The 72,089-nt window shown below is 34.3% G+C and overlaps 1 protein-coding gene and 1 long non-coding RNA gene across 6 annotated transcripts; both read left to right on the forward strand.

Moving 5' to 3' along the window:
• Nucleotides 1-3,530: 3,530 nt before the first annotated feature.
• On the forward strand, nucleotides 3,531-5,828 carry LOC107949308 (uncharacterized). The gene is made up of 3 exons (XR_001697696.2): nucleotides 3,531-3,756; nucleotides 3,983-4,057; nucleotides 5,500-5,828. It is a non-coding gene; the product is annotated as an uncharacterized lncRNA (long non-coding RNA).
• An 11,654-nt stretch (nucleotides 5,829-17,482) lies between these two features.
• Nucleotides 17,483-35,877, forward strand: LOC107948525 (kinesin-like protein KIN-7K, chloroplastic). 5 transcript variants are annotated; one of them, XM_041111038.1, is made up of 25 exons: nucleotides 17,483-17,517; nucleotides 18,035-18,089; nucleotides 18,194-18,475; nucleotides 18,562-18,659; nucleotides 19,281-19,370; nucleotides 20,146-20,198; nucleotides 21,271-21,336; nucleotides 21,416-21,469; nucleotides 21,619-21,678; nucleotides 22,029-22,107; nucleotides 22,425-22,492; nucleotides 22,808-22,870; nucleotides 23,056-23,160; nucleotides 24,285-24,389; nucleotides 24,544-24,651; nucleotides 24,851-24,997; nucleotides 26,944-27,126; nucleotides 27,263-27,415; nucleotides 28,257-28,487; nucleotides 28,781-28,924; nucleotides 29,002-29,127; nucleotides 29,230-29,280; nucleotides 34,029-34,076; nucleotides 34,183-34,371; nucleotides 35,047-35,877. In XM_041111038.1, exons 3-25 carry the CDS (start codon nucleotides 18,228-18,230, stop codon nucleotides 35,566-35,568), a joined length of 2,991 nt encoding a protein of 996 aa, XP_040966972.1. In that variant the 5' UTR covers nucleotides 17,483-17,517; nucleotides 18,035-18,089; nucleotides 18,194-18,227; the 3' UTR covers nucleotides 35,569-35,877. The 5 variants fall into 5 exon arrangements, with proteins under 5 accessions (XP_040966972.1, XP_016738598.1, XP_040966974.1 ...); XM_016883109.2 differs by lacking the exon at nucleotides 17,483-17,517 and adding an exon at nucleotides 17,576-17,764; XM_041111040.1 differs by lacking the exons at nucleotides 17,483-17,517; nucleotides 18,035-18,089; nucleotides 18,194-18,475; nucleotides 18,562-18,659 and adding an exon at nucleotides 19,664-19,739 and having other exon boundaries at nucleotides 19,282-19,370.
• Nucleotides 35,878-72,089: the final 36,212 nt, after the last annotated feature.

Consider the following 72,089-nt stretch of genomic DNA (forward strand, 5'->3'; position numbering starts at 1 on the left):
AAAAGGGCCAAAATGACAAATATGCCATTTACTATAGAATAAGGGACATAAGTGTAAGATTTTTCTTACTTTATTAAATTATTATATTATATAATTATTATTTTATTTAAATTATAATATGAATTATAGATAAATAAATAAATAAATCTAGTTGTGTGACAAGTGTAGGGTGATGAAGTATACAAGTGTATTGAAATAATAATTAAATAGGTACACTTGTAATATATTTAGTTATTTACTTAATATTTAAGTAAAAAGATATTTTATATTTATTATTAATTAGTAAGAGATATTTATTAGATGTTTATTATTAAAATTATTAATTATATTATATTATGAAATAGATTAGATCAAGACAAATGTAGGGTGGATATGGGATACAATTGTAATATATACATTTGCTATTAAATAGATATTTTATAATTATTAATTAATTAAATAGAAAACAAATTAAAATAAAGTAAATAGAATAAAATGAAACAAAAGCCAACAAACAAATAGAATAAGAAACAGAGAGCATTCAAAAAATAGGGGAAGAAAAGGAGAAGAAAAGAAAAGGGGAAAATTGGGATTTTAAAGCTTCAAGTTTGTTTGGTAAGCTAAATCTAGTCCTTTTCTCTTAAATTTGATGTTTTAGAAGTCTTAAAACAAGGTTTTGATGAACTTAATTTGATAGTTAGAAAATTTATAAGCTTTTAAACAAAGTTCATATTGAAGAAAAAAGATGAATTAGGGATTGAATTGAATAAATTTTAAGTTAGAATAGTAAAAGGATTAAATTGTAAGGTAAGCTATAAGTTTTGTAATAGAGGGATTAGATTAAAAGAAATTTTAAATTAGGGTTATATTATGAATACTTGATAGTTAGGATGAATATGGAAGAAAAATGAATAGAATTGAAGTATGAAATAAATATATGAATTTTCAATTAGCAAGAGTTTTATTGGGTTTTTCACACAGGAAAAAAAAACTAAGTTATCCAGATGAAATATGAAGCTCTTGTTGAAACTAGAACAATAAAGTAATATATCCGGATGAAATATGAAGTTCTTGTTGAAGCCAGAACAACAAAGTAATAATTCCAGATGAAGTATGAAGTAAGTTTGGGAGTTGCAACCAAATGAACATTAGGCATAAAATGAGTAGAAATTTAATTAACTATTTAAATTAATGTTGTAATTAATAATGTAAATTGTTTTTTTTTTAGCCAACAAGGAAAACGGGGCATCGGCATCCAAAGGAAAAGAAAAGATCGTTGAGGAGTAAACTCGTATTCCGAGTTTGTATTACTATAACTCAAACTATTTATTAATTTGTATATTGAATTTATAGTTATGGAATAGTTAAGGTAAGGTAAGTATTATATTTGAAATTAAATATGAGTATGTGTGAAAATTAATTTGTATATGAATTAAGATAATAGATGTTTGAATTGATTAAGTAATGAAAATTTTTGTGGAAATGAAATTGAAATTGGAAAAGTAAAATAATAACCTATTAACTTGTCGGACTAGATTTGATACAAGTGGCATGCCATTGGATTTGTGATGTGATGAGGAGATTTGTAGTTTGGCCGAGAAGATGTTTCTATTATTATATACTTCGGTTTATCCGAAGAGGCATTTAATGCCTTATTGGTGTGTTTGGGAGGATATGATATACTGGTGTGTTATGAAGGATTTGTAATATTCAGGGCGTGTTTGGGTTGGATATTCTGGTGTGTTTGGATGGAATCCGCGTATCTGTCAGAGTCCAAGCCTTGTTAATAAGGTAAATAATTGAAATGAAATTTTGAAAATGAGATTAATTGTTTGGCACTATTGAAAAGTATGAGAAAGAATGTATGAGTTAAATTATGAATTGAGTTAGTATGTGAAAAATGAAATATGAATTTAAGAATTATGAAGTAATATAATTATATATATAATTAGTTTAAATGATTATAAAGTTTTATGGTTGATGTTTGTAATTTATTAATGATAAATAGTTTTGATTTATAGTAATACCACTGAGTATGAAATACTCAGCGTACGGTTGTTTTCGTGCGTAGGTTATTAGAGTTTCGGATTTGGTCCAGCATTCAAAACAAGCCTGACTCTGACAAGAAAATTTTGGTGACGTATTTCTTCTTTTTGTTTAAGTGGCATGTATTAGGTGGTTGTACATGAGTTTTATATATATATATATATAGGTTAAATGATCTTGTTGTAATTAGATAGTTATGTAATTCTGGATGATAAGTAAGTTTAAAGTTATAAATTAGTAAATTTAGTATTAAATTTTGAAATGAAATGAAATATATGAAATAGTTCCTTGTATGTTAATACTTTAAAATTTAAGCAATAAATTAATGGATTAAGCGTAATCTAATAGTGTTTAAGATGTAAAATTTTTTTGGTTGAAATATTGGTATTGGTTGGTTACTTTTGGTTTGAATTTGCAGAGGGTTTTAAGTAAAAATTAGAAGAAATACTGTCAAAATTTTTATAAAAAAAAAATAACAACAACAACAACAATTTATGAAAAATTTTCCAGGATACTCGAACAAGTCCCGTTCTACTTTTAATACGTGTTTTGGGCTTCGAAAATCCAATATAGAGACTTAATTATTTGTATTACTATGAATGTTATATTAATTGTGAATTATTTGTAAGTTGTCTGATATGTCCGGTAATGCCTCGTAACCTTATTCCGGCGACGGTTTAGGGTTAGGGGGTGTTACAGGCCCACCAAGCCCATTTCGATCCAAGCCATGTGAGTGACACGGTTGGTCCAACGTTTTTCCACATATTGGTGAGTTTTACACATCTAGGGCATACGGGGCCATTCGGCTCGTACGGCCCAACTCGGCCCAACATGGCCCATTACGGCCACAGCCCATGAGTTCAGTCATGGTGGCCTCTACTATCGCATCAGATTTTTTCCACACGTGCGTTTGCGCACTCGTGTAGTAACCGTTACTGTTCTTTCAGCTTTTCAGCTTTTCGACATTTCAGGAGTTACTGATCTAGAGTTAATGTAATGTATGTACACACCTAATTTACGAAACGTGCTACAAATCCCCTAGCAACGAACCTACAATATTCAGGACTAATAGTTAGCCACTCGATTCATATTGTTGTTCTTCTTTTCCTACAACATGAATAGAAACCACACTAATACATACCTTAAATGATAAAAGCCTTGCCAAATGTAATGATTGTGACATGCAAATTTTTGAATATATATTTTTTATTAATTTAATTTCGGACGTAAATGAATAAACATCTAGATGAGTGAGCCAACCCTATGGATCATGATTTTATTAATTTAAAACTGGCTGCATTCTTTTAATTTTGTTATAATTATTTATTTAAATTATGTAACATGACATATGGTTGTGTTACAAGGGAAATGGAATTTAATTTTTGGGTTCCAAGGTGGCCATGGGCCGGTTAGTTTTTTGAAGAGTGGTTAGTCCAACCAAATCTTACCTGTTAACTAACTAGTTTAGTTATAATGGAAAGTTGGTGGGGCATGTAATAGTGATCTTGGGAATTAATGGGATGCATGAAATTCCATTGGGGAAAGGGAGCCGGTGGTAAAAAAAAAAAAAAAGAAGAGGAAAGAGATGAGGAGTGAAAGGGTCGGGGGCAAGACACAAAAAAGAAAAAAAAAAGAAATTTCTGCAAAAATCTTTACTTCATTCGGCTTGGGAGAGGAAGGGTGAGCTGCTGGCATGCGGCTTTGAGGTCCGGCTTTTTCCAGCAAAAACTGGTACTTTTCTTAAGTTGTTCTTAGTTTCTGTTCTTTAGAGAAAAAAGGGACCATGGGGAGTTGTTGGAGGCTAGACCGAAGGCTGTAGGGAGGCAAAAAAAACACACACACACCCACCTCCTCCAGCCGAGTTTTTGGAGTGGTTATAGTTAATTGAGTGTAATAAAATTCTTGCTGCTGCCAACCATGTTTTATTTTGTAATAAAAGAATGTTGTTTTTGCTTAGCTAAGGGAGACGGGCGAAGCAACAACAAGAAAGGGAAGGGGCTCGCTTAACGCTAGGCTCGGTTTGGAAATCTCGGTACGTTCATTTCGTTCCTCTTACTCGTAAATTTGCGGTTTCCTTCGGCTGGTGCATGTGTTAAATTGAATGAAAACTATGGTGATTTGGACTGTTGAGTGAGCTGTTGTAACATGTGAATTCCATGCATGCTGACCGATTTTAGCTTGATATTATGAGCTGATTTGTTTGAGATTTTTGCTGCCAAGTATTCAAATTGAACTATTAGTGGCTGACCTTGTATTAAATGGTATCATTGTAATGAATTTGAAGTTGAATTTTTTTTTTAAAGTTGCCAAATGGTGGTGAGCGTTGGGCTGATTTAATGCTGGAATTTAACACCTAAAAAATTATTGTGCTGAGAAAATGCTGAAAATAACTGTGTCCTTAAGCTGAAATGGAAGAATTTTAATGGCTGAAATTTTCGTGTTTTGGTGCCGTAATTCAGGTGTGAACTGATATGAATTTTGTGGTTTTAAAGCATAAGTTAAAGTGAATTCAATGTTGTGATTAAGCTGTCCAAAGATGTGATAAGTTGCTGTTGCACATTGATGATTATTACCGCATCTAAACTGTTGGAAAGTTGAATAATGGCTGCTGATTATTTAACGTTAATGTCCAAATTTTACCTTGTTGATATCGTTAATTACTGCCTGTTTATGCTGTCCGAATGTGGCATGGATGCTGTCCGAACTTTTACATTGTAATGTTGTCTAAGTATCGTATTATTGATGCTGTCTGAATCAGCCTCCCAAAAGGGATAGGTTACAGCAACTAAGTTTTATGATGCGAGTTCTCTTAGGCTGCCCACGACACAACCTTTAAATGCATATGTTTTCTTGAATAAAAATTCAGTTATCATGTGGTTTTGCGGAGGTTCGGATGGGCGTTAAGAGGGCTATGCGGAGTATGACTATTATGACTATATGGCTTTGCTGAGGTTTGGGTTGGTTATTAATGGGGCATGAAATGATGAACTGTGGGAATGACATGATTTTGCCGAGTTTCGGATGGATGGTAAAGGCGTGAGAAGTTCGGCACTGTTTTAATAAAGGGGGCGAGGGGTGTTTGAAGGCCTTATAGGGGCATATTTTTAGGGCATCCCATATCATACTTCTTATTGATTATCTATACATATATGTGCATATGAGTGGTTTAAAAATTAGTTACCTTGTATGAATGTGAAATATTGTGTGTAGGTTAATTGACTTAGTCGTTGTTGTGGTAATTAAAGAAATTTATTGTCTTGAGAGAAAGCTGTAACAATAGTTGTTTGGTGTTCTAGAGAGAGAGAGAAAAAAGAGAGAAGATGATTTTCATATGTTATTTCCATTTAGTCAATTGCGGAAAGGCTTGATTGAGTACCATGTAATTTCTTTCGAGTCTGGCTTGGAATTATTTCATTCTCTTTTCTCAAAATTTCAGGCTTGGAATTATTTCATTCTCTTTTCTCAAAATTTCAGGTGGTTACCATTTGTGGAGTCTTCGACACGGGACCTAGCCAACCTACGGCTATCTTGTGAGCCTATTCCTTTTGTATTTAATTTGTGATCTGTGTTCATCGGGGCGAAGGCTGAATGTGTCATTTTATTTTACGTACAGTTTTATTTTGTAATCAATCTACTAAATTCTCAATCAGTATCTTTCGTATTTAAATAAGTTCAAACGAAAATTAAATTTTTGGATTGGGGAAAATTTTTGTAAGCGAATATTTGGTAACTTGGTCGACCGAACGTACCCCGGGTTGTTACAATGACACATTCCTAATAAATCATAAAATTGATGAATTCAATATCGACCTTACTTCTCTTGATGGATTAGATAATTTAGTAATTTCAATAGTTACTTCACGTATGAAAATATACCATTATAAAATTAAAATATATATTATCATAATCTCATTCCATGAAAGATAAAAGTTGACTTTGAACACATTTGTAAAGTTTAATTCGATTATTTTTTATATAATTTAAATTTGTTTTTCAATGAATAACATCATTATTTTGTTTTGAATTAGAAAAAATTAAATATAAAATGTTAAAAATAGTTTTTAATATTAAAACTGAAAAATATTGAATTTAATGTTTAACATTGAACTTATAAATTAATAGCTAGTTCCATAATTTTAAAATATAAAAATCAAAATTAACTTTTACCCGTTATTAGAATTAAACTTTAATCTCAAATCTCAATTTCTTTTTATTTCTTTAAAATTTAATATTTAAGATATTATCTAAATTGAATCAAACTTTAATCTTAATTCTTAATTTTTTTTATTAGTGTCTACATCCAAATTGAATCCAACTTTAATCTCAATTCTCAATTTTTTTTTTTGAAGTTTAATCTTTAAGATATTATCTAAATTAAATCAAACTTTAGTCTGAGAATTCTTTATGGAATTTAATCTTTTAAGATATTTATATAAATTTTTCGAGATAGAACTGTTGTTTTAGCTTTTCAAGATAGAGTTGTATTGCGTTTATTTAAACTCAGAAGATGGGTTGAAGTAATACACCTTTAATTACACTCTCATTATAATTTAATCATTAAGCAATATCTTATTATATTAAATTATTGTTTTATTTAAACCGAGGTTAATTCTATTATTGGCCAACAAAAACACAAAAAATGCAATATACTTATACAAAAATATATTATTACAAGATAGACACATACAAAATATTTACTTTATAACTGAAAATAACATTATTATTTAATATATCGATAGTATTATCAATAATTTATTTACATTGATTTTGTAAATGTTTAAAAAAAATTATTGGAGTAAAAGTAACATTTATTTAAACTGGTAAAAAGTGTTAAAAGTGACCTTTTAATTACACTTTCGCTAAAATTTAAACTATTTAATTTAATAAAAAAGTAATATACCAAAAAAAGAAAAGAGGCTTATACAAAAAATACATTATATAAAAAGTTGCTACCACAAGACAAACACATATATGAAACATTTATTTTATAATTGAAAACAACATTATTATTTAATACGTTGATAATATTCTTAATTTATTTACATATATTTTGTAGTGATTAAAAAAATTAAGATTGAAGAATTAAAAGTATAAAATTGGTCCAACTTTTAACATTGTTGTCAGTACAGAAGGATGCGGGTTCGAGAGCGTTGAAGTGCATTATCCTCCTATTTAAGGGTTGGAGAGGGGTTATAAATAGTTTTAAGCATTGTATAAAAAAGAGCAGATATGATAAGAACCTATAATGAGATTAATATTCAAAAAACAGGGTTTTTTTTAATATTATATATTAATTGGTTTTTTATAATAAATACAAAATAAATATATTAAATTAAATAATAAAATTATAAACACGTACATATTATTATAAACTAGTTTGAAACAAACCATTTATGACACGTTTAGTTCACTGTAATTGAATAAAACTATAATCAGTAATTCAATTGTTTAGTTGAATGGAATGGAATAAAACTGTAATAGTATTCTTGTATTTGGTTAAATGGAATAGATGTTGTAATAGCACAAGAAAAAAAAAAACTAAAATGACCAAAGTACCCTTAATATAATTTTTGGTAGGTAGATGATTATTGTTATTGTTATTAAATTTTAATTGAATTATTATTAAAATAAATTAAGAAAAATAAAAATAAATAATTTAATCATAATTTAATATAATTATTATTAAATATAATTTAATAATATAATATAATATAATATTTAATAATATTTTTAATATAATTACTATTAAAATATGAATTAATAAAAATAAAAATATATAATATTAGAAAATTAATATATAGCCTACTTTATTATTTTTAAATTGCAATACATATTTAATGTGTTATAATATCATTAGCAAAACAAATAATTTAATTATCCTCTAAACTAAAAAGCAAAATATTAGAAGTAATAAATAGTTTGAGAATTATATTTTATATCCAAACATAATGTTCATACATTAAGAAAAAGTTACATGATGTCATTAGCTTCGGTCGATAGTGTGATCTATATCTCTGACTCCCGGTGATCTTTTGGCTAGTTAGGCGGCACTATAAGAAAAATGGAAAGAAAAGGGAGTAAGCATAAAAGCTTAGTAAGTTGCACATAAATAATTATACAGCAACAATTCATCAATAATCAACATGTTCATAACATAAGGGTAGGCATAAGCACAACTTACTCGTTACCATCCATACAAGTCACATATTATGTAATGAGCTCATAACTCATACGTATGAAATAGGTACTTGTACCACTCACTACAAGGTTATACAAGTCTTCAAATAGAGGTAAAACTTGTAACTTCTGCAAGAAAAAAGGGCACATTAAATGTGAATGTTATAAGTGTAACATCTCGATTTTGGGCCTAGTCGGAACAGTGGTTTCGGGAACACAAATTCGATGAGGAAAATTTTATTTTTATTATATTTTTATGGTCTACAATTTCAAGAAATGATTTTGTAAAAATTTCGTTCGAAAATTTTGACGTTTGGGCACCCAATTTAGTCAAAAGGACTAAATCCTAAAAAGTGCAAAAGTTGAGTTCTACATGCTAGAGGTGTCCAATTGTTATGAAATTTTAAATTGGAGGTCCTTATATGGTAATTAGACTATTGGTTAAGTTAGTGGACAAAACTAGACATGGTTAGGCATGTTTCCAAAGTTTTTCATTAAGGGCATTTTGGTTATTTAGTTATTAAAATAAATTAAAAACAAAATTAAAAGCCAATTTTTGTCCATCTTCAACCTCTTGGCAAAAAATTGCATGGAGAAACCATGGCTAGGGTTTTTCAAGCTTCCAAACTTGATTGCAAGTCCGTTCTAGCCACGTTTGTAATGATTTTTACGTTTTTGTAATCCCCGTAACAAGATCTATCTATTTCTACCATTAATTTGAGCTATGGTTTATGTTTAAAAATTGATGCATGTGTGAAATACATGCATTTTGATGTATAATGGTAGAAAATGGGTGTTGGGTGTTAAATAATTAACTTTTACTAAACGGTCTTCGATGAAAACGTCTAAAAGGACCATTTTGTAAAAGTTGTAAAATGGTATAAAAGTGTGTTTTGATGAGAATTGTGGTTTTCTATAGTAATGAAAATGGTTCGACTAGGCTTAAAGAGTGAGGAAATTGAATAAAAATTATTTTACGAGCCTAGGGGAAAAAGTGTAATTTTGACAAAGTTTAGGGAAAAAATGTAATTTTGTCAAAATATGATTTTTTGGATCACATTAAATAATGTGACTAATAATTAGACTAAATGTGCTATTATAGATCAAGGAAACTGAGGATTGGACCTAGATCAGGTGACAAATGGAAAATCGACGATTAGGTTCCTTTTTGCTATTTTGGTGCCGAGGTAAGTTCGTGTGTCAATAATATTTCAATGCTATATTTGAATTGAAAATTCTATATTATTATTGCACAAATGACATGATTTAATATATTGAAAAGTGATGAAAGAATGGTATATAAAATTTGTGAGAATGATGATATATGACTAGTAGCACATGAAATGTTTGATGGTTCAATCATTGATGGCTTGCTATATAATAGCTGAATATATTGAGAATTTGATATAACATGATGTTTTATTAAGTTGGATAACTTGTGAAAAAGTGAAAAAGAAGGTAAGTCCATTCGCAGGTAAATACAATGTGTGAGATATGTTAATTGCTTAAATGACGATTATATAATAAATGTATGCTTTTGATAAGAATATGATTTGAATGCTCAATGTATGAAAATTTATGAAACATTGACATGATTGATAATAAGAGGAAGAAAAATCTCGGTTGAATGAAATAGGATATTCGATGGATTCTTGAAAAGAAATTGAGGGTAAAAATGATTTAGCCCGGACGAGTGATCCAATCCCTATATAGCCTTCCCGAAGAATATATGTGAATGGATTTAGCCCGGACGGGAAATCCGAATTAGGTTCTGAATTTAGCTTGGACTGGTAATTCAGATCCAATCTCATTTGAGTATATGTCGTTGTAAGGGATTTAGCCTAGACTGGTAATCCCGCTGTAAGAAAGGAAGTTCGCGGGAGCATGCTCTTTAAAAAGGGAAAATATCAATTGATGGACATGAACTTATAAATGATCTACCCTCCCGAAGAATATATGTGCTGAAATGGATTTAGCCCGGATGGGTAATCCGATTAGGATCTGAATTTAGCCTGGACTGGTAATTCAGATCCGAGCTCATTAAAATATATGTCGTTGCAAGGGATTTAGCCTGGATTGGTAATCGTTGCAAGGGATTTAGCCTGGACTGGTAATCCCGACGATACTCTATGAGTTTATATTACAGGGGATTTAGGCTGGACTGGTAATCTCGCCGTAAGAGCGAGGTTCGCGGGAGTGCGTACTTAAAATGATCACTTGTATAAATTGACAGTGAATGAGATATCCATCAAGATTCCGAGAAATTCAACGAGATTAATATGAGAAATGAAATAAAAGGGTTCTTGCCATGATAAACTCATTTATATTATATGATATTATTATGATGCATATGAATTGTCATGTTTGGACAAGTGTTGTGCTAAGTGATAGCACAAGTAAGTACTTGAAACCCATGGACTTGTGTTAAGAATGAAAATGAATGAGTGATATTTATGAGAGTAATTTCATGAAAATCTTGTGATGGAATCATTATATTGTACTAAAACAGTTTCGACAGTCACAGTAGTCCTACTTTTAAAATCCACCAAAAATTGTGGAAATCGAATTAGAGACTGAATAAGATATGAAATCAAATCTTATTGAGTCTAGTTTTACACAGAGGAAACGATATAAGTAAAAGAATTTCATATTATGAGATATTTGAATTTTTGTCAGACAGGGTCAGAGTGATTTCGGGCTCCCCTGTCTTAACTTTGGAACATCATTAAAAATTGTATGATAATAATCATGGGTTATAAATGACCTACTTAAAATCCTTAATGAGTCTATTTTCAAGGGAAATATATGGAAGCATCATCTGAGTCCCGTACTATGAGATAAATAAATTTTAGTGAAAAAAGTAGGAGCTATCAAATAACGAAATAGGGGAGAATTTGAATAATAAACTGTACTTATTGGCTAGACCAAAAATTCTAAAAATTTTATGATAAGAAGATATATGAGTCTATTTTCTGGGAAAATTAGTGGTTCTCAATTTGGAGTCCCGTAGCTCTGGATATAAATAATTTAGTGACTGTGACTCGAGAAAATAGCTTAACTGAACTTTGAATAAATAGAGAGGAATTGAAAAATAGCATGTTAATACATTGCTTATTATTTTTCATACGAGCTTACTAAGAATAAAGCTTACTCCCTCCTTTCCATTTCTTTTAGTGTTGTCAGGTTGGCTCGGAGTTGGAGATCGTCGGAGGCAGCATCACACTATCAAGCCAATACCTTTGGAATATTGTTACATATGTTAGAATTATCAAATGAGTGGCATGTATAGGGACCTAGTTCTATGACATGTGTTATTTTGATTTGGCCAAATGTATTGGCCCTTTTTGAGCTATTGTATATGGCCATGAGGTGTGGCTCATATTGATTATGGCTTGTAAGTCTAGCTAGTCATATTATGATTTATTGCTTATGATGTGAAGATATGATTATGTTTGTTTGTCATGCATGGTTGGCAATATGTCATGTGTGTTGAATGTATGTTTTATGACTATGAATTAAATGTGTAATATGGAGATGAATATGGAAGTTTGATGATAAGTTGAAATAAATTGGCACAAAGATAACTATTGTATGACTAGTCTTGGTTTAATGTGGGAATGTGTAACACATGCATGTTGATAGGTAAATGATATGTTTGTATCATAATTGAGGATGTTGAATGCCATTGGATCCATGTATATGTGTGTGCATGTAAGGGTAACAAAAAGGCTTGAAAAATAGCCTAAGAGTTAACTACATGAGATGAGACACGGCCGTGAGTCTCCATCGTGTGAGGGACACGGCTTGGTGACACGGGCGTGTGGTCTAGTTATGTGGTTCAATTTGTTTAATGACGTCATAAAAAGAGAGTTACACGACCTGAGACATGGGCGTGTTGATGGCACATGGGCGTACCCATATGTCCACACGAGCATGTGACCCTGTTTCATGAGAAAAATTTTTAAGTTTTCCCAGAACTTTCCAAAGTTCTCAGTTTTGTCCTAAACCTTTTCTAAAGTATGTTTTGGGTTTCGTAGACCCAAATAAGGGACTATGTGCATGTGATTGAATGTTTTAAAAAATAAATGAAATTTTATTACTCGGTTTGCATGATTGCTTGCGTTTAAATTTGGTAATGCTTCGTATCTTGTCCCGGCGTCGGACACGGGTAGGAGGTGTTACAATAAGCTACAGAATAATATAAAAAGGAGGCTGCGAATCAAAAGGGAAAAAACAACCAGAAAATTTTGGTGAAGCTGATGCTGTAAAAGACTACAGCGATGGTGAAATTTTAGTCGTTTCTGTCAACAATTCTAAAGTGAGTAAGGAGTAGATCCTTGATTCGGGCTACACTTTCCACATGAGTCCTAATCAGGATTGGTTTACAACTTATGAAACAATTTCTGAATGTGTTGTTTTGATGGGAAATAATGCTTCGTGTAAAATCGCAAGTGTTGCAACAATTAAAGTTAAGATGTTTGATGAAGTTGTCAGAACACTTATTGGCGTACGACATGTTCCAGAATTGAAGAGAAATTTAATTTCGTTGAGTACTCTTGATTCGAAAGGGTACAAATACATAGCTGAAAGCGGGGTTTTGAAGATTTTCAAAAGTTCCCTCGTTGTGATGAAAAGGCAGAGAAAAACTGCCAAGTTATATGTTCTGCATGCAACTATCACTTTGTCAAATGATGATATTACTAAACTTTGGCGTATGTGCCTAGGGCATATGAGTGAGAATGACATGATAGAATTGAGCAAAAGAAGATTTATTGATGGGTAAGGAATTTGCAAACAGAAGTTCTGTGAACACTGCATTTTTGGAAAGCAAAAGAGAGTTCGATTCACCAGAGAAATCCATAACGCGAAGGAAAAGTTGGAGTATATTCATTCTAGTTTGTGGGGGCTATCTAGAGTGCCTTCAAGAGGTGGAGCTAATTATATGCTAACTTTTATTGAAGATTTTTCCAGAAATGTTTGGGCATTCTTTTTGAAGCAGAAAAGCGATGTGTTTTCTACATTTAAGTCTTGGAAAACTATGATTGAAAAATAGACGGGAAAATAAATAAAATACCTTCACACAGACAATGACTTAGAATTCTGTTCTGATGAGTTTAATAAACTGTGCAAGTCAGAAGGGATCGTGAGAACTTGACAGTTCGCCATACTCCACAACAAAACGGCGTTACAGAACGAATAAATAGAATGATCATAGAAAAGGTTCGATGTATGTTGTCAAATGCGAACTTACCAAAGTCATTTTAGGCCTAAGAAACTTCTACTGTATATTTTTTGATCAACCGATCTCCATCCGTTGCCATTGAGAAAAAGACTCTACAAGAGGTATGGTCTAGTAATCCTGCTGACTATTCTGATTTAAAGATCTTTGGGTGTCCTGCGTATGCTCATGTTGATAATGGAAAATTGGAACTGAGATCCATTAAATATGTTTTTCTTGGTTATAAAACTGGTGTAAAAGGGTTTAAGTTATGGTATCTTGAAAATATAAAAGTTGTAATTAGCAAATATGTTGTTTTTGATGAAACTGCTATGCTACCTAACTTATCTCTTAAAGACTCTTCCAATAAAAAAAATCAAAAGTAGGTGGAGCATAAAATTAATCTAGAATCTACAACAAAGTTGACTCCTCAAGCCGGTACAAAAATTCAAAACAGAGTTGCTTCTTCACCATAATATTCTATCGCCAAAAATAGAACTATAAAAGAAATTAAACTTCTAAAGTAGTATGTCGAGGTTGATCTAGTTGCTTATGCTTTAAATGTGGCTGAAGATATAGATGCAAACCAAGAGCCATCTAATTATTCTGAGGTGATTAGCTGTGAAGATTCAGAAAAGTGGATATTTGCTATGCAAGAAGAGATGAAATCATCCCACAAAAACAGAACATGGGATGATTCCATCTTTTAAAGGTAAAAAAAGCTATTTGTTGTAAATTGATGTTTAAAAATAAATAAGGAACTCCAAGAGTTGAAGAACTCAGATATAAAGTAAGGCTTGTTACAAAGGGTTACAGTCAAATTCCAAGAGTGGACTTCACAGATATGTTCTCCCCAGTTGTGAAGCATAGTTCGATTCGAAGCTTTGCTTAGTATTGTGGCCATGCATGATTTAGAGCTTGAGCAGTTAGATGTAAAAACTACATTTTTGTATGGAGAACTTGAGGAGGATATTTACATGCAACAACTAGAGGGTTTTACAGTTTCAGAAAAAGAGGACTAGGTTTGCTTGCTAAAAAAGTCTCTTTAAGGTTTGAAACAGACACTAAGACAGTGGTACAAGAGGTTTGATTCCTTTATGACTTTTCATAATTTCAAAAGAAGTAGTTTTGACAGTTGTGTTTACTTTAAGAAAAACAGTGATGGTTCTTTTGTTTATCCACTCCTTTATGTTGATGACATGTTGATAGTAACGAAAGATAAATGAGAGATAAGAAAGGTCAAAGCCCAACTAAGTGAAGAATTTGAGATGAAAGATTTGGGACCAGCAAATAAGATACTTGGTAAGGAGATTCTCAGAGATAAAAAAACAATTAAATTGTACCTAAGTTAGAAAGGGGTACATTGAGAAAGTTCTTTGCAGGTTCAATATGCAGAGTGCTAAGCCTGTTAGTACTCCTTTAGCAGCCCATTTTAGACTTCCATCGGCTTTGTCTCCACAATCAGATGATAAGATTGAGTACATGTCACATGTTCCATACTCTAGTGTAGTAGGATCTTTCATGTATGCTATGGTTTGTTTACGTCCAGATTTATCATATGCAGTCAGTGTAGTTAGCAGATACATGGCGAATCCTGGTAAAGAACATTGGAAAGCAGTTCAGTGGATTTTAAGATACTTACGAGGTACTACTAATGTTTGCTTACAGTTTGGAAGAACTAGAGATGGAGTCATTGGGTATGTTAATGATGATTTTGCTGGAGACGTAGATAGAATGAGATCTCTTATAGGTTTTTGCTGGAAACCTAGATAGAAGGAGATCTCTTATAGGTTATGTCTTTACAATCAGAGGTTGTGTGATCAGTTGGAAAGCCACTTTGCAAACTACAGTCGCTTTGTCTACCACAGAAGCTGAGTACATGGCTTGTAAAAAAGCTATTTGGTTGAAGAGACTCTTTAGTAAACTTAATGAAGACTTTCAAATTAGTACAGTATTTTGTGACGGTCAAAGTGCCATCTTCCTTACAAAAGATCAAATGTTTCATGAGAGAACAAGACACATTGATGTTCGGTATCATTTTTCTCGTGATATTATTGTTCGTGGTGATATTGTTGTGAGCAAAATTAGTACTCATGAAAATCCTGCAGATATGATGACTAACTTACTTCCTATAACCAAGTTTGAACATTGCTTATACTTGGTTGGTATTCATTGTTGAAGTTAAACCCTTAAGAGGTTTTATGGAAAATGTGGAGAACTTGTTCGTTGAGAGTTCGCGATGAAGAACTTGTTCATTGAGAATTCGTGTCAAGGTGGAGATTGTTAGAATTAAGTGACCTGAATCCTTATTTAAATAAAATACAGTGGTAAAATAAAATAAAAATAAGATCTATATAGAACTACACTTCTTTTATTTTATTTTAGAATAAGGTTTTTTTAAACTTTATTAAACTCCATCTATTTAATATTGATTAGAATAAGGTGTTACAATCTTACTACTATTAGAATATGATTTTACATGCCTATAAATAGAGACATAGTCTACTCCTCTTGTAATCATTTGAATTCCACATAGTGGATTTTCTTCTCCTCTACCAGTGATTTTTTTCGAAAGGGTTTCCATGTAAAAATCTGTGTGTTCTTTATTTTTATTTCTCCTTTCTTTGTGATATATTACCATTACCAACATTTTATTTTTTACAGTTTCTTTTTTTAGCTGATTAGTACCTGAGAAAAAGAAATAAAAAAGGTAATAGCTGTCACCAAGACATAGAGAAACCAAGGAAAAGAAAAAGAATAAAGCTCCCACAATATCGACTGAGGAAAAGAAAAAGAAAAAGAAAAAGAAAAAGAGTGGGGGATGATGACTTCATTCGACTGAGTAGGTTTTCTCTACAACCAAAGAAAAAAAAGGGAAGCGTTTTAAAAAAAGAGGACCGATACCTTTAATAGAGATAAGAAGGAAAGGAAGTTATCAGCAAGACCGAGGAGAACGATGATAGTTCTAGTTACAACATTTTCATCCCAGGTAAAGGTGAAGGCAAAAATTGAAAATGGGAAAAAAAATCTCACTTTTCCACCGAATTAAATGCCTATTCAGTGGTGAAGTAAGGGAATGACTATACAGCCTTTTCCTAGGATAGAACCCTATTCAACATAGGCTGTAATAGGCCATTATAGCCAACTAACATTAATTTAGTGATGGGCTCACCGATTTGGACTGTAATCTATTCTTACTCCTTGAACCGAACAAAGAGTTAGTATTTTCAAACAATTTATCAATTTTTTGTTTTCTAAATCTAACAAATTAATATAAGAAAGAGGACATGTTAAGACAAAAAAGAAAGTTCATGCTTTTTATTTTAATAATGAATGGTTTTTGAGGTATTGAGTTTATTTTTTAATGGAAAAAATAAAAACCTTGGAGAAAGCTTTATCAAACTTGATTCAGTTAATTTAATTAGAAATCAATATCTCTATCAAATATTTAAAAATTGCATTCAAGAAAAGAATATTAAATAATATCAAAAAGGAATGAATTAAATATTTAATTTAAAAATATATATTTCGAGGTATGAGTGCTAAAATAGTCCAATGGTCTTTTGTGTGTCGAACATAATATGATTTAATTTAGTTTTAGAGTTTTGACTTTTGTTCTCAGAAAGAGTTTTGACTTTTAAATTTACTAATTAAAAGGATATTATTTTAGGGAGAAAATGATAGGTTATTATTATTACAAAATTGAAAAAAGAAAAACAGAAGTACGGCATTTTCTTCTTTTTAACAAAAATTTGTCTCATTTCATCTTATGCTAATCTAAAATAATTCGCAGGTTCAGACACGTGTACTAATGCAAAACTGGGCCCCATCATTTGTCCCACCTCTCCTCTCTTACTTGCCTCATTCTCACGCGACTCTCGTGATCGTGTCTTCTAAACTCATTACTCATTTCGCGCTAAAATAAGAAAAGAAAGAAAGGAAATAAAATAAATTCAATCATCAATCATCAAGCAAAAAGCAAAAATTACACATCACCACCCATTTATTTATTTTTAATTTACTTTTTCCTCTAAAAAATTGGGGACTGAAAATTGCCGTTTGCCATTGGGGCTTTGATGAGTGGCATCGCTTCCAAGGCAAGCAAAAAAGCTATATTCCTACTAAAATTATTGACGAATTAAAGAAAAGTTAAAGAAAAAAGAAGGCGTATTTCTCTTTCTATTTCTTTTACTCCTCTACTGATGAGTGATGATGTTTTTCTTTTACTCTAAATAGAAAAACTTTTAATCTTTCTTTTTCTCTCAACTGTTTTCTCCTAACTGTTAGATCTATAGATTCTATATAGTTTTTTTTAATCGAAAATGCTTCTGTGATTCTGCAAAGGTAAGTTTTCTTATTGTCATTTTGTTTGGACTGGAGAGATGATTTTTTTTTGTATATTTGTTGAAAAAATAGATTTTAGTTTTTTTGTTAAAAACTTTCCTGCGTTTTTACTTTTTTTTTTCAATTGTACTGTTTTTTGTGTTGGATGATAGAGAAAATAGAGGATATAAAAGGAAGTTGATTTCCTTTTTTCTTCTTCTGAGTTGTAAAAGTCAACTGAATTTGTCTACAAAATTGACGGAGAAAGTTGATTTTTTTTTTCATTAACAGTTTGATTACTTTAGGAAAGTCAAGAAACTTGGAATTGCTTCAAATTTCTGCTACTGTAAGTCGATTTTGTCACAATGTAGCGATTTCCGAAACTAATTTCTACCTTTTTAGCTTGAATTTCATATTTTCTAATTTCGAGTTGCTTTTTTTTTTGTTAAGTGTGTAGAACGGAGAATTTTTTGGTGAGGTGAAAATGTCTTCGAGAAGAGGATCGAAATCGAAGAAATTAGGTTCAAGCAACTCAAAAGCTGTAAATTCACCTTCGTCTTCAACAACTTCATCATCCAAACACTTTCCAGAAACATCTATCGATTGCCAGAGCTCACCGGCATCGTCATCGGCTCGAAGCAAGCCACAGTGTTTTTACTCTGAGAACTTGCATGTGGATGCCGACCGATCCAAGGAGAATGTCACTGTCACCGTTCGGTTTCGTCCTCTCAGGTATATTATTATTTTCCCTTGCTTTTTGGGTATTTTGTTCTATGTATTTGTTTGATGAAGGCTTTGATTGGCGTTTGTGGATGTAGTCCAAGGGAAATTCGTCTTGGTGAGGAGATTGCTTGGTATGCAGATGGGGAGACTATTGTGAGAAATGAACATAATCCATCCATAGCTTATGCATATGGTTAGTTTTATATTATGTGAAGTGATCTTTTTCTTTCAATTTCATGTTTTTCATGCACTCTATTGAAGATACCTTTAATTTTACTCGGAGTTATGTTTTTTAGACTCCAACTAATGAAAAATCTCGAATAAATATATATTGAGGTCATTCCAGTGCCAAAGAACTGGAGATATTCAAAGCATATCTTCAAAACATTGGTATCCGCTTTCACAATATTTGTAACCCTTAAAACTTTTTGTTCCTTAGCCTTTAAGGCAGCTTCTGAGGATTCTAATTCTTATGTTTTCTTCTTGAAACATTTCTCATGTTTAATATGTGAATGACCTTTTAATTGTTGATGATGTTTCTGTTTGTCATTTTTTGTTATGTGCAGAAACTTTTTAAGTTCTGATTTGCTTTTTATGTCTGTGTGAAATAGCACTAGGTACTGGATGAACTTTGAGAAGTATCAGTTATCTGTTTTCTATATAAATTTAATAAAAAAAAATTACTTTTCTCTGTCATTTTTATTAGAGGCATTTGGCATAGTGTATATTATCTAGTTTGCCTTTATCTCTTTTATGGTCCAAAATTCTTAAGCTTTCTGGATCTCACTTAATTGATTGTTTCTTATGCTTCTAGATCGAGTGTTTGGCCCAACAACTACCACACGCCATGTTTATGATGTTGCTGCCCAGCATGTTGTCAGTGGTGCCATGGAAGGCATCAATGGTATGATGTGAAGAACCCACTTCGTAGCTAAATTTGGCTCTTACACCATTCGATAAACAGTACCTCTGTTTTTTTTTTTGTCGTTTTTACTTTCTTTAGAAAGCTAAGAATTGAGATTAGTCCATGACCACCTATTAAACACATGTTAAGGCTACTTTGAGATAAATAGTTTTGCTATTTTCATGCAACATGAGCTGATGGATTTATGAATGTATGAATGTACTTATCCATGATAGTTGGACTAGACAACGCTGTTACCGGCTTTGGATCTGCTAATGTTTGTTTTATGTCAGGTTTGGTTGCTCTTACAGGATATATAATGAAATTCAAGGATATTGCCAAGGCTTGTTGCTAAGAGGAATGAATCTGGTGATTTTGCTTAGAAGTTACTTTGAGTAGGTTCTAAAGGTTTTCAGAGTGCTTTTGGATATGTACTTTGTTAGTGATTGTTTTTTATAGTGTTCATAGCACAGGACTGAGATCTAATTGTTAATTGGTCCTTTTCAGGACTCTTACCTCATAATCACTCTGTAGGAAGACTATTTTAATCTAGGAACACTCAGTTTAGATTTCTGGAACCAATAGATTTGTTACTGAGGTATCCTAAGCTTCCTTGGTAACTATTGTTTCAGGCGAGAATCTACCTTGCCTTCTCTGAAGAAGTACTCACAGTTTTGCATCAGAAATTGTGGGTTGATATTGAATGCTAGGCATTTAATTTGTATCTCCTCAAAAGCTCGTTCCTCTACCTTAAAGTGTTAAATTCTGTCCACAGGCACCATTTTTGCTTATGGCGTGACAAGTAGCGGGAAGACTCATACAATGCATGTAAGAAATAATTTGCTACTTCTTTTCCTTATCTTTGTATGTTCTACACTGTACGGTGGTGTCTCCTATTTTAATTTCATCTAAAGCTGTCATTTAATTTGCATTATATAGAGACCAAATGTTTGATTCTTTTGCTATTATACATTAATGAATAATTGGTTTATTGACTACTCTAAGCTTGTCAGATTGGGATGTAGGGAATAGGATTAATGATTGTTTGTTTATATAGGAGCTAGAAGGGATTGTGTTGGTTTTTTAACCTTATAAGTAAGTGCAACAAGGATTGGAATTATTTGCTCTTTAAACAAAATCTATTTAATTCTATATCTAAAGCTCAGAAGTAGCATTAATTTTTTAACTAAAGCAACAGTATCTCGATTTTTACCAATGTCATGTTAATTTGCTTCCACATTTGTGCCTAGGTATTACTTATTTCTAGCTTTCCAAATTCCATTTTTAGAGAAATGTACTTGTTATTTAAGTTAAACTAGTGCAGCAAGTGTCAAAATCATTCTTTAAGTCAAATCTATTTAATTTTTGCATTTTCCACTTGTGACAAGCTTAAGTAGCTGTATTTTTGAACTAAAGCAACAATTTCCTGCTCTTCTTTTATAAATTTGATTTCCTTCACATTTGAGTCTAGCTACTTTATTTCTATCTTTGCAAATTCCATCTTTGGAGAAGTGTGTTCCTCTAGTATGTTCTAAACTATATAATCAAAAACATTGTATGTTGGCTTTTAGTGCCTATATATAACATATACTGCTTTTAGCAAGGACAGTAATTACGTGATATTAAGGTGTATGGTTTATTACCATTCATCATCATATCTGTCAAATATATCTGCAAATGGAAACTCTAAACCAAATAATCATGTTTTTTTTGTGGAGTATATGCAAAATCTTTAAAACTTCAACCACGGATTCTTTTAAACAAAAATTGTGCAATTTCTACATGCACCATTATAATAGATGGTATGCTTTGGTCTGGAATTTGTGGTCCGTATAATCTATGTTTTATATTTTAAAATACAAATAGCATGCTAATATGTTCTTAATGGCTGAAATGGCAGGGTGATCAGAGGTCCCCTGGAATCATACCATTGGCGGTAAAAGATGCTTTTAGCATTATTCAGGAGGTACTCACATGAGATGTTGACTTATGTAGTTTCTATTTTTCTACTTTTTATGGATACTAATGAGCTCCTTATGCTTTAGACACCAAATCGGGAGTTTCTTCTCCGTGTTTCATACCTGGAGATCTATAATGAAGTGAGCTTTCTTTCTTTTATTAGTTTGTTTTCTGTCTAGCTTGGCAACCTTTTTCTCATTAGAAAACTTAGTTAAACTACCTTCAAATATGCATTTGCTCTTATATGTTATCACTGCTCTTCAAGGTTGTTTTTTTTTTTCAATTTTAGGTTGTTAATGACTTATTAAATCCAGCTGGACAAAATTTGAGAATTAGAGAAGATGCTCAGGTACTTGCTTCTCACTTATTAAATCTCTCACTTGATGGTTCACAGGTAATATATATGGACTAGATTAGGCCTCATACCTAGTAACTAGGTAAAGTTAAATACCACTCCAAAAGAAAATGGTGAGCAGTTATCTTTAACCCTCATCAGTATAGTAGTTTAACTTGAACAAAATTTTTGAGATAATGTTACCTAAAAAATTAAACATTTATTTTGGCTTCCTAAATAATCACATAAGCCAAAATATTTTTCAGTGATTGGGTATATGCAACTTAGTTTTTATCATTGGTATGCCTTGTGTTTCTTGTTTGTTTGGAAGTGTGTTTTATTGTTTGCTTGGTTTATGGCTGTAGGGAACCTTTGTTGAAGGAGTAAAGGAAGAAGTTGTACTATCCCCTGCTCATGCCCTCTCTCTTATAGCGGCTGGGGAAGGTAAAGCATGTTGACTTGACTTTCAATATCCAGATTTCAGAGACAAGTTGTCCAAAATTGAATTGGAAGATTTTGTAGAGAGCTTCTACAAAACCAAGCTTCAGATCATTATGTTATCAAAACTGACACTATAATCTATTTTTCAGTTGGATAAAATGACTAAATAGTTTGGAGACAATTAGATGTGTGTTTCTGTGTGGATGCTCTCTTCATTGCATGCCTTGTCAATGTTCCTTATTTGAGCTAGGGTCAATTTCCTGCTAGCAGTAATGAAATTTTTTCATATTATGTGAATGGATTTCACTCTTTTAAAACAGAACACAGACATGTTGGATCAACAAACTTCAATTTACTCAGCAGCAGGAGCCATACAATATTTACACTGGTATACGTTCTATAACCCCGCATCTTTTAGAAGTCTCCAGTACACTTATTTTTAGTTTTACCACATTAAGATAAAAATATGTTTGCTGATACTATTTTAAGTGGTATTAACTGCAATCTTTATATCCAAGAATTTGCAAGAATAATGTTGGTTCCCTGTTTTGACATGTGGATTTTCTGTTACAAGTTAAATATGTATTCACGTTTGCCATTGTTCTGGTTTTGGATGGTTCATTTGATTAGTTGATGGTCATCTTTACATGTTCCCAATTTCACTGCCACATCTGATTATTTCCTGTGACCAACTTATCTCCAGATAATAGAGAGCAGTTCATGTGGTGAAAATAATGAAGGTGAAGCAGTAAATCTCTCACAGCTGGTAAATTCTACAGTCTGTCTTGGACTAGTTTTAGGTTTTTTTTTGGTTATTTATGTTTTTAGTTCTTTTTCTTATTTTTATTTGGTATGTGATTTATATATGTTTATTGTCTTTCCTGTTTTTTGAGGGGCTAATACTTTATATTTCAAGTTTTCCATATTTTCATGTTTTACATATACATGCAGAACCTCATTGATCTGGCTGGTTCTGAGAGCTCAAAGGCTGAAACAACTGGCATTAGACGAAAAGAGGGATCTTATATCAATAAAAGCTTGCTAACACTAGGAACTGTGAGTCAAAACTTGCCATTTCTGTTCTGGTCTGCAATTAAGTTCTTTCTCTTTAATCTCTAAGTCATCAGTTCTTATATAGTCTATTTCTGGTGTGTGTGAGTGCACTATGTCTGGGTATATACTTGGTTACTTGATTTAAATTCTATGGTAACTTTAACAAGTGCTTGCAGCGAATAACTATAGCCGACTAGCATAGCATTAAGCCTACTTCCTATTTGATATTTATTCTCACTTCTGTAAAATATTGTTGAAATTGAAAGGGAGACACCAAAAGTTTTCCTAATTTATCAGTGTAACTATTGATTGAATTTAGTATAATATGTTTCACGATCTTAATTTTCTTCTTCAAAGATGTGCTTGCTGAGATATTAGTTTCTTACATTGTTAAGACAAGTCTGTAGTAATCAGATATTTCAACCTAATACACAGATAAACTCATGCTTCTGTATCTACTGTCAAGTGCACTTCATTTTGTTTTCTGGTATTTTATGACCAGTAAAGAAAATACTAAGAGAAATGCTACATGACTGGGCTAAGTATATTTTGACTGTTATACAGTTCTGAATTTTTACTTGGATAAGGGTGGCTTTAAGGTGTATTCTTTAACATTTTGAGGTATGTTAATTGCATAAGATATTTTAGAGCATATGATAGTAATTTGTTCTTATAATTGCTGACACTTACTGTGTTTTGAAATCTAATGAGGTAAACATATGTATCTAATAGTTTCATAACTTATTCTCACTCTCTAAATAAATAATTATTTTGGTGTTCATGTGATCTTCATTGAAAATAACAATTTTTTCTGGTCCTATGCGCATTTTTCAATAGTATTATTGTTAAGAACAGGCTTTTTCTATTCCATTTTATTCATAAGACATTACATAAATATTTATACACATAGTAAGCCTAACTTAGGAAACTCTATACTAGGAAACAGACTAACTCTAGGGATGCTGTCTAAAAAAACAGCCTTAAAGTTAGGGATAGTAATCAGTAAAATATTTACAGAATCCTATCTGATACACTTAAATATTCCTTAATTAGTAAACTGTAATCTGACAATTATCAATATATTTCTATGGGATAAACCTTGCTGAGCATATGACTTCATTTTGTAGGTTATATCTAAATTGACTGATGGGAGAGCCACTCATATACCATATAGGGATTCTAAGCTGACTAGGCTGCTTCAGTCTTCCTTAAGTGGTCATGGGCGTGTATCTGTAAGCATAATTGGTTACCTTTCTTGAAAAACATGTCATATGTCTAGGTCAACAAAAAGATAATAGAAACATGTAGTGTCATTCTCTTCTCTAAAAAGGTAATACTTGCTTATAGATCTTGGTTTTATTAATTTTCTTCTGTCTAAAATTTCAGCTCATTTGCACTGTCACCCCTTCATCAAGTAACACAGAAGAGACACACAATACACTGAAGTTCGCTCACCGTGCTAAGCACATTGAAATCCAAGCTGCACAAAACAAGGTTTGGTTTTTGTATTTGCAAACTTACTGAATATACTAGCATGTGTATTGCTTGCGCAGGTGTGTCTTTATGCTATAGGTGTATGTATTGTATCATGTGCTAGACACAAATGTACGTTTGTGCACACATGCACCTGTGCAAATACATTTATTTGAATATTAACTTTTTCAGTTTTGTTATTTACTTTGTCAAAATGCAGATTATTGATGAGAAATCACTTATCAAAAAATACCAAAATGAGATACGCTCCTTGAAGGAAGAGTTAGAACAATTGAAGCGGGGCATTGTATCAATTCCTCAACTAAAAGATATTGGTGAAGATGACATTGTACTCTTAAAGCAGAAGGTACATTTGTGCTGCTTTGACTACAATAGCTGAAGTTTTTAATGTTTAATTGTATTTTGATCTAATTGTCAATCTAGTCTATGGGGAAATATTGCTACCTTTTCATTTATAGACCATGATATGTTTATCATCTTTCTAACTAGGTGATTTAAGCTAATAGAGAGGTAGGCAGTAGTACAAAAATGCTGACTCCTTGTGGTAGCATGTGCTTAATATTTAAACATGTTTTGGTTGTACTTGTGTCCTCGCTTAACTGATTCTGTATACTTATTTTGTGTATGTATGTTTTGGGGGTGCGGTATGTGGGTTATTAGTCTATGATAATACAGTTTCTGCTACTCATCAATGTGGATGATTCTGTCTAGCAAAATATTATCTAATGCTTAAACTGCCATTGACCATTCTACTTCCAACTAGACTACCAGTCATGTGGATAGGATTTTCTACTGAGTAACCTTTTGCTCAATGATCCATCTTTTTGGTCTAGCTGATTTATGGCAACCCTTTTAAGCAGTTCCAATGGTACAAAATGTAGTTTGACCCATACCCATTCACGTGGATAGGATTTTCTACCAAGTAGCCTTATGCTCAATGATCCATCTTTTTGATCTAGCTGTTCGTCAATGTCGATGATTCTGTCTGGCAAAATATTATCCAATGCTTGGCAACCATTGACCATTCTACTTCCAAGCAGACTACCATTCATGTGGATAGGATTTTCTACCGGGTAGCCTTTTGCTCAATGATCCATCTTTTTGATCTAGCTGATTTATGGTAGTCCTTTTAAGCAGTTCCAATGATACAAAAAGTAGTTTGACCCATACCCATTCATGTGAATAGGATTTTCTACGAGTAACCTTTTGCTCAATGATCCATCTTTTTGATCTAGCTGCTCATCAGTGTGGATTATTCTGTCTAGCAAAATATTATCCAATGCTAAACAGCCATTGACCATTCTACTTACAAGTAGACTACCATTCATGTGGATAGGATTTCCTACCGAGTAACCTTTTTGCTCAATGATCCATCTTTTTGATCTAGGTGATTTATAGTAACCCTTGTAAGCAGTTCCAATGATACAAAAAGTAGTTTGACCCATACCCATTAGCTGGATCCCATTCTTCATGCATAGTGTTGATAGACAGTGTAAACTCTTTTCACTTAAGTGTAGAAATTACTTAACCAAATTGCCTGAATTTCCTCAAAATGTATGGGTAGAGTAAATTAAAGAAGGCTCTCTCACTGCAAGGTTTATCTTCAGCAGGCTTTCCTATGATTTCTATAAAAAAAACCTTGTTGCCAGACATTTTGAACTTCTTCCTTGGTTGTCAATTTGTGGTTATTTTATTAACACAGCCTCCATGGTTCTTGAACCTTTTGGTGACCTTAGAGTAGAGACATGGGGGAAGAACATACTAGTTCTAGGTGCTTGTGGTAGAAAGAGAAAATAATAATATCCTAAAGAACAGAAAATTTCTTTTTTATTGCCAACCTTCCTATATACTGCACTCCATGTTGAAGATTTGAGATTGGACGCTGATGAGGAATTTTAGGGGAAAGTAAACTTAAGACAGAATCATCTCTAACAAATCCCTCAATTATGCTATCTTTTGGTATCCTGACATGTTAGTTTAGATTGGTTTAGATTAGATTTCAACTCAAAAGCAGTGTACATTTCATATTCTTGGCATAAGCAGTGTACGGTGTAAGGATATCCTTGGTATCATGTTGAATTTATTTCCCTTCTCCCTTGTATTGCCTTTTTACTTGAAGTATTTTTTATGGTTTTATTCGTCATTTCATGTCTCAGTTTAATCACTTGGTATCAGGATAAATATAGTTGATGTGAATAGTTTTGAATTATAGTTGCTAATTTTATCTCAAAGGTGAAAAGAGAGATGAATCACCTCTTGTCTTTGACAATTCCTTTATTCTTATCTTTAAAGCTGGAAGATGGTCAAGTCAAGTTGCAATCAAGGTTGGAGCAAGAAGAAGAAGCGAAAGCGGCTTTATTGAGCAGAATACAACGATTGACAAAATTGATTCTTGTCTCCACAAAAGCTTCACAATCATCAAGATTTCCCCAGCGCCCTGGTCTAAGGAGGAGACATTCATTTGGAGAAGAAGAGGTATCATGGTTGATCTATTACTTCAGATACTTGCTGTTATGTTATACTACATGCCTGGAGTTGTTTTTACACGCTAAGGCTTCCATTTTGTTTAATTTGATTGTCTTTAATTATAGTTACTTGTGTCCATGCCTAGCTTGCATATCTACCACATAGAAGGCGGGACTTGATCCTGGATGAGGAGAATGTTGAGTTGTATGTTTCCCTCGAAGAGAATGCTGGAGAAGATACAGTTAAAGAGGAGAAGAAAACCCGGAAGCACGGTTTGCTGAACTGGCTTAAGCTCCGAGTATGTTTATTCTAGACTTTTAGCTCCCTATGTTCCCTTCTAGTCTATGTTTATTATTTTTCTTCAAGAATACTTCTTTTGGGGTTGGTCTTGATAAAGCAGCTATGATAGATTAGTTGATGAATATTCTTTCTCCATCTGATCTCACATTTGTTTCAGCTATTCAGCACACCAAAACAAATAATCTGAAAGAGTCTTACTTTTGTAATGGTACCTGTTGGCTTGCGGTTCATTATCATAGGAGACTTACTAAATGCAATAGTTGTCAAGAAGTGATTGCTTAGGATTGTATACTTATGAAGATTATAAAATAGCTCAACTGCTTTTTTTTTTTTTTCTGAAAGCCATAAAATGTTTTATTAATTAGCAGTTATGAACGAACTTCCACAAAATGGTAGCCCAACAAAAATAAAAAAACCCCCAAATTTGACAACCAAATTCTTATTTCTGTGCTGCATTTTCTTTTTCCTCATCAAAGTTTATATATTGCATTGTAAAGATAATTGCTTTGCACTTCTCTATTGTGGAGTTTGTAAGATTAATCTATCCAAGAATTACCAGTTAAAAATCTGGCAACTACTATATCTTTCTCTGAATCCTAAAATATCAAAATTGATAACCACCTATAATATTGCATTGGAAGAAAATAGCTAGAAGAAACTTAGTCTAGATGCTATGTAGCAAATGCAGTTTCTTTTATTTCTAAACTGGCTAATAAATCAGCCAATGCAAACATAGACACCAAGCTAGTTGGTGTCAGTTACATTAATAGATTTTAGTCAACTATGGTTAAATCTTATTCCTCCTTAGTAGCTCATATTATTTTATGATTCTTGTCCAGAAACGAGATACTGGTACAGGGATATTGACGAGTGCCAGCGATAAGTCAAGTGGAATTAAATCTAATAGTACACCTTCTACTCCTCAAGCAGGAAGCAGTAACTTCCATGCGGAGTCTAGGCTTTCCCAATCCATAGTTACAGGAAGTTCTCCACCCATGGATCTTCTATCAGATGCTAGACATGATAGAGAAGCTCCGGAAGACAATTTCCTTGGACAAGAGACACCTTTGGTATGCAAGTGTTTTTTCCTTACCTTTATAATTTTTTATGCAAATGTCCTTTCTCTTTCTTTTCTGTTCTGCATAATTTCATGAAGTGTACTAGTTTTTAATTCATCTCTTTCATGCTCCAACTTCATTAAACAATTCAAATGTCTTATGGCATACTCTCAATTTTTAGGAATGTTATCTAAGCACTGTTAATTTTCCAACTCTCTGAGCCTTATTCATTCAGTTAATTTTTAATTTGAGGAGTGTACTGTTCATAGTTCAGCAAGTAAATTTTAATGCCTTATTTGTTCCAGACTAGCTTAAAAACAATTGATCAGATAGATCTACTAAGGGAGCAGCAGAAGATTTTGTCTGGAGAGGTAGCACTTCATTCAAGTGCCTTAAAGCGTTTGTCTGAGGAGGCTATGAGAAACCCCCAGAATGAGCAACAGATTCAAGTAAATATTGTCTCATTCATGTTATTTGCTTTATACTCTAACTAATGCTGAATTATGTTGTCTATTCTGTATTTAAGGTTGAGATGAAAAAGTTGAGTGATGAAATAAGGGGGAAGAATGAACAAATTGCTTCGTTAGAAAAGCAAATTGCTGAATCCATCTTGGTTTCACCCAACAAGATGGAGAAATCAGAAATATCTCAAGTAAGTTCAGCTTTTCTTACTGGTTCTCTACACCATTTGTCTCTCCTGCAACTCCATCCTGCGACTCCATCTTACGCGTTTTTTTTTCTTTGAATGCTACAGTCTGTTGCTGAATTGGTGTCGCAATTAAATGAGAAATCTTTTGAACTTGAGGTAATTGATTTTCTGTGTATATTGTTCCATGTATTACTAAGGGCAATTTACGTACCCAAGTAAATCAGGTTATATGATGCCATTCTAGTAACCAGAATTGAGGGCATGGTCCATTACCTCAAATTCCTACATACGTGATGAAATTAGAGATGAATACTCTAATATATTGAGGAAAAACTCACTCAAAATTATGTTTTTCTTAGAAATATGTACAAATATATATACATGAAGCATTGAATCATGCAAGGAAAAAATATCTCTAATTAGAATCTCTAAAAATCAGCTATAATCCCTAAAGATTAGCTATTCAATGCTGACAAATAAATCAAAATTCTCAGCACTCTCCCTCAAGTTGGTGCATAGATGTCTCGCATGCCCAACTTGCCAAGAAGATTATGATAAGTCTTACAGTTGAGCCCTTTAGTAAAAATATCAGCCAATTGATTTTCGAATGCTAGATAAGATAGATTTAAGACACCACTGGCTACTTTTTCTTTGATAAAAGGGTGATCTATTCCAATGTGCTTGGCCCTATCGTGTTGCACTGGATTTTGAACTATGCTAATGGCCGCTTTATTGTCATAGTATAAGGTTGATCCATTTTCGTTCAACAACTTTAGCTCTTCCAATACCTTTCACAACCATAAAAGCTCACAAACACTCTCAATAGGTGATTCTACTGGTTTGCAACCCAACATGCCAATCTCTGTTAGATGATCTAAGACATGCTTTTTTTGGGAAATAAAGATTCAATCTTTCGGTCTGGCCATTTCTATTCCGAGGAAATATTGTAACTTTCCCAAGTTTTCGATTTCGAATTCCTGAGCCAATTGTTTCTCAAACCGGGCCATTTCTTCCCTGTCATCTACTGTCATAATTATGTCATCAACATAAACTATAAGGAGAGTAATTTTACCCTTGTGATGTTTTATAAAGAAGGTATGATCAACATTACTTTGTCGATAGCCAAACGATAACATGACCTTACTAAATTTGTCAAACCAGGTTCTGGGAGATTACTTTAGTCCATATAAAGCCTTTTTCAGTCTACTCACCTTCCCTTGGTATCTTTATCCTCGAATCTTGGAGGAACTTTCATATAATTTTTTTCTTGTAAGAAGGCACATTTTACATCAAATTGCTGTAAGTCGCAATCGAGATTTGTTGCACATGATAAAAGGATCCTAATCGTGTTCAATTTAGCACCCGGAGCAAATGTTCTTGATAATCCACTCCATATGTTCGAGTGAATCCTTTTGCTACTAATCTAGCTTTGAGTCTTTCAATTGAACCATATTATACTTGATAGTAAACACCCATTTGCAGCTAACCATTTTCTGCCCCTCAGGAGGGTTTACCAGTTCCCATGTCTCATTTTTTTTGTTAAAAGCCCGCATTTCTTCAATCATAGCCTTCTTCCATTTTGGTTCAGTGATAGTTTCTCTCCAATCCTGTGGAACAAACATAGATAATAAGGATAAAGCAAAAGCTCTATAGGATGGGGATAATGAATCATAAGAGACAGAGTCAGAGATAAGATGTAAAGTGCAAGTTCTAACACCTTTTCGTTGGACTATTGGTAATTCTAAATCAGTAGCAAATTCAAGTAAAGAAGACTCACCTGACAGTTAAGAGTCAAGACATAGAGTAGATTGTATGATTGTATGATGACATCTTCTTTCTTGCCTTTTCTAGTTTATGATGGTTGTGATGAAGAAAAATAGGGTTCATCCTCACGAATTGTTACATCCATACTTAAATAATACTTTCTAGATGGCGGATGATAACATTTGTAACCCTTCTATGTGAGAGAGTATCCAATGAAAACACATTTGATTGCTCGAGGATCCAGTTTGCTCCCATGTTGAAGATGGACGAAGCAAACATAACCAAAGACCTTTGGTGAAACCAGGTGATCCGTTTTACCCTGTAAGATTTCTATGGGACTTTTAAAAGCAAGGACTCGAAGAGGCATCCGATTAATGAGATAAGTAACAACTGAAATCGCATATCCCCATTAAGGCTTTGGGAGGTTCATAATGAACATAAGTGATCTAACAACCTCCAAAAGATGTTAGATTTTTCTTTTTGACAAAACCATTCTGAGCATTTGTACCAGGACAACTAGTCTGATGCAGAATCCCATATGATTGTAAATAATTATTAAAGTTATACTCGGTTCCATTATCAATTCGCAAAATCTTAACCTTAGCATCAAATTTAGTAGTAATCAATTTATGGAAAGAACGGAAACATGAGAAAACATCACTTTTGGACTTCAATAAAAAACCCATGTCATCCGAGTGCAACAATCAATAAATGTAACAAACCAACAATTACCAGATAAAGAAATAAGATGAGTAGGACCCCAAAAATCCGAATGAATAATCTTAAAAGGAACAATACTTCTATTATTACGTAAAGGATAACTGTTTTTTGTATGCTTAGCAAACTCACATGCATCGCAAACTAAAGAATCCAACTGAGTTCTTGAAAACAAGGTAGAAAACATCTTGGCAAGGATAGTAAATGATGGATGTCCTAACCGCCTATGCCACTAAATTATCTCCTGGTTGATATCTTTATTCTCTACAAATAAGGATTGAGACATACTGGACAATTGATCCAGAAGATATAAGCTATCACACAATCTACCACTTTCAATCGTCTTCCCTGTTTGGAGGTCCTAAAAGTCACAATGACCAAGATAGAATTCAAGTTTACAATTTAAGGCTTTAGTGATAGTATTAACAGATAAAAAGTTAAGCAGGAATTTAGGGACATGAAGGACAGAGGGTAAAGTGATATTGGAAGTACAAGCAACTGAACCTATTCCAGAGACGGAGGTAAGGAAGCCATCGACTATTCGCACACTATCTTTAGATGGACAAATAGTATAGTTAAACTTTTGTTTGATCCTGTCATATGTCTATTTACAACGAAATCAATAATCCAAGATTTAGAAGTAGATGGAGCATTTAAAACAGTACCTGATTTTACATGATTAGACTTAGCACCCGAGGTAAAATCCAATTGAGATAAGAGACGTTGGAGATGTTAAATCTTGTCTGAGGTAAAACTCCCAATAGAAGTGGACTTGTCCTCTGTTGTCACAGAGTCTGGAAAATTTGCCTGAGATCGAGAATTACCTCCTCACTTTCCACCACGACCTCAAGCGGGGCGATCATGTAACTTCCAGTACGAATCTTTAGTATGTCGAGGCTTACCACAATAGTCACACGTTAAGTGATCCTTGTCAGACTTACTACCTGATAGACCATCTTGGTTAGCAATGAGACCCAACTTTCTCATTAGGTGGATTACGGAGCATAACAACACGATGACTATCCTCCTGTTGTACATAAGAGTATGCCTCATGGAGAGAAGAGAATGGAGTTTTGCCAAGAACTTGAACCTGAATTTGATCATACTCGGTATGCAAACCAGCCAAGAAATAAAAAATGTGCACCTTCGCCACCATCTTCTGAAAGTTTTTGGCATCACTGGTACAAGTTGCTTGGAAATCTTGATAATAATCAAGTTCCTACCACAAGCCAATTAATTTGGCAAAACATTGAGAAATTGTTAGCTTCTCTTGTTTTGTACCATGGACCTTATTACAAATCTAAAAAATTTACACATCATTCCCAATACAAGAGTAGGTGAGAGCAGCAGCATTCCAAATCTTTTCTGCAGTATCAAGCAACAAATAAGTTTTGGAAATATGGAGTTGCATAGAGTTGATAAGCCATGCCATAACAAGAGAGTTCGTTGAATCCCACTGACTAAAAAGTTGAATAAGTGAGTTCAGGTTTCAACGTGGTACCGGTGATGTATCCCTACAAGCCATGAGCCTTGAAAAACAAGCAGGACCTTGACCAAACAAGGTAATTATGTCCATCAAGCTTCACAGGACTAATTTGGAACGAGGGATTATCAATTGGAATCACGAGCTTCTTGTCCTTCGACATAATGATGAAGAAAACAACTAATATCCTACAAAAAATCTTCTTGGAAAATTATAACAAAAACCACCCAAAAAAACACAAAAGAGATCCCACAAAAAAAGCGTAGCCAAAATACACAACCAATCAGAGAAGAATGACTGGAAGGGAGCAAAGAGTATTGTGACAATGTCCGAAAAAACACGGTGGCAGGCCACGCGTGGCATGTGAAACACAGATGTAGTAGCTTGTGACGGCGCGTGAGGCCCATGCATTGGTCACCGGATTTCGGGGTTTCGCCAGCGAGTGGATGCCGACTCCAATGGTAGGGGCAGTGAGAAAAAATTAAGGCTAGGGTGCAAAGTACCAATTTAGTGTTTCTAGGGTTTTTGAAACAAACTTTGAAAATAAAAAAAAAATTATCCCAAAAAATTGGATAAAAAATCTGATACCATGATGAAATTAGAGATGAATACTCTAATATATTGAAGAAAAACTCACTCAAAACTATGTGTTTCTTAGAAATATGTACAGAGATATATACATGAAGCATTGAATCATGTAAGGAAAGAATATCTTTAATTAGAATCTCTAAAAATCAACTATAATCCCTAAAGATTAGTTATTCAATGCTGTCAAATAAATCAAAGATTCTCAACATACAGGAGTCATAAATTTGAATTAGAGTGACGTTCTAAAAAGGAAATAATATGCATAAAAACTTTCCCAGCCTTTTGTCAGTTGTCCCTTTGATTTTTCTGATTTTCTCTTAGTGAGCATTCTATCATAAATTACTGTTTCCAGGTTAAAGCTGCAGACAATCGAATAATCCAAGAGCAGCTGAACCTGAAGGTAGATATACCTATGCAGCATATGTATAAATATATTTGTCCAATTCACATGCCTTTTAAGTTTCCTCCTCTGAGAGCCTGTTCTGACTTGATTCTTTTTTTTTCAGATTTGTGAATGTGAAGGATTGCAAGAAACTGTTGCCTCCTTAAAGCAGCAGCTCTCTGATGCACTAGAATCACAAAATGTCAGTCCTATAGCCCCTAATTCTCAACAATTTGGAGGAATGAAAGGTCTGCAGATGGACAACGAAGCTGCGGCATCAAAAGATAGTGATGAAGATTTGCTTTTAGCACAGGTGCTTCTAATTTCTAAAAACTCGATACCTTCATTGCTTGTATGTTACCTTACTCGTGTGCATTGTTTTTTAATGGCCAAGTCATGCAATTTTATACCACACTTTTTGCAATGCTTTACCCCCATTCAGTAATAGCAATATTTCTATATATTAATTTCTTAGATTATATTTTCTCGAGTAACCAAAACGAAAACCAAAGATAATCTCGTAGCTCATTTGGAAATGTGCTACGACTTTATATTTATGGCAGCAATTTGATTCTTGGTAGAATTTTTTTTTTTTTTCATTTTACAGGGTACTCCATCGTGAAAAGTAAATAAACTACTTATTTTTCTAAATTTGTAGTTCTCACCGTAACAGAACACCCTTGTCCTATTCTTCATGCAACACTTGAAATGCAGAGTACTTAGGAGATAATGCTTCTCTATCTTAGATTAGCTAGTTAAATATGGTTATCGAAATCAAAGTCTCGTATATGTCTTTTGGGATAAAGCCGGCTATCTCAAACATACAAGTTTATATCAAACCATGTATTGCCTTACTGTTTTTCTTCCCAGTTGATACATTACAGTGATATTAGTACAAATGTTTAGCTTTACACAACATTAGTACTTTTAATGATTTCACTTATATGAATGTCAATTTTAGATCTAATTCCTGGTTTTACTCTATCAGGTGGCTGAGATTGAAGAACTGAAGCAGAAAGTTGTTGAACTAACCGAGTCAAAAGAACAATTAGAACTGCAGAACCAGAAACTAGCAGAGGAGAGTTCATATGCCAAAGGGCTAGCCTCAGCTGCTGCTGTGGAGCTTAAGGCATTGTCGGAGGAAGTTACTAAACTAATGAATCATAATGAGAGACTAACTGCAGAACTGGCAGCAGCAAAGAATTCTCCGACACAACGTCGAACAAGTACTCTACGGAACAGCCGAAGAGAGAGTCTGACCAAACGACATGACCAACTTGGATCACCCTCGGATCTAAAGAAGGAACTGGCTATGAGTAAAGAGAGGGAGCTTTCATATGAAGCTGCTCTGATAGAGAGGGATCACAGAGAGGCTGAACTTCAAAGAAAAGTTGAAGAATCTAAGCAAAGAGAAGCTTATCTTGAAAATGAACTTGCAAACATGTGGGTTCTTGTTGCCAAATTAAAGAAATCCAATGGAGTGGACCCCGTTGTTTCAGAATCGACATAAGAGAAACAAGGTAAGCTTGAAGTGAACCAGGAACAATTGTTGATGGGGTTTAATAATTCGAATTCAGCTAGAATTGGTTTGGAAGAGTAGTGTCTAGAGAATGTTCTTGTGTATTGCAATCGGGGTGGGCTGGGGTGGGGTTTGGGGGGCGCACTGTGTATTCCATACGAGTTTTTGTTTCTCTTCAACTTTATTTGGGTTCCTTTCTTTTTATCCATTGATTAGGACATTGTATATGAAAAGCTCCACTTGTGCATTATTAATAGTTTTGAAAGCAATGAAGCTCTCAACCTGTAGTTTTATTTTTCATCACATAAATTTGATGGAAAGGGGGATTTCTTGGATAGCTAGGGGGCGTTCAAATGGCGGGTTGGTTCAATAGCCATGCCCAACTGGATTTTAATACTCTTCAAAAGTTGATTGAACTGACATGTATTACGACTTGATTAACTCTTTAACAGAACTAACTTTATGATATTTATTTTAACACTTGATTTTATATATTGTAATTCTTTCATAACTATTTATAACAAAGCTACAATGATATTTAAAATATCAAATTCAAACATATTACACGTCTAAAACCTTTAGTATTTCGTTTTAATTATAAGCAATGCTTGAAAAAGTTAATTAGTAATTGAATGGTAAAAAAGTTATTGCATATTATAAAAAAAATATGCATTTTATAAAATTATAACAAAAAAAATTGTTTAAATTCTAAAAAATATTCCAAATTTTTGCCAAAAAATTATTGTAAGAAATAATTTACACATTATCAAAATGTTAAAATATATTATTTATAAGAAGTTACAACTATATACTATAAAAATAATATACTTATTCATAAAAAAGTTATGGTTCTTTTTATCATAATTTATTTATAAAAAAATAACCTTCCAAAATTACGATAAAACATATATATTATTTATAAGAAGTGTTAATGAAAATTTGGACAATTTATAAAACTTTTTTTAATTAAATGTTATGTATTATAAATTTTTATTATTATTTACTTAATTTACGTAATATAACCTAGCATAAGTTTTTCTCTAAATTAAGTTTATATATGCTTTTATATTTAAAGAAACTGGTTATTTGGACTATAAATTCAACTACTATAAGGTCAATACAAACACTATAGATAGCTTGCGAACTCTTTAGTTTGAAACATTTAAGGCTTTGAAATGTGGCTGAAATAACATTTGTTCTAAAATATATTTCTCATAATAACATCACCTTAGTATAGACATATTGTATATTTCATAACTTCAATCATAGGTGGAGTTGAGATGATCCATACTTTAAAGAGCATATAGAAGGAGACCTTGATAATCTTAATCATACAGGTTCAAGTTCAGACGGTGATGAACTAGGTTAAAGACTGACATATAATGATAAGGAATATATGTTAAATATTAAAGAGAGAATAACCTAACAAATATGCACTAGAACAATTAAACAAAATTGCATATATTATTTAATTTTCTTGTTATTTTTATTAGTAATTGTATTGTCAACTGCTTTTTTAGATTAATATATGATGCTTTGATTTAAATTTTTGTTACTTGCTTAGAAATTACTTTAGTATACTTAATAATATTTATAGTAATTAATATTTAAGAAATATAATTTATATTACTGTGTAATTACAATTTGTATTACCAAATATGTCATAGGAAATTAAGATGTAATAATACTCTGTCAACCAAACACGTATAGGGAATTACAATTCTTTGTAATTATGGGAGAGTGTAATTACTAAGATAGTAATTATACTTTCATTTAATTACTCTATATTGTTCAAACAGAATTTTGTAGAATTAAATTAAAAAAATTAGAATTAATTTTTTTTTCTATTAAGCAATTGAAAATATTTTGGTGGCTGATTTGATTGACTGAAAAATTTTGAATTCATACATAAATTATATATTTTTTTAAAATAATAATAAGAGGCTCGAAGGTAAAAACATCATACAATTAACTTGGCTCCTCTCCTCTCCCCACCCTGCGCGTACAAGCCCACCAGCTAGCAAATCCTGCTCGATGCTCACATACAAGCCTGCAAGTATGTCATGAAACACCTATAGTTCCCCCACCGATGTTGGAACCGACTTTGCTATTTCATCCGCCCTCTATTCGCCTTATGGAAAGTATGCTGAAAGGTAATTTCTCGGTCTCTCAGCCATAAATCATTGACACACCGAACCAAACCAAACCAAATGGACTAAAAGCCACATCCTACTTATTCAGCAACTTACCAACTAGAGACAATCCGATTCCACCTTGAACTGCTTGAAACTAGTCGTCCAAGCTAATTCCAAGCCATCTGCAATACCCCACAACTTCGCTTGTAAACTATTATACACCCTGACATTCTTACAGATAGAGGCGAAGCTAGGGGGCTAGCAGGGGCCTCTGCACTCCCTAAAATGAAAAATTATTATTTAGGCCTTTTAAAATTTTTTAAAATTTTAAATTAATAAAGGTAAAATTGCACTTTAACCCCCCTAAAATTATAAAAATTTGATTTAATCCTTTAAAAATTATAAATATATAGACTATAAAAAATTAAAATTTCATTCGACCCGCTAAAAAATTATTCTGGCTTCACCCCTGCTTACAGAATCCAATGATCCATTCACAGCGATCATCTCGCAACAACCCTCCCGCCGACACAAGCCTCATTGCTGTGTCCACTCCACCATCTGTATTCAACTTGACCCATGTTGGTTGAGGGACCACCCATCAAACAAACTGTTGAGCATAGCCCTGCTGCAGCGACTTAGACAAGGTGGACTCCAAAATATGTTTAGCCTAAGCAAGGCTCTGTTTCAGCATTAAGAATTTGCTTGGTAGAGAAAAAAAATTGGAAAGATGAAAAAGTGAAAGTTTAAAATAAAAAGAAAGATGAAAAATATAATTGTTTTTTCCGTAAGTGTGCTGGATAGAAATGATAAAAAAAATATAATTGAAAATTCCATTGTAAAGTTGAAAAATGAAAAGAAAAAATAAAATATTTTAAAAATGTATAATTTTGAACTAACATATACATCTCTCTTATTTCTTTCCTCATGATTCCTGTTTTGAAAGATTAATTTTTTATACATTAAGATGAAAAATGGTTCTCTTTACTATTTTCTTTTCTCTTACTCTTATTATCTGTCAAGCACATTCAATATTTATTTATTTTTTATTTTTCTCTTCTCTCTTCTCATCTTTTGAAAGATTGATTTTTTATACATTAAGATGAAAAATGGTTCTCTTTACTATTTTCTTTTCTCTTACTCTTATTATCAGTCAAGCACATTCAATATTTATTTATTTTTTATTTTTCTCTTCTCTCTTCTCATCTTTTTATTTTTCCATCTAATCAAATACATCCTAAATTAGAATTAATAGTAGCAGAATTAAAAAAAAAATATGCGTTCCAGTTTTTCCATGCATAACAGCAAACTATCCCATCCCAAATAACACATTCCACTGAGAGCACGCAACCATATCCAATCCCCTCTCAGTCATATTCTGCTTTAACCAAACAGTTTCTCTAGATTTTTTCCCTTAAAAAATGAAAGAAAAAAAAAACATGTTTCCTGGGGACGATAGAGATATCAAATAGATTTTGGAGTTGCTGTAGTTTAAAGATAAAAGAATCACGAGATTTGTCATGTGCAATCAAGTCATTAATAAATATTCTTTGGGTAAAGTTTACTAAGAAACCGCACAAATATGAAATTTATATGTCACCATTAAAATTAAAGTGTATACAATTTATTTGGATATTTAACTTGAATCTTACAGATTCAAATATTGTAAATTTGGATAATATTTGGATTCATATATTAAAATTACTATTCACTATAAATTCTTTGAATATGTATTTTTATAAATATAATTATTCGAAAATTCGGATGTTAAAATTACTATAGCTATAAATTTAGAGTTTGAATCTATTAGTTACAAAATAAATATTCCTAACAAGGTTAGTGAGCCCAAGATCTTTTACATACAAAGTTAGGCTTTTTTTTTCCAAAAATTTTATGCTTTTTCTACCTAAAAAAAAGCGTGCTTTAACCATCAACGTTCGCCTTAAACATTAATTATAATTTATACAAATTAATAATGTAAAAAAATATAATAAAATATTTTTTAAAATGGAATATAATAATGAATAAAAAATTAAATACAATAATTTTTATTAAAAAAGATATCTTTTTTAACATCTTATTCTTTAAAATCTTATTTAGCTTCTCTGAAATCATATTTCCTCTGTACCTATAAACCTAATCGAGCAATGAGATGAGATTATTGAAATACCTAAATTTGTTTTTGTTCCCTTTATTATTTGATCAAATCAATTAGTAAAATTAATTTTTAAAAAATTAATTAATATTTATATAATTAAAATAAATATTAAATATGATTTTTTATAATGTTGGATATAATTATATTTAAAATATATTATATTACAAAAAAATATACATGCACGTTTAACTACATTTAATATATCTATTTTATATATAAGTGTTGGATATGGTGCCCTAATTGTAGTATATTCGTTTGTACACTTATAATTTTTTCGAACAGATCGGTTAATAAAATTATTCATGAATTACATTAATATCTTTCGTATAATATCTTCATGTGATTTTTACGCGTAAAGCAAAATAGAAGCAAATATTAGCTCACTGATTCTCTAATGCTTAACTAATACTAAGCGATATTACGTGGTCGGATCATAGTACAAAAAGACAACTTATATTAGTAGACAAATCTAAATATGTCTTTAGTCTAATCGAAAATGAGCAAACTAATTGAAAGACTAATGTGCCTTTTATCAATTCCAATTGGGGAGATGTTTTGTCTTGGGCATCAAAACAGATAGCTCCCAGAATATATAGACATAAATGTGACTGACTGGACTGACAGTATTAAATTCGTTTATAGATTTATTCACTTGTGAAGTTCATAATGTAGCATACCTTAATCTTGAGTAGATGATGGACTATGTATGCATGACTTGTATACTTTGATATAAATAAAAGCTGGAGTTCAAAAAGATAAGAAACCGAAAACTAGTATGTTGGGTATACGACTTCTGCAGTATGTAGCATCATTCACAATAGTGGAATTCATAGCCCAAGACATGGGTAAATGATATCCTCTCATTGGTATTACATAATAGATGAAAAGAAACGTGACCACGGGTCATTTGTCTTTGTGATGAATGACTTAATTTCTGTATGATAGTAAACGACTTTTCATGAAGGAAGATGTAATGGTTACCACGAGATAAAATAGGATCAAATTGAGAGAAAGAAACTACAACCTCCTGAAGCTGACTTAGACGTTATGGCGAAATTTTGGAAGCCATATTAAAATCGTTGAAAACATTTACTTGTTAAAAACAACTAGGTTTCAATTGATTTTACGAAAATTCTAAAATTTAAATACTAAGAAATTTTTATTTTTGAAAAAAACTTACTAAAACACGAATATTTGAAAAGTTCATTATTATTTCGAAATATCATCTTAAATCATTAAAACCAAGAATTTGTAATATTTTTAATTATTCCTTAAAAATGATTTTGATAAAAATATTTCGTAACAGACTTTTGAAAATACTTAGAAAATCATATATTTATAAGTTTACTTAAAATCAAATAAAAATCATAAATAATTTAAATAACAACAATTCAAAATGTTTGAAAGTCTATCAAACATGCATGCATGTTAGTTTAAAATTAAATAAAGTAAAAGAAGTAACCCAATAAAAGTCCAATGTCCAAAATAACAAACCAATAGTTCATAAACCATTTATTAAAAATCCAATAGAGAGACCTTTCTGTATGCCGAATCCAAGTCCTTGTTCGTGAATTGCTTGAAAGGGTTATGAAACTAAAGGGGTGAACTTTTAAAGCCTAGTGTGAGTCCTATAACAAATTAAATAACAATAAGCACATACTTATCATACAAATAACCAATATATATGCACATGATTATGGCAGTGCAGTTTTTGTAAAATAATTATGCAATTCTTTTTAAAATATCTTACCGATCACAGCTACACTCCAATATATGTGGACAAAGCCACCAAATTTGTAAACAAACTGCCAGTAATATGGACAAGTCACCAGTAATGCAGACAAGTTGCTAGTATTGTGGAAAAACTACCAGTAATGTAGATAAACTGCTAGTACTTCCTCCTTACACATGTCCTAGCCCTATGCATGTGATATGACCACAATGAACACATTTTCACTTTGCTACAGAATATCACTTTAGGCATGTGAATCATGCTAATCAAGTCATTTAACATATAGTATCACATAGGCATGTTTTGACATGCAATTCATGTATTATTTCGATGTATCAAAACATCACATTTTTAATAGTCATGTAAAATCAATTATGCCATAATATCATATAACATGAGAATGAGAACAACATACTTTTCAAATTAGAGATAAACATAACCACACAACATACTTTTCACAAGCTAGTTGGTTTGGAGTCACTTACTTGGTCTGATACATATTGATAAGTTTAATCTCCCTTTTTGGAATACTTTAAGTATTCGAATAATGTACAATCCAATAATAACATTTATTTAAACATTAAAATTAATGTATATAATTTTTTATTTGGAGTAGACCCACACTTGATAGTATATTCAATGCGAAACACTACTTTAAGAACGTCCACACTTGGATCTTAACCAATGGAAAATCAATCTGTTATCAAAGTGACCTTACATTAAAAGTCATCTTTTTAAACATTTTATGATATTGCTCACTTAAACTAAATCATCCATTTCGAGCTTACTCTTGTAAATAATCATTCATAATGATGATTTTTTTTCCAAATTTAGGGGCTTTCCGAGATGGTATCAATCGACCCTTCATGAAAATTGGAATGCACTATGTTAATACTTGAAGGAAATTACACTATAGTCTCTTTTACACATTTGACCTAAAGGAAAAAAGTAGGGAAGGAATAGTGGTTTTCACTTAACCACTTACACTTACTCTAACTTGATTGAAAAGGGAGGGTCAGAGGATCATCGTGATCTTGAATCGGAGAGGGATGAGAAGCTAGAGAAAAGGATCAGAAAAAGTGAGTCACTAAGTAAAATATTAAAAAAATTAAAACTAAATGAAATAGGGATATAGGGTTTTTTGATTACTATAAGGAACAATAGGGATAAGAAAATGGTGAAGAAAAGTGGAAGAATCACCAAAGTCAGTGGAGGCATGACAGTGGCGGCAACGGCGGTGATGGCGATGGTCTAACAAGAACAAGATGGAGGAGGAGGGAAATAATGGTGTTGCAACACTAGAGAGGAGAAGAAGAAAATCAAAAGGGAAAATAGAAAAGTGGAGAGAAAAAAAGGTTTTATCTATAGTAGTGTAAGGTGGTGGCCACGGTGGTGAATTGTAACACCCCGAACCCGAAACCGACACCGGAGTCGAACACGAGGTGTTAACTGGCTTTAACCCCTTACAAAATTTATTTTCCAGACACTGCCCAATCTGTGTACTAGTCGTTTTAAAAATCATATCTTGAGTTTCGTAACTCGAAAATCAGTTTCGTAATTTTTCCCCGAAACTAGACTCATGTGCCCATCTATGTATTTTTTTCTAGAATTTTTGGTCGGGCCAATTAGTACAGTTTATTAGTCAAAGTCTCCCAAGTTGCAGGGGTCGACTACACTGACCTTTGCCCATTACGACTTGGATATCTCCCTGCACGGGGCTCCAATACTGATGCCGTTTGTTTCTATGAAAACTAGACTCAGAGAGGAATCTGTACATATATGGTACGACCCCTAATTATCTCTGGTTAATTTTTAATGAAATTCCAAAGTCGGAGCAGGGAATCCAGAAACCGTTCTGGCCCTGTCCCACAAAAATCTGATTATCTCTTAATATACTGCCCATATGATCTTTTCGTTACTTCCTCATGAAAGCAGACTCATCGAGCTTCGATTACATAATTTATTCATCAATTAATTCCACTCCTACTATTTTTAGTGATTTTTCAATCTCATGACACTGCTGCTGCCAGCATCTGTTACGAAAGTAACTAGGTCCATTTCATGCCTACCCTTGATCCAACTCAATCGAACATTCGTGCCATTTTCGCATGGCTTAAAGTTTACATGCCAAAATTCAAGCACAACGTAATAGCTTATACATGCCAAAATGTTCTTCTAAGCCAACTAAGAAGAAAATACCAAAACTTGCTATCCGGTGTGATGACTTCGATGACGGCCCGACCCCGCAAAAATAGATGAGTCCAAGCAGCCTATAATGGGTGACAAGGAAACACCGGGTGAGTTTATAACTCAGTAAGTCATAAGCAATGCACTACTATACATCAATAACATTATCACAAGAGGAAACAAAATGGAATGAGACAATTTACTCCATCCATACCGAACCATACCATAGTTCCTCCAACCTATCGATTCAATTTCATACCAATTTATGTATTCACAATCCACCTACTCATCAATAGGATATTCGAGGCATTTTCATAAATCATTTTATTTTCGTTACAAACATACAACTAAACGGCCTTTCACCCATTCTATGATAAATTTTATGTACGTGACTTCAAGTATATTTGTCACATAGGTTCAACTTACCGAGCTCAACACCAAGTATAAGCATAGCACCTATTAGCCATGTACTCAAGACACTTACCCGATCCGCTGTCCACGATCGACTCAATAGTGTCGCACACATAGTGTCCATAATGATTCACGAATGTATATTGAGCCCGCACACTCAGTGCTATATAATCAACTCGCACACTTAGTGCTACGTAATCAAATCGCACACTTAGTGCTACATAGTCAACCTCGCACACTTAGTGCCGCATGGTCAATTCGCACACTTAGTGCATCATATTCATTTCGCACACTTAGTGCAACATAGTCGAATCGCACACTTAGTGCTGTACAATTTAATCCCGCGCACTTAGCGCCAATCTCATGGTCATAAATGGTTATCCCGCACGTTTAGTGCCGAGATCAACAACTCAGTACATCTTACCTCTTTTCTTTCATTCAACAATTTCATCATCACATACGTACATGCATATATATATGTATATTTATTCATTCCATTCAGCATCAATACATACACATTATGACCATTTGAAATAATACCAACTACATGCTTAATGACTTACCTCGTGTTGGGTAAGACGGTTCCAACTCGGCTACTCGATAACCTTTTCTTTGCCTTTGCTCGATTCACCTCCTTTAACTCCTTGAGCTAAATCAATAATTTAACTAGTTTAACCACCTTGCTAAATATTTACAATCCAATTTCACATGTATATGTATGTTAGTATATTCGGCCAATAGCCTCATGCAACTACCAAAGCCGAATCAACTAAATATACTTATGAATATATATATATATCATCATCGAAATCACCTAAGCTTAGACATCAATTTTTTTATTCCAAGCAAGTTGCCGAATGCAACCTTACTAAATTTTCATGGATTCAATATACCATTACCATGGAATCAACAACCAAAAATTCATAGACAATTTAGGAAAATCACATTACAAATCTCAAATTCAAGCAAAGACCATGGCCGAAATGCATGTATACATGTACAATGTCAACTATAACATCATTTAAACACCTAATTTCATCTCATGAACACTTAATCGAGTTTTCCTAATCTAGCATATTTTCACATCTATTTGTAACATCATGTAAGTCCACATATAACTACATTTCTTAAGTCCCACATCTTAATGCCCATTATAGCCACTCCCCTAGTCTAAATCTAGCAATCGGCAACACCACCTTTCCACTATGTTAGCCGAATACTCATTCTCTTCCTAGTCCTAAGTTCGGCACCTCCAACAAAATAGCTTAACAATTTTCAACTTTCATGCTAACATAACAAGCAACTTAACACATCCATATAACTAGCATGCTAATAGCATCAAGGTATCAACTAGCTTTTATTTTTAAACTCCTTAGCCGAATCCTAACTCTCCAACAACCCCAAATCCAACCATGGAATAGATAGAATCTAGACTCATCACCCCAAAGGTAGGGTAAGCTTCCAAAAATATCATTGAACATACCTTGGTCTAAAGGACCACCTTGGCCGAATCTTGCTTCCTCTTCTTCCTCTAGTTAGAACAATTGCAAAAGAAAGAAAATATGAACACTCCTTCTTCCCTCCTTATTAAGCATTCAAACTCCTTCATTTTTCATGCCACAACATCAAACACTCTCCCTAGGCACAAGCAATGGCCGAATTCCTTCCAAGTTCTTTTCTCCCCTTCTTTTTTCTTGGTTTTTCGGCTAGGAGATGGCAAGTATGACACCCATTTTTTTTTCCCTTTTCTATTATTATCCCCATCATTTGTTCACCAAAGAAACATATTAAATTAGAATGAGTGGAGCATTATCACTCCTTGGCCGGCCACCATGAATTTTATGGGCAAATTGACATGCAAAGCCATGCTTCCTCAACCTATTATTAATTAATCCTTATAATTCATCTATCATCTTTCCTAACTTCGTCAACTAGGTCCTTTTTGAATGAATTCACAATCCTAATGCTAATATTAAGCATTTAATTTCTCATACATTCACTGTCACACAACAATTTATGCAATTAAAACACGAAAATAAATTTTTGGCTCGGTAATGTGGTCTCGAAACCACATTCCGACCAGGGTCTAATTTGGGTTGTCACAACTCTCCCCCACATAAGAAATTTTCGTCCCCTAAAATCTTACCGGTAAATAGGTTTGGGTATCGTTCTTTCATCGAGCTTTCGGTTTCCCAGGTTGCTTCCTCGATCCCGTGTTTAAGCCACAACACCTTAACCAATGGAACCCTTTTATTTCGCAACTCTTTCACTTCACGAGTTAGGATACGAATCGGTTCTTCTTCATAGCTCATATCAGCCTGAATTTCAACCTCCGACGGACTAATTATATGCGACGGATCAGATCGATAGCGTCGAAGCATCGAAACATGAAAGACATCGTGAATCTTTTCAAGCTCATGGGGCAAAATCAATCTATACGCAACTGGCCCCACTCGTTCGGAGATTTCGTACGGCCCAATGAATCTCGGGCTCAACTTGCCCTTACGGCCAAACCTAAGTACCTTTTTCCAAGGCGAAACTTTAAGGAACACTTTATCTCCCGCCTAATATTCAATGTCCTTCCGTTTCAGATCCGCATACGATTTCTGACGATCTGTGGCTGCCTTCAGACTTTCACGGATTACCTTTACTTTCTGTTCGGCATCTTTAATCAAATCAACTCCGAAAATTTTACTTTCACCGAGCTCGGTCCAAAACAATGGCGTTCGGAATTTACGACCGTACAAAGCCTCCTAAGGTGCCATCTTAATACTTGATTGAAAACTATTGTTGTAAGCGAATTCAATCAAAGGTACATACCGTTCCCATGAACCACTAAACTCAAGGATGCAGCATCTCAGCATATCCTCGAGTATCTGAATTATCCGCTCGGATTGACCATCGGTTTGGGGATGAAAAGCGGTGCTAAAATGCAGCTTGGTACCCAAAGCTTCTTGCAATTTCTTCCAAAATCGCGAGGTGAATCTCGGATCTCTATCCGACACGATAGAAATAGGTACTCCATGTAATCTCACAATCTGAGTAACATACAATTCGACTAGTTTATCCAATGAAAAATCCGTACGCACGGGGATAAAGTGAGCCGACTTAGTCAGCCTATCAACAACAACCCAAATCGCATCCTTCTTACTTGAGGACAATGGCAGTCCGGACACAAAGTCCATTGTGACTCGGTCCCATTTCCACTCGGGTATCATGATCGGCTGAAGTAATCCTGAAGGCACTTGATGTTCCGCTTTCACCTGTTGACATATTAAACATCTCGAAACAAAGTCGGAGATGTCTCGCTTCATACCATGCCACCAAAACCGACGTTTCAAGTCGTTGTACATTTTCGTGCTCCCCGGGTGAATTGACATTCGGCTACAATGGGCTTCGTTCAGTATCATCGGAATGAGTTCCGAATTCTTTGGAACGCACAAATGACTTCTAAACCTCAAACAACCATCATCATCAATCTGAAACTCTGATTCCTTGTTCGGAACACACTCAGCTCGTTTTGCAACCAATTCATCATCAACTTTCTGAGCTTCACGAATTTGATGAGTCAATAATGGTTTGGCTTTTAATTCAGCTACTAACACATTGTCAGGTAGAACAGACAAGTGTACATTCATCGCTCGCAAAGCAAACAGTGATTTCCGGCTTAAGGCGTCTGCATACCACATTAGCCTTTCCCGGGTGGTAATCAATGACAAGCTCGTAATCTTTCAACAACTCAAGCCAACGTCTTTGTCGCAGATTCAAGTCTCGTTGAGTCATCAAATATTTGAGACTTTTGTGATCCGAAAACACATGGCACTTCTCACCAAACAAATAATGTCGCCATATTTTCAATGCAAACACAATGGCGGCTAGTTCGAGATCATGGGTCGGATAATTTCTCTCGTGTGGCTTCAATTGTCTCGACGCATAGGCCACAACTCGACCTTCCTGCATCAATACGCAACCCAACCTAAGTAGGGATGCGTCACTATAAACGACAAACTCTTTACCCGATTCGGGTTGCACCAAAATTTGAGCTTCAGTCAGATGAGTTTTCAGTTGATCGAAGCTTTTCTGACATTTCTCCGTCCATTCGAACTTAACATCCTTCTAAAGTAGCTTCGTCATTGGTGGGCTATCATCGAGAAACCTTTGACAAATTGTCGGTAATAATCGGCGAGCCCTAGAAAGCTCCGGACTTCGGTAACATTTCTCGGAGGCTTCCAGTTAAGTATGGCTGAAATTTTGCTCGGGTCAACTCGAATACCCAATGCGGATACCACATGACCCAAGAAGCTAGCCTCTCTTAACCAGAACTCACACTTACTGAACTTAGCATATAACTGCTTATCCCGCAAAATTTGCAACACTTGCCTCAGATGCTCAGCATGTTCGGTCTCATCTCTTGAATAGACCAAGATGTCATCAATAAACACAACTACGAACCGATCCAAATACGGCCTGAAGATCCGATTCATCAAATCCATAAACACCGCAGGGGCATTAGTGAGCCCGAACGGCATCACTAAGAACTCGTAGTGACCGTACCTCGTTCTGAAAGCAGTTTTGGGTACGTCCGAATCTCGAATCCGCAACTGATAATAACCCGATCTCAAATCTATCTTTGAAAACACCGATGTTCCCTTTAATTGATCGAACAGATCATCAATACGCGGTAACGGATACTTATTCTTTATCGTCACTTTATTCAGTTGACGATAATCAATGCACAACCTCATGGTTCCGTCCTTCTTTTTCACGAACAATACTGGGGCACCCCAAGGTGAGAAACTCGGTCGAGCGAAACCTCTATCCGTCAATTCTTGCAACTGAGCTTTCAACTCTTTTAACTCAGTTAGTGCCATACGATACGGAGCGATCGAAATAGGCGTAGTTCCAGGTACAAGCTCAATACCAAACTCTACCTCCCGAACAGGTGGCAAACCCGGTAACTCTTCAGGAAAAACATCTGGGTATTCACAGACCACCGGCACCGATTCGGGTTTCTTTTCTAACTCCTTGTCATCAAGTACATACGCGAGGTATGCTTCGCACCCTTTCCTTACATATTTCTGGGCCAACATTACTGATATTACAGCTGGCAACCCCCTTAAGTCCGCAGACTCAACTCGGATTATTTCGTTATTTGCGCACCTCAAATCGATAGTCTTGCTTTTGCAATTCACAACCGCATCATGCGCGGTTAACCAATCCAAACCAAGAATAACATCAAACTCGTCGAATGGCAAAAGCATCAAATCGGCCGAAAAACAGGATTCTCGGATTATTAGAGGGCATCTCTTACACACTTTATCAACAAGTACGCATTGGCCCAAAGGGTTTGATACTCGAATTACGAGCTCAGTAGACTCAACAGGTAGAGTCTTACTAGTTGCTAAGGTTTCGCATACATATGAATGAGTAGAACCAGGGTCAATCAATGCAATCACATTAGTATCAAAGAGAGTGAAGGTACCAGTGATGACGTCGGGGGAGGATGCCTCCTCTCGTGCGCGAATGGCATATGCTCTAGCAGGAGCACGGTTCTCGGCGCGATCGGCCGTATCAGAAGCCCTCCTCTGACTACCACCCCTTCCTCCAAAAATTCTCGGTGGTCTACCTCTAGATGTCACTCCACTAGGTCTTGCACCTTGAATCTTATTCTTCTCATCCAGCTCCGTGCAATCTCTAATGAGGTGGTCCTTCGAACCGCATCCGTAACAGGCCCTGCTAGTAGACTTGCCCCAACATTCACCTAGGTGTCGTCTTCCACATTGGGGACATTCAGGTTTCTCGTGACGATTATTGCCCACACTAGCTACCGAAGTAGCTCGGGAGCCCATCGATGGTCTTGCCCTGATGGAAATTCCCGTAGTCGCCCTCGACTTATTAATGTCCTCCCTGAACTTCTTTACAGCTGAGAACGGAGCTTTACCCGTCGATCTTTTACGATAATCTCTAGCTTCAAATTCAGCCTTCCTCTTCTCCTTTCCAAGTTCTTCCGCCTTGCAGGCTCGTTCGACTAGTGTTACGAATTCTTTTATTTCCAAAATACCCATTAGTAGCTTTAAATCTTCATTCAATCCTTCCTCGAATCTTTTGCACATAGCAACCTTATCAGCTACACACTCCCGGGCATACCTACTAAGTCTTACGAATTCATGTTCGTATTCAGATACAGTCATACGGCCTTGCTTGAGTTCCAAGAACTCCTTACGCTTCTGGTCAATGAACCGTTGGCTAATAACTTTCTTCCGGAATTCCGTTTGAAAGAAGTCCCAAGTTACTTGCTCGTTCGGGACTATGGAAATCAAGGTCCTCCACCAATAGTAGGCTGAGTCTCGCAACAAAGATACGGCACATTTTAGACATTCATCGGGTGTGCATGACAATTCATCGAACACCCGAATGGTATTATCAAGCCAGAACTCGGCCCTTTCGGCATCATCAGTTACTATGGCCTTGAACTCCTCGGCCCCACGCTTCCTAATCAAGGCTACAGGTGGCTTACTCAGCCTCACAGGATCAGCGACTGATGGCCTTACAGGCTCTTGGGGTGGATTATTCAAATTTGGGAATTGTTGGACAGCCGGGTTGGTTCGGGCATATTGCGCGACCCACTCATTCATCATGGTAAAGAAGGCTTGTTTAGCCCCCTCACCTTGATTATTCGCAGATGACTGAGGTTCAACAGGCGGCGTCCCTTGTGCAGGAGCAGCCGCTACGCTCTCAACGTCATCCGCTAGGGTTCTTTCTTCACCGGGATCCATTTACTAATCAAAACAAAAACATTTCAACCGTCAGAAGTCATCACCCTTTTAAACATTAACATTAAGGCATGTATAGCTAGACTCATACGTGCTATGGTAGTCCTAGAACCGACTAAACCATGGCTCTGATACCAATAAAATGTAACACCCCGAACCCGAAACCGACACCGGAGTCGAACACGAGGTGTTAACTGGCTTTAACCCCTTACAAAATTTATTTTCCAGACACTGCCCAATCTGTGTACTAGTCGTTTTAAAAATCATATCTTGAGTTTCGTAACTCGAAAATCAGTTTCATAATTTTTCCCCGAAACTAGACTCATGTGCCCATCTATGTATTTTTTTCTAGAATTTTTGGTCGGGCCAATTAGTACAGTTTATTAGTCAAAGTCTCCCAAGTTGCAGGGGTCGACTACACTGACCTTTGCCCATTACGACTTGGATATCTCCCTGCACGGGGCTCCAATACTGATGCCGTTTGTTTCTATGAAAACTAGACTCAGAGAGGAATCTGTACATATATGGTACGACCCCTAATTATCTCTGGTTAATTTTTAATGAAATTCCAAAGTCGGAGCAGGGAATCCAGAAACCGTTCTGGCCCTGTCCCACAAAAATCTGATTATCTCTTAATATACTGCCCATATGATCTTTTCGTTACTTCCTCATGAAAGCAGACTCATCGAGCTTCGATTACATAATTTATTCATCAATTAATTCCACTCCTACTATTTTTAGTGATTTTTCAATCTCATGACACTGCTGCTGCCAGCATCTGTTACGAAAGTAACTAGGTCCATTTCATGCCTACCCTTGATCCAACTCAATCGAACATTCGTGCCATTTTCGCATGGCTTAAAGTTTACATGCCAAAATTCAAGCACAACGTAATAGCTTATACATGCCAAAATGTTCTTCTAAGCCAACTAAGAAGAAAATACCAAAACTTGCTATCCGGTGTGATGACTTCGATGACGGCCCGACCCCGCAAAAATAGATGAGTCCAAGCAGCCTATAATGGGTGACAAGGAAACACCGGGTGAGTTTATAACTCAGTAAGTCATAAGCAATGCACTACTATACATCAATAACATTATCACAAGAGGAAACAAAATGGAATGAGACAATTTACTCCATCCATACCGAACCATACCATAGTTCCTCCAACCTATCGATTCAATTTCATACCAATTTATGTATTCACAATCCACCTACTCATCAATAGGATATTCGAGGCATTTTCATAAATCATTTTATTTTCGTTACAAACATACAACTAAACGGCCTTTCACCCATTCTATGATAAATTTTATGTACGTGACTTCAAGTATATTTGTCACATAGGTTCAACTTACCGAGCTCAACACCAAGTATAAGCATAGCACCTATTAGCCATGTACTCAAGACGCTTACCCGATCCGCTGTCCGCGATCGACTCAATAGTGTCGCACACATAGTGTCCATAATGATTCACGAATGTATATTGAGCCCGCACACTCAGTGCTATATAATCAACTCGCACACTTAGTGCTACGTAATCAAATCGCACACTTAGTGCTACATAGTCAACCTCGCACACTTAGTGCCGCATGGTCAATTCGCACACTTAGTGCATCATATTCATTTCGCACACTTAGTGCAACATAGTCGAATCGCACACTTAGTGCTGTACAATTTAATCCCGCGCACTTAGCGCCAATCTCATGGTCATAAATGGTTATCCCGCACGTTTAGTGCCGAGATCAACAACTCAGTACATCTTACCTCTTTTCTTTCATTCAACAATTTCATCATCACATACGTACATGCATATATATATGTATATTTATTCATTCCATTCAGCATCAATACATACACATTATGACCATTTGAAATAATACCAACTACATGCTTAATGACTTACCTCGTGTTGGGTAAGATGGTTCCAACTCGGCTACTCGATAACCTTTTCTTTGCCTTTGCTCGATTCACCTCCTTTAACTCCTTGAGCTAAATCAATAATTTAACTAGTTTAACCACCTTGCTAAATATTTACAATCCAATTTCACATGTATATGTATGTTAGTATATTCGGCCAATAGCCTCATGCAACTACCAAAGCCGAATCATCTAAATATACTTATGAATATATATATATATATATCATCATCGAAATCACCTAAGCTTAGACATCAATTTTTTATTCCAAGCAAGTTGCCGAATGCAACCTTACTAAATTTTCATGGATTCAATATACCATTACCATGGAATCAACAACCAAAAATTCATAGACAATTTAGGAAAATCACATTACAAATCTCAAATTCAAGCAAAGACCATGGCCGAAATGCATGTATACATGTACAATGTCAACTATAACATCATTTAAACACCTAATTTCATCTCATGAACACTTAATCGAGTTTTCCTAATCTAGCATATTTTCACATCTATTTGTAACATCATGTAAGTCCACATATAACTACATTTCTTAAGTCCCACATCTTAATGCCCATTATAGCCACTCCCCTAGTCTAAATCTAGCAATCGGCAACACCACCTTTCCACTATGTTAGCCGAATACTCATTCTCTTCCTAGTCCTAAGTTCGGCACCTCCAACAAAATAGCTTAACAATTTTCAACTTTCATGCTAACATAACAAGCAACTTAACACATCCATATAACTAGCATGCTAATAGCATCAAGGTATCAACTAGCTTTTATTTTTAAACTCCTTAGCCGAATCCTAACTCTCCAACAACCCCAAATCCAACCATGGAATAGATAGAATCTAGACTCATCACCCCAAAGGTAGGGTAAGCTTCCAAAAATATCATTGAACATACCTTGGTCTAAAGGACCACCTTGGCCGAATCTTGCTTCCTCTTCTTCCTCTAGTTAGAACAATTGCAAAAGAAAGAAAATATGAACACTCCTTCTTCCCTCCTTATTAAGCATTCAAACTCCTTCATTTTTCATGCCACAACATCAAACACTCTCCCTAGGCACAAGCAATGGCCGAATTCCTTCCAAGTTCTTTTCTCCCCTTCTTTTTTCTTGGTTTTTCGGCTAGGAGATGGCAAGTATGACACCCATTTTTTTTCCCTTTTCTATTATTATCCCCATCATTTGTTCACCAAAGAAACATATTAAATTAGAATGAGTGGAGCATTATCACTCCTTGGCCGGCCACCATGAATTTTATGGGCAAATTGACATGCAAAGCCATGCTTCCTCAACCTATTATTAATTAATCCTTATAATTCATCTATCATCTTTCCTAACTTCGTCAACTAGGTCCTTTTTGAATGAATTCACAATCCTAATGCTAATATTAAGCATTTAATTTCTCATACATTCACTATCACACAACAATTTATGCAATTAAAACACGAAAATAAATTTTTGGCTCGGTAATGTGGTCTCGAAACCACATTCCGACCAGGGTCTAATTTGGGTTGTCACATGAATGGTGGTGCAAGTGACGGCATTGGAGCAAAACAAATGGGAGGAGCGGTGACAAGGAGGAAGTTTGATGGTGTGATGATTGTGGTTCGAGTGGAAAAGGAGTGGTGGAGGAGAGGAGAGAAATAGGGAAAAAGTGGTGGTAGATGGCTTAAGCAAAAGAAAAATAGAGAGAAAAGGGAGGAGCAAAGGACAATATGGAGAGGAAAGAAAAAAAAATAAAAACAAAAGGTGTAATTCAGAAAAAAAATAAAAACAAAAGGTGTAATTCACCTTGTCTAGTTTCAATGAATCAACACACAAGGTAAGAATGAAGAAAAAATGTCTTTTGAGGGGATAAAAGAGAAAAAGGGGATCAAGGTTGGTGAATATGACATGTTGACTTGTTAAGAAAGGAAAGAATCTTTCCCCATGTATTGCAACTAGTTGGACAGCAAGGGGGTGTTGACCATGCTAAAGTTGGAAAAAAAATAAGAGTGTAAAGACTTGAACATAGGATGTAACACCCCTAACCCGTAACTGACATCGAATTAGGGTTACGAGGCATTACCAGACAGACAGAACATTTCATAGTCACTTTGCAATCAAAGATCAAGCATCGTCATATTATAATCAAACATAAGCATAAAGTCCCTTTCTTAGGTCAATGAGACCATAAACATGCATTAAGAAGAGGTCGGGACTAAACCTAACACACTCGCAAGTTTCGAAATTTAGAAAATTTTTTCCATTCTGCTAAGGTCACATGCCTGTGTGACCAGGCTGTGTACCTTACATGGGCACCAGACACACCCATGTGATCCAGCCGTGCCAAAACAGAGCATGCATACTGACTTTTCCCCACGGCCAACAGACACGCCCGTGTGATACTTAGCCAGCTACTGACTTAAGCCCATGGCCATAAGGCATGCCTATGTTCTCTGACCGTGTGGCACAATACAGGCTTGATTTAAGCCAATTTGCCACCCCTTTTTGGGTCAATCCTACAAGCAAGGAAACAAGCATATATGTACCATCCAGTCAACCATTCTTTATTCTAAAACATATTGTAACATCATATCAAAAACATCATTCATTCTTATATCATGAACTCACCGAACTTACCTTTTCCTTTATCCAATTTAAGACATGCCATAATTACAAAGTAACATCACATATCATAAGACATTATCAAATATGATTTCAAAACACAAATTAGCCAAATCTCAAGGCTAACTATATACATCACAAAACATACTTCACCACTAGTAGCCTATACATGCCATACTTCAAATATATATATACATTTCCAAAGTACCAAAAATAAGGTTCGATAGTGTACAAAGCAACGATTACAAAAATATAGAAATTATCAAAAACCGAGCAAAACACATACCTAATTCACCAATTCAAAGTGCCGAACCCTAGGTGAGCCTTCTCTTTTCTTTTTCTTTGTATTTTTGGTGGAATAGCATGAAAAAAAGGCTGATTTCATGCTTTTGTTTTATTTTAATTACTTAATAAACATTTTCCCATTTTTCCCTTTTATAAACAATTATAAAACCTTTTAATGAATGGTTGTTTTAGTCTGTTAGCATTCCCAATGGACAAATAACAACATAAGGACCCTTACTTTAGAAAGCCAACTCAAATAGGCACTTTAACATCTAGCACACAGCTTTATATTTTACGCGATTAGGTCCTTTTTGCAATTTAAGCACACAAACAGTTAAATTTTCACACGAGATTTTCACACATGTCAATTCACTTATAATAGGCACGAAAAACAATATAAAAATATTTTTCCAACTCGGACATGTGATCCTGAAACCACTATTCTGACTAGGGTCAAAATCGGACCGTTACATAGGACCTTAAGGAAATTAATTAAGCTCTTAACCATTAGACTAACTCACTTGTTCACACTCTTACAAAAAATATTTTAAAAACATGGTGTGACCTTTACTAAGGTTTGAAGCAAATTTACACCAAATAGAAATTAATGAGAAGGAAGGGATTCGAACTTAAATCATCAATGATAGCTCCACCACCGATCAAATCACTATACTTGATACTTGCATATTGAAAAATGTGCTAAGGTAATCTTAAATTTTTTTGGGCGTGACCACTCTCGATTCAATAACCCAATTTCTACTAACCCAGTTTTTGGGATGTGATAGAAATTATCCCATGGAGATTAAGGATATCCTATGAGGGTAATATACTTATGATAACATCATTGGACGAGTACTAATCGAGTAGCTTTCGTAATGGTATGCCATTAGAGAGAGCTCAGTCATGATACTATACTGGAATGACTTCGTGACTAAATGAGTTTTTAATTAATAGGAAAAAATTTGAAACTTAATTAGAAATAATTTAAGCCCCTAATCACATTGATGTGAGCACGCCTCGGGGCTCATTAAGCTTTAAGAACGAGCTTATCAAGCTATTTGAAGTTCTAATAAGCTGATTGCAATATAAACGTTTCCTAGAAGCTGTTTTAGCTTCTAATGCAAAACTTTGGCTCGAAACAAAGGCCAATGCTCACAAAATCAGTTCAGAGCAACTATCCAAAGAACCCATGCATTGTTGGCAAGCTGATCCTAGCTTATTTTCAGCTCCTCGAGCTCCATCCAGCTCAATTCAGCTCATTTGAGCTCATTTCAGCTCGTTTGAGTTCAACTGAGCTTGTTTTCAGTTCGTTATTTATTTAATAAATCAAACTAAGTTTTAGATGTATATTAATTATTTTGCTATAGCTCATTAACGAAAATCCTAGCTCAAATAAGTTCATTAAATGTTTTCACTTAGTTTGAGCTAGCCGAACATAATTCTACTAGCTAGTCTTTAATTAATGTGTTTAGTTTAGATTAGCATGATGTTTATGATGCCTAGTTCATGCCCTTAACAAGTTCAGCTGAATATACATTGGGATTTAATGTGTTCATGTTTCTTGTAGGTTCAGCCGAATGTACTGAGTACATTTAATGAGATTCATGAACGACTAGGTACATAAAATATAAGAGTTCATGTATGAACGAGTTTATGCATGCTGAGCTAGCTATTGGTGATCCTTAAGCAACTTTTTGGCCAAGATTTAAGTTCCTCAAGGTGACCGAATGCATGAAGGAGCCATTAATGCAAGTACATGCATGGCTTAATACATCGTATGGAAGGATGCATGCACAACTAATGTTCAATAGATGACATTCAAAGAGACACATGCATTTGGGACGTTCATGCAAGGGGAAGCTGCTAATTGAACATGTATTTAAAGATTCATGGGTCGTATTTATGGACAATTGCAAGATAAATGCTTGGGAAAATTCGTGCAAGTATCAACTAGTATCTAGGACAAACCATTCTTCTCCCATGCATGATTATTCTACCATTTATTAAAGTGCATGGACGTTGGCCTCAAGGGAGATGAATTTCTTTACATTCAATTCAAGAATTCAAGGCACATTAAAGCCTCATTCAGCCAAGGGAGATGTAGGAGTATTAAAGGGCTATACATTCATGGCATTATAGCTTTTCTTTAAGGTTAAGTATGTTGGAATGCCGGTGCCTCCAAGGCGCAGTGGAAAAATAAAATAATTAAAAACATTCCGGCGATCCAAACCATGGATCCATGTGTAAGGAACGTATCGGGGTGATAAAAGGTTTCAAAATTATCGAAACTTCAATCTGAGTAGATAGCAACGCCTAGGCAACGAGAATCCTAAACCACTATTGAACCAAGCCGCAATCTTTCCGATGTCGGCCTCTATGTAGTCCACCCAGTTGACAATGAACGGTAGAAAAATCTCAGAAACTATTTCAGTGATTTTTATGCTTGACGGCTGCTAGACCCTTTGCATAGTTTCGGGCTTATTTATATATTATCTCTTTAGGGTTTTTACCCTTGCCATATATAACACCCTTTTAATTGGTATATATTTTAAATGAATATTAATTCATTAAAACTAATCTGAACATAATAGTCAACATTAAAATAAATACAATAATGTTTAACCGAAAATTATAATTACATTAATTATAATAAAGATTTCGGTAAACTATATTTATTTAAACTTGATTGCCCAATTAAATTAATTCTATAATTAATTTAATTCATTTGACAATCAGAATACAATACCAACTATGTTTCACTCCGTTCATTTCAACCATAGGGTGTGACCCTATAGGTTCTTGTAACGTTAGCAGTAGTATTAGAACGATTCTAATGTTACAAACAATGAGTGGCATCTAGCAATGCATCATTGCTACCTAAGTTACGAGAAGTCATGATTCGACATAACCTTTTGTGATTAACTGTAACACCCCTAATTTGACCCTATCGAAAAGTGGTTTCGGGACCACAAAACCGAGTCATAAAAATAATTAGCTGTCATATTTGATGCTTATTATATGAACATATGCATGTGTGAAAATTTCATGTTTGAATTTTGTTAATTGTAAGTGAATTTTATTAAATAGGACTTATGTGAGAAAATTTAGAAATGTCCTAGGCAAATGTAAGTGGCCTATTTATGCATGTTGCAAAATAATTGTATTTTCATGTCAAATTAACCAAAGAACAAGAAGGTGGCCGGCCATGCTATAAGTTAAAGCCTATTAAAAACATTTGGTGTTAGTGTTTTATGGGAGAAAGAATAAAATAAAAGGTTAGTAATAAAGAAATGAAAAGGGAGGGGTGATGAAAACAAAGTTGTCTCATCCATGTTCCCCCCCTCCATTGCCGTGAGTTGAAGAAAGATAACAAAAAAAAAAAATTTTTACATGCTCATCTTTCTTCTTGGTGGCCGAATTTGGGAAAGGGAAGATTGAAGAGGAAAAACTAAGGTATTCGGCCATGGCTATCCTAGTTTAAGGTATGCATTGTGATTTTCTTTTTAATTGACTATGAGATTAGATTGATAAGTGCATAGCTTATTTAACCCATGGTTTAATTTCATGCATCAATAGACAAATGTTCATTCGGTCAAATGGGGGAATGACTAGAATGGGGTAAAGATTTTTGGATGAGTGGCTTAGAGGCACCTTGTACATTCGGTCAAAGATTGAGTCTATTTAGAATGTTAATTTCTTCCTCTATGATTATTTTCCTTGCATGTTAAATGGTTCTTGATAAGGCCAAATGAGTTATGAAAGTTTTTATAAATGTATGAAAGTCTTCATGCTATGAAAAATTCGGTTGAAATATGGAGAATGAGAGCTGTCATTTAGGTTAAGACCAAAGGAATGATCAATAGGCATTAAAGGGTTAAATGTGTGAATTTAAGGTATAAGAACCTATAGGTATTTACATGGGTAATGTTAAAAATTAATATGGTATATTCGGCTAAATGGGTGATAATGGTTTATAATGTTGAATTGAATTATGATTATGTACATTAGAATTAGATATAACAAAAAAAAAACTATGTGAATTTGGATGCAATATTACATTCGGCCTAGAGGCATTAGATGAACATTTGTAGAAATCTCAAAGTCTTGAATAATGGTGATTGTAAGATGATGTAAAAATCATTGAATTATATGCATAAGTAGTTAGCAAAGTGATTAAGCTACCGAATTTAATTATTAAATGAGTTCTAAGCTTGCTGAATTTTGAGATGTGATTGGGAGTAAATTTGACATGAGCATATTTTGTTAATGATATATTGATAAATGTTGAGTTATGATACCATGATATGAACTTAATTATCAAATTGCCGAATGCGTTTATAATTAAGTAAGTTAATAATAGGGCAATGAGTGGCTAGTAGAATCCAGTAGTCTTCTTGTTATATTCGGCCATGAGTTTGTATAATTGGTTTGTAATAGATTAAATGATATGTGATTGCCAAATGTGATTGTTAAGTGAATAATATGAGTTAAGTACTTAAGCAATCTATTGTTTTACTTAAGCTTAAGAGCAAAGAGGATCAAAGTCGGATAGGGGAAAAGAGAAAGTAAACGAATAGCCGTGGACATCTAATCGTCGACCACTTCCGAGGTAAGTTTTAAGTGATTAAACGTTGAGTAAATTCAATCATAATAGGACATAATGAGTTGATTTAATAAGATATGATGTGGCCATGATATGTCTTAAACTCAAATGGTAAGTTCATAAGTGTTTGGACTTGGAAATTTAAGAGCAAATTGTAATAATTTGCTTTGGACAGCAGCAGTAACGTGATTTTAGAAAATCACTATAAATTGTTGGTGTGGAATTATAGGCTGCATAAAATATGTAATCAAGGCTTAATTAGTCTAGTTTCTTATAAAAGAGACCTTGTGAGCAAAGAAATTTCCTATAAAGAGATATTTAAAGTTGTGTGAGACGGTGTCAGAATGACTCCGAAATCCCCTGTTTGGTTTTTAGAAAATCATTATAAATTGTAAAAAAATGGTTGTAAGATAAATTTTATATGCTTAGACTCCTTAATGAGTCTAGTTTCAAATGAAATCAAATACAACACATTTTGAATTCTGAAAAATGAGAAATTTGATTCGTAGTGAAGAGTGGTCAGATTAGTCAAACAGTGAAATAGGGGAAACTTTAAGAAAAATCTGGTATTTATTGGCCAAACCTAAAATTCTGGAAATTTTATGGATGGAAGATATACGAGTCTATATTCAGGAAAAATTAACGGAAAGTGATTTGGAGTTTTGTAGCTCCAGTTATAAATAATTTAGTGACTATTGCTCAGGAAAAACAGTTTGTGCTGAATTTGAGATTATGTTGTAAACCTTGATAAACTTGTTTTAGTTGCTCATAAGCTATTGATTAAACCCATACGTGAATTCTAAATTGTGATATTGGAAAAATGATAGATGTAGATTCAGCCAAGACAGTGTGTATACGTGAAAGTATATGTGATATGTGAAGTATAGTTGGATAATTGTGATGTGAATACATGAAAATTTATATTTTGATTTAGGATTTTATGTGATGGATGTGAACATGCGTATGTGTGATTCGGCCGAATGGCCAATGTGATGAATGTGAACCCGTATATATATGTGTGATAAGGCCGAATGGCTAATGTGAGATATATGTGTGATATGTATATGTGGTAAAGCCGAATGGCGAATGTGAAATATGTATGAGATATGTATATGTGGTAAAGCCGAATGGCTAATGTGAAATATATGTGTGATATGTATATGTGGTAAAGCCGAATGGCGAATGTGAAATATGTATGAGATATGTATATGTGGTAAAGCCGAATGGCTAATGTGAAATATATGTGTGATATGTATATGTGGTAAAGCCGAATGGCCAATGTGATAAATGTGAGCATGCATATATGTGATAAGGCCGAATGGCCAATGTGGTGAATATGAAAATGCATATATGCGGTAAAGCCGAATGGCTAGTGTGAAATATGTAGGCGATGTGCGTATATTGTGGCCGAACGACCGAATGTGAAAGGCGTGTATTATTAGATATTTGATGAGGCAAATGAATTACAAATATGACAGTCGATGTGAATGTTGTAACATGTGATTAAATGTACATGAAACTTGGAAATATATTCCGGGTGAGACCCGATGACTACGTGTGGAGATTATGTCTGGGTAAGACCCGGTGACTACGTGTGGTGATTATGTCCGGGTAAGACCCGATGACTACGTGTGGAGATTTTGTCCGGGTAAGACCCGACAACTTCGTGTGGAGATTACGTCCGAGCTAAAGGTCTCGCCGATAATCCGAGTAGAGGTTAAAGCTATAAGACTTCGTAATAAGAATTGCTTATAAATATATTCAATGCGAAAGGTTAAACAGGTATGTACTCCAAGTTTATATGTGAGCTTGATTTGCACTAAATCATAAGGTAGTTATGTGATGCATACGAGAGCAATCTATGAGACTATTCCTGTGATTATGTGACATCGGATCAGTGTGAGAGGTTATGTGAAATCATACGATATATCTATGTCACATGAGCTCACTTTTATGTGAAAGTTTATCTGCCTATTGTATATGATGAGATGTGCATATTCGGTAAAGGGATGGTATGCCCGAAGGAAGAGTGAAATAAAAATACGAACAACTATGTTATAATTTGATTGTTATCTGTTGACACTGCTTAAAACTTACTAAGCATTGTAATGCTTACTCCGTTTACTCTGTTTCCTCTGTTTTATAGATCTCATTGCGAATCTATAGGCTCGGGGATCGTCAGCAACTAGTCACACTATCACTATCCACTGCTTGTTACTGTTATGTTTAGAACTATTTTATGGCATGTATAGAATAGACTAGTGGCGGAAGAATATTTTTGGTTAATGTATATAAGCCATGCGAAAATGGCATCTTTTGAATGTTTACTTAGAGAAGTTTAAATTTTATCCCTGGCTGTGCTTAGTACTTATTTAAATGAATGATCTTTATTTCAAGAAAAAGTTCAAAATTTTACTGTTCTGACATGAGTTACAAGTCCGGTAATGCCCCTTACCTATTCCGGCGACGGTTACGGGATAGGGGTGTTACATTTTTTTGGTATCAGAGCTACGGTTTAGTCGATTCTAGGACTAACGTAGCACGCGTGAGTCTATTTATACGTGCCATAAAGTGATAAAATGATAGTGTGATGATTTTTGACTATTAAAATGTGTTTCCTGTATTGTAATGAATCTTGATCCCGATCGAGCTGTAGCAAGCTTCTGACTATGAGAATCTGTGATATAACTTCACTTAGATATGCCTAAATTATTAAGTTGATCAGGTACGTATCATGTACTCGTATTTGAATTTCGATTTGGATTGAGTTATAAGGGTATAAGTGATGCAATTTTGAAAGAGTGTTATGACTATAAATGTGATTTTTGTATGTGGCTATGGAACTGGAAGTTGAATGGTCGATAAGCATGTTGTGTTTGTATTCAAGTAATGTAAATGATATACTAATGTGTATTGCTATATGTGTATATGTACATGAGAATTGAGAGTGAAATGTCCGGGCTAAATCCTGAAGAGCATTCGTGCTAGTGATGTATCCGGACTAAGTTTCGAAGAGCATTCGTGCTAGTGATGTATCCGGCCGAAGTTCCGAAGAGCATTCGTGCTAGTGATGTATCCGAACTAAGTTCCGAAGAGCATTCGTGCTAGTGATATATCCGTGCTAAACTCCGAAGAGCATTCGTGCTGGTGTTATATCCGGGCTAGGTCCCGAAGAGCAATCATGCTGGTGACGTGTATTCGGGCCTTCGTGCCTAGTAGGCTTCGTGCCGGTAATTTGAGCAAAGTTTAAGTGTTCATTACTATACGAATTCAAATTTAAATGAGATGATATGTTTACAAGTGTACATACATGATGTTTATAGACTTGGTTAAGTCATTTCAATGTGTAATAACGAATGAATAAGAGCACTATGTGTGTGAATGATTAGAGGCACTATGTGTGTGCGAATTCCTTTAACCGAGCACTATGAGTGCGAGATCGGTCAGTGGGCACTAAGTGTGTGAAGTGGAATTCATATAAGACCTCGTCTGGGACGAAGGCATTGATTTGAGATAGTGTGTAAGACCATGTTTGGGACATGGCATCGGCTCGATATGTGAGAATATGTAAGACCATATCTAGGATATGGCATTGTAAGAGCTATATGTGCTTAATGAGTATCCGTAATGATTTCGAATGATTCAACAGGTATATTTAAGATGATAAATTAAGTAATATCAGAATAAGTGATACAGGTATGTACGGAAGGTATGAGAAAATCAGATGAAAGTAAAAAGATGGTGGATATGTTGTTAAGAAATGAATTCATGTTATAAATGTGTTATGAATTTAGTCTATGGAATGCTTGGTATATGAAGTCATATGTGCTATTGCTAAATGACCCCTATTTTTTTTTGTTAATCATATTCAAGAAATTATTTCGATTAAGTTTGACATTTGAAAGTCTGTAAGAATTTGTGATGAATGCTGATAATTTTGGATATATGGGTTATGTGCTAAAATAAATCCCATGCCGGTATACTATATGAGGCTTTATGCCAAATCGGTTGTATACGGGTATCGTTAACGGTGATTGAATGTGCTAAATGAATTCAATGTTCAGGTATGTGGAAGTTGATTTTCTGTTGGAAATAGGTTAAGTTGAATAGTGAGATATGATGGAGTTATAAAGGATATTTATTGGGATGTTTGAGTATATGTGTACTTTCGGTCAGGTTACAGCTTATACATGAATGAAAATGTGGGTTGATGATGTGAATTATACACGTTAATATGTGCTTAATATGTGTTTGAAATGCATTTGTGAATTAAATTAAGTGATTATTGCTTATGAAATAAAGAAAATGAGATATATGTGCATATTTGTAGAAATGATTATGTATTTGTTTTAAGATAAGAAAATGATTTTATAGATCGATGCGAAATCAATAATGAATTACAATTGCTATCGATGAGCTAATGTTTATATGAATATAATTCAATAAGAGGACGTTATCCTAAACTATGCATCGGTAGAAATTTTCGGGGACGAAAATCCCTAAAGGGGGGAAGAGTTGTAACACCCCTAATTTGACCCTAATCGAAAAGTGGTTTCGGGACCACAAAACCGAGTCATAAAAATAATTAGCTGTCATATTTGATGCTTATTATATGAACATATGCATGTGTGAAAATTTCATGTTTGAATTTTGTTAATTGTAAGTGAATTTTATTAAATAGGACTTATGTGAGAAAATTTAGAAATGTGCTAGGCAAATGTAAGTGGCCTATTTATGCATGTTGCAAAATAATTGTATTTTCATGTCAAATTAACCAAAGAACAAGAAGGTGGCCGGCCATGCTATAAGTTAAAGCCTATTAAAAACATTTGGTGTTAGTGTTTTATGGGAGAAAGAATAAAATAAAAGGTTAGTAATAAAGAAATGAAAAGGGAGGGGTGATGAAAACAAAGTTGTCTCATCCATGTTCCCCCCCTCCATTGCCGTGAGTTGAAGAAAGATAACAAAAGAAAAAAAAATTTTACATGCTCATCTTTCTTCTTGGTGGCCGAATTTGGGAAAGGGAAGATTGAAGAGGAAAAACTAAGGTATTCGGCCATGGCTATCCTAGTTTAAGGTATGCATTGTGATTTTCTTTTTAATTGACTATGAGATTAGATTGATAAGTGCATAGCTTATTTAACCCATGGTTTAATTTCATGCATCAATAGACAAATGTTCATTCGGTCAAATGGGGGAATGACTAGAATGGGGTAAAGATTTTTGGATGAGTGGCTTAGAGGCACCTTGTACATTCGGTCAAAGATTGAGTCTATTTAGAATGTTAATTTCTTCCTCTATGATTATTTTCCTTGCATGTTAAATGGTTCTTGATAAGGCCAAATGAGTTATGAAAGTTTTTATAAATGTATGAAAGTCTTCATGCTATGAAAAATTCGGTTGAAATATGGAGAATGAGAGCTGTCATTTAGGTTAAGACCAAAGGAATGATCAATAGGCATTAAAGGGTTAAATGTGTGAATTTAAGGTATAAGAACCTATAGGTATTTACATGGGTAATGTTAAAAATTAATATGGTATATTCGGCTAAATGGGTGATAATGGTTTATAATGTTGAATTGAATTATGATTATGTACATTAGAATTAGATATAACAAAAAAAAAACTATGTGAATTTGGATGCAATATTACATTCGGCCTAGAGGCATTAGATGAACATTTGTGGAAATCTCAAAGTCTTGAATAATGGTGATTGTAAGATGATGTAAAAATCATTGAATTATATGCATAAGTAGTTAGCAAAGTGATTAAGCTACCGAATTTAATTATTAAATGAGTTCTAAGCTTGCTGAATTTTGAGATGTGATTGGGAGTAAATTTGACATGAGCATATTTTGTTAATGATATATTGATAAATGTTGAGTTATGATACCATGATATGAACTTAATTATCAAATTGCCGAATGCGTTTATAATTAAGTAAGGTTAATAATAGGGCAATGAGTGGCTAGTAGAATCCAGTAGTCTTCTTGTTATATTCGGCCGTGAGTTTGTATAATTGGTTTGTAATAGATTAAATGATATGTGATTGCCAAATGTGATTGTTAAGTGAATAATATGAGTTAAGTACTTAAGCAATCTATTGTTTTACTTAAGCTTAAGAGCAAAGAGGATCAAAGTCGGATAGGGGAAAAGAGAAAGTAAACGAATAGCCGTGGACATCTAATCGTCGACCACTTCCGAGGTAAGTTTTAAGTGATTAAACGTTGAGTAAATTCAATCATAATAGGACATAATGAGTTGATTTAATAAGATATGATGTGGCCATGATATGTCTTAAACTCAAATGGTAAGTTCATAAGTGTTTGGACTTAGAAATTTAAGAGCAAATTGTAATAATTTGCTTTGGACAGCAGCAGTAACGTGATTTTAGAAAATCACTATAAATTGTTGGTGTGGAATTATAGGCTGCATAAAATATGTAATCAAGGCTTAATTAGTCTAGTTTCTTATAAAAGAGACCTTGTGAGCAAAGAAATTTCCTATAAAGAGATATTTAAAGTTGTGTGAGACGGTGTCAGAATGACTCCAAAATCCCCTGTTCGGTTTTTAGAAAATCATTATAAATTGTAAAAAAATGGTTATAAGATAAATTTTATATTCTTAGACTCCTTAATGAGTCTAGTTTCAAATGAAATCAAATACAACACATTTTGAATTCTGAAAAATGAGAAATTTGATTCGTAGTGAAGAGTGGTCAGATTAGTCAAACAGTGAAATAGGGGAAAATTTAAGAAAAATCTGGTATTTATTGGCCAAACCTAAAATTCTGGAAATTTTATGGATGGAAGATATACGAGTCTATATTCAGGAAAAATTAACGGAAAGTGATTTGGAGTTTTTTAGCTCCAGTTATAAATAATTTAGTGACTATTGCTCAGGAAAAACAGCTTGTGCTGAATTTGAGATTATGTTGTAAACCTTGATAAACTTGTTTTAGTTGCTCATAAGCTATTGATTAAACCCATACGTGAATTCTAAATTGTGATATTGGAAAAATGATAGATGCAGATTCAGCCAAGACAGTGTGTATACGTGAAAGTATATGTGATATGTGAAGTATATTTGGATAATTGTGATGTGAATACATGAAAATTTATATTTTGATTTAGGATTTTATGTGATGGATGTGAACATGCGTATGTGTGATTCGGCCGAATGGCCAATGTGATGAATGTGAACCCGTATATATATGTGTGATAAGGCCGAATGGCTAATGTGAAATATATGTGTGATATGTATATGTGGTAAAGCCGAATGGCGAATGTGAAATATGTATGAGATATGTATATGTGGTAAAGCCGAATGGCTAATGTGAAATATATGTGTGATATGTATATGTGGTAAAGCCGAATGGCCAATGTGATAAATGTGAGCATGCATATATGTGATAAGGCCGAATGGCCAATGTGGTGAATATGAAAATGCATATATGCAGTAAAGCCGAATGGCTAGTGTGAAATATGTAGGCGATGTGCGTATATTGTGGCCGAACGATCAAATGTGAAAGGCGTGTATTATTAGATATTTGATGAGGCAAATGAATTACAAATATGACAGTCGATGTGAATGTTGTAACATGTGATTAAATGTACATGAAACTTGGAAATATATTCCGGGTGAGACCCGATGACTACGTGTGGAGATTATGTCCGGGTAAGACCCGATGACTACGTGTGGAGATTATGTCCGGGTAAGACCCGATGACTACGTGTGGAGATTTTGTCCGTGTAAGACCCGACAACTTCGTGTGGAGATTACGTCCGAGCTAAAGGTCTCACCGATAATCCGAGTAGAGGTTAAAGCTATAAGACTTCGTAATAAGAATTGCTTATAAATATATTCAATGCGAAAGGTTAAACAGGTATGTACTCCAAGTTTATATGTGAGCTTGATTTGCACTAAATCATAAGGTAGTTATGTGATGCATACGAGAGCAATCTATGAGACTATTCCTGTGATTATGTGACATCGGATCAGTGTGAGAGGTTATGTGAAATCATACGATATATCTATGTCACATGAGCTCACTTTTATGTGAAAGTTTATCTGCCTATTGTATATGATGAGATGTGCATATTCGGTAAAGGGATGGTATGCCCGAAGGAAGAGTGAAATAATAATACGAACAACTATGTTATAATTTGATTGTTATCTGTTGACACTGCTTAAAACTTACTAAGCATTGTAATGCTTACTCCGTTTACTCTGTTTCCTCTGTTTTATAGATCTCATTGCGAAGCTATAGGCTCGGGGATCGTCAGCAACTAGTCACACTATCACTATCCACTGCTTGTTACTGTTATGTTTAGAACTATTTTATGGCATGTATAGAATAGACTAGTGGTGGAAGAATATTTTTGGTTAATGTATATAAGCCATGCGAAAATGGCATCTTTTGAATGTTTACTTAGAGAAGTTTAAATTTTATCCCTGACTGTGCTTAGTACTTATTTAAATGAATGATCTTTATTTCAAGAAAAAGTTCAAAATTTTACTGTTCTGACATGAGTTACAAGTCCGGTAATGCCCCTTACCTATTCCGGCGACGGTTACGGGATAGGGGTGTTACATTAACCTTTCATGCATTAATCCTTAACTCCTATATCTTTGGAATAGACACAAGTCATGGAATAGTCACACTTGCATAGCCTATCCCATGTTTCTTGATACCTTAAGTGAACTATGATACACAAATAAGTATGACATCTCATATCAAATTATTTGAGCATGGCCATGAATTTCTAGTCTCAGTCAATCAAGTGGCCTAAGATATTACTCCTATTATGTATGAGGGACTTATCCTATACTGATCAACCATATCCCTTTACATAGATTGTGTTATATCCAACATTAGTCTTTATAGAACAACCAGTTACGATGTTCGTTTGACTATATCAAAATATACAACTCACGATGTTGGGATAATGATGATCTCAAGTATGAGGATCATATACATATTAATCACTATGAGTAATGTTGTGACAATTACATAATAATCCAAGAAACATACTCATAGCAGGTTAGTCCAATATGTTGTTCTCTAACACAATATTCATGCATTGATTTTGACACTCCATATCAATGACAACTCTTTATCATCAATCAACTACATGTTAGTCTTAATGCATTATTGTTGTCCTAGCCAACAATAATACTTGACTAAGGATCTTTTAAGAATAATCATATTATTCTCAGGACATTATTATAAAACAGTTTATTTATGTACACAAAAAAGAAACTGAAATAATAATGGCAATGCCTTATATCAATAAACATGATAAATCAAGTATGTTATTACAACCATCTCGTGATTGATCTTTGGGCATACTCTTACAATCTCCCACTGGCACTAAGACCAATCACTCATATATCTAATACCAAGTGACTTAGAGTGACGTTCATGCTTCTGCTGTGTCAGAGGCTTGGTCAAGGGATCAGTAATGTTATCATCTGTAGGTACTCTGCATATCTCTACATCCCCTCAATCGATAATCTCTCGAATAAGATGGTAGCGCCTAAGTATATGTTTAGATCGCTGGTGAGATCTGGGTTCTTTAGCTTGTGCAATAGCTCCATTGTTATCACATCGAAGTTCTATAGCATCTGATATACTAGGCACAACCCCTAGTTCAGTAATGAACTTCTTGATCGAAACAGCTTCTTTCGCTGCCTCACTAGCTGCAATATACTCGGCCTCTGTTGTAGAATCGACTACTGTACTTTGCTTTGAACTCTTCCAGCTCACAGCACCTCCATTAAGGCAAAACACAAAACCTGATTGCGATCGAGAATCATCCTTGTCAGTTTGGAAGCTGGCATCAGTGTAACCTTTTACACTTAACTCTTCCTCATATACATATATTAGGAACATATCCTTAGTTCTTCTCAAGTAGTTAAGGATATTCTTGACTGTGGTCCAGTGACCTTCACCGGGATCTACTTGGTACCTGCTCATCATACTTAAGGCATATGAGACATCTGGACGGGTACATAACATGGCATACATGATAGATCCAACAGTAGAAGCATATGGAATTTTACTCATGCGTTCTATCTCTTGTGGAGTTGAAGGACACATTTCCTTCGAGAGTGAAATACTATGTCTCATAGGTAGGAATCCTCTCTTAGATTCTTCCATATTGAACCTTTTTAATACTTTATCTATATATGTACCTTAACTTAGACCTAGTAGTCGTCTTAATCTATCTCTATAGATCCTGACTCCTAAGATGTAAGTGGCTTCGCCCAAGTCCTTCATAGAAAAACAACTTCCTAACCAAGTCTTAATAGATTGTAAGGTAGGTATGTCATTACCCATGATAAGTATGTCATCCACATACAGTACCAAGAATGTGATTGTGCTCCCACTAACTTTCTTGTAAACACATGGCTCATCTTCATTTTTGATAAAACCAAACTCTTTGATTTCATCGTTAAAATGAAGATTCCAACTTCAAGAAGCTTGCTTTAATCCATAAATGGATCTTTGTAACTTACATATCTTTCCAGCATCCTTTGGATTGACAAAACCTTCAGGTTGTGTCATGTACACATCCTCTTCAAGTTTCCCGTTAAGGAAAGCTATTTTGACATCCATCTGCCAAATTTCATAATCATGAAATGCAGCTATGGCGAGCAAGATCCTGATGGATTTAAACATAGCTACAGGAGAAAAAGTTTCATCATAGTCAACACCATGAATTTGACGAAAACCTTTAGCGACTAATCGCCCCTTGTATGTTTGTACATTACCATCCATGTCCGTTTTCTTTTTGAAAACCCACTTGCACCTTATAGCTTTAACCCCTTCGGGTGGGTCAACCAAAGTCCATACTTGGTTTTTATACATGGAATCCATCTCAGATCTCATGCCCTCGAGCCATTTCTCAGAATCTGGGCTCGCCAGTGCTTCTTGATAAGTCTTAGGCTCATCTTGATCCATAAGAAGAATGTCACCATGCATTATAATGAGAAATCCATATCTCTCAGGTGCATGGCATTCTCTTAAAGATATACGCGGTGGTTGTGTTTCTACAGCAATTACTTGTTCCTCAATTTCTTATGGAATTTGCTGTTGTTCTATCTCTGGTTCAGTGGTATCTTGTGATTTTTGAATTTCTTCAAGTTCAATCTTTCTCCCACTTCCTTTTCTAGAAACAAATTCTCTCTCTAGGAAGACACCAGTCCGATCAACAAACACTTTGTTCTTAGTGGGATTAAAGAAATAATATCCTTTGGTTTCTTTCGGATACTTCACAAAGATACACCTTTCAGATTTGGGTTCAAGCTTAGTAGACGTCTGACGTTTAACATAAGCTTCGCAACCCCAAATTTTCATAAAAGACATATTGGGACTTTTCCCAGCCCACATCTCATATGGCGCCTTTTGAACCGATTTAGATGGAACACGATTTAGTGTGAAAATAGCTGTTTCAAGTGCATGTCCCCAAAAGGAAGTCGGTAGATCAGTATGACTCATCATGGGTCGAACCATGTCTAATAGAGTTCAATTTCTTCTCTCAGAAACTCCATTCCATTGAGGAGTACCAGGAGGAGTAAGTTGTGAGACAATCCCACATTCCTTCAAAAGATCATCAAACTCTAGGCTCAACTACTCTTCACCTCGATCAGATCGAAGTTCTTAATAGTTTTGTCTAGTTGATTTTG

This window comes from Gossypium hirsutum, chromosome A04 (assembly GCF_007990345.1).
Source record: "Gossypium hirsutum isolate 1008001.06 chromosome A04, Gossypium_hirsutum_v2.1, whole genome shotgun sequence".
Classification (NCBI taxonomy): domain Eukaryota; kingdom Viridiplantae; phylum Streptophyta; class Magnoliopsida; order Malvales; family Malvaceae; genus Gossypium; species Gossypium hirsutum.

Coding starts and splice junctions, on each gene's coding strand:
- LOC107948525 (XM_041111038.1), top strand. CDS start 18,228: ATGTCTTCGAGAAGAGGATCGAAATCGAAGAAATTAGGTTCAAGCAAC. Junction 24,652..24,850: donor TCCAAGCTGCACAAAACAAG/GTTTGGTTTTTG, acceptor GTCAAAATGCAG/ATTATTGATGAGAAATCACT. Junction 34,372..35,046: donor AAGATTTGCTTTTAGCACAG/GTGCTTCTAATT, acceptor TTACTCTATCAG/GTGGCTGAGATTGAAGAACT.